General features: G+C 42.6%; 1 pseudogene; it reads right to left on the minus strand.

Moving 5' to 3' along the window:
• Window positions 1-19,692: 19,692 nt before the first annotated feature.
• On the minus strand, window positions 19,693-23,661 carry LOC124672399 (annotated as a pseudogene).
• Window positions 23,662-72,089: the final 48,428 nt, after the last annotated feature.

A 72,089-nucleotide genomic window follows, 5' to 3' on the forward strand; every position in this document is an offset into this window, starting at 1 on the left:
AAGGGGATGCCTTGGGCATCCCCAAGCTTAGACGCTTGAGTCTTCTTATAATATGCAGGGGTGAACCACCGGGGCATCCCCAAGCTTAGAGCTTTCACTCTCCTTGATCATATTGCATCATACTCCTCTCTTGATCCTTGAAAACTTCCTCCACACCAAACTCGAAACAACTCATTAGAGGGTTAGTGCACAATAAAAATTAACATGTTCAGAGGTGACACAATCATTCTTAACACTTCTGGACATTGCATAAAGCTACTGGACATTTAATGGATCAAAGAAATTCATCCAACATAGCAAAAGAGGCAATGCGAAATAAAAAGCAGAATCTGTCAAAACAGAACAGTCCGTAAAGATGGATTTTATTAGGGCACCAGACTTGCTCAAATGAAAATGCCCAAATTTAATGAAAGTTGCGTACATATCTGAGGATCATGCACGTAAATTGGCTTAATTTTCTGAGCTACCTACAGGGAGGTAGACCCAGATTCGTGACAGCAAAGAAATCTGTTTCTGCGCAGTAATCCAAATCTAGTATTTACTTTACTATCAAAGACTTTACTTGGCACAACAAAACATAAAACTAAGATAAGGAGAGGTTGCTACAGTAGTAAACAGCTTCCAAGACTCAAATATAAAACAAAAATACTGTAGTAAAATAACACATGGGTTATCTCCCAAGAAGTTCTTTCTTTATAGCCATTAAGATGGGCTCAGCAGTTTTAATGATGCACTCGCAAGAAATAGTATTTGAAGCAAAATAGAGCATCAAGAGGCAAATTCAAAACATATTTAAGTCTAAAATGCTTCCTATGCATAGGAATCTTGTAAATAAACAAGTTCATGAAGAGCAAAGTAACAAGCATAGGAAGATAAAACAAGTGTAGCTTCAAAAATTTCAGCACATAGAGAGGTGTTTTAGTAACATGAAAATTTCTACAACCATATTTTCCTCTCTCATAATAATTTTCAGTAGCATCATGAGCAAACTCAACAATGTAACTATCACATAAAGCATTCTTATCATGAGTCTCATGCATAAAATTATTACTCTCCACGTAAGCATAATCAATTTTATTAGTTGTAGTGGGAGCAAATTCAACAAAGTGGCTATCATCATATATAGGAGGCATATTGTAATCATAAAAGAAAATTTTCTCCTCAATGCTTGGGGGACTAAAAAGATCATGCTCATCGAGCCAGCTTCCCCAAGCTTAGAATTTTCCATAGCATTAGCAACAATGGTGTTCAAAGCATCCATAGTAATAACATTTCCATTAGCATGCATATAAAGTTCCATGGGTTTTTTAATTCTCTCTTCAAACACATCATGTCCTAATTCAAGATAAAGTTCATAAAGATCTCTCATATTTTTGTTGTTTTCCATTATGTTTAACTAGTGAAATAAAAACATGCATGATATTAAGTAAAGTAAAACAAGTAACTAATTTTTTTGTATTTTGATTTAGTGCAGCAAAAAAAAGTAGTAAATAAACTAAGCAAGACAAAAACAAAGTAAAGAGATTGGGAAGTGGAGACTCCCCTTGCAGCGTGCTTGATCTCCCCGGCAACGGCGCCAGAAAAAGAGATAGCGCGTAGTTGACGTGGGAGTTAGAAATCTTTGTGGTGTAGCTTTTCTTCAGTTCCCCGGCAACGGCGCCAGAAAAAGAGCTTGATGGCGTGTATTTCACACGTTCGTTGGGGAACCCCAAGAGGAAGGTATGATGCGCACAGCAGCAAGTTTTCCCTCAGAAAGAAACCAAGGTTTATCGAACCAGGAGGAGCCAAGAAGCACGTTGAAGGTTGATGGCGGCGGGATGTAGTGCGGCGCAACACCAGGGATTCCGGCGCCAACGTGGAACCTCGCACAACACAATCCAAAGTACTTTGCCCCAACGAAACGAGTGAGGTTGTCAATCTCACCGGCTTGCTGTAACAAAGGATTAATCGTATTGTGTGGAAGATGATTGTTTGCGAGAGAAAACAAGTAGAACAAGTATTGCAGCAGATTTGTATTTCAGTATTAAAAGAATGGACCGGGGTCCACAGCTTCACTAGAGGTGTCTCTCCCATAAGATAAAAGCATGTTGGGTGAACAAATTACAGTCGGGCAATTGACAAATAGAGAGGGCATAACAATGCACATACATGTCATGATAAGTATAGTGAGATTTAATTGGGCATTACGACAAAGTACATAGACCGCCATCCAACTCGCATCTATGCCTAAAAAGTCCACCTTCGAGTTATCATCCGAACCCCTTCCGGTATTAAGTTGCAAAGCAACAGTACAATTGCATTAAGTATGGTGCGTAATGTAATCAATAACTACATCCTCGGACATAGCATCAATGTTTTATCCCTAGTGGCAACAAAGCACAACACAACCTTAGAACTTTCTCGTCACCGTCCCGGTGTCAATGCGGGCATGAACCCACTATCGAGCATAAATACTCCCTCTTGGAGTTAAGAGCAAAAACTTGGCCGAGCCTCTACTAATAACGGAGAGCATGCAAGATCATAAACAACACATATGTAATAACTTGATAATTAACATAACATGGTATTCTCTATCCATCGGATCCCGACAAACACAACATAGAGTATTACGGATAGATGATCTTGATCATGTTAGGCAGCTCACAAGATCCAACAATGAAGCACAATGAGGAGAAGACAACCATCTAGCTACCGCTATGGACCCATAGTCCGGGGGTGAACTACTCACTCATCACTCCGGAGGCGACCATGGCGGTGTAGAGTCCTCCCGGAGATGAATCTCCTCTCCGGCGAGGTGCCGGAGGAGATCTCCGTAATCCCCGAGATGGAATTGGCGGCGGCGGCGTCTCCGGAAGGTTTTCCGTATCGTGGTTTTTCGCATCGGGGGTTTCGCGACGGAGGCTTTAAGTAGGCGGAAGGGCAACGTGGGGGCCACACGGGGGCCCCACACTGCGGGTCGGCGCGGCCAAGGGCTGGGCCGCGCCGCCCTATAGTGTCGGCCCCTCGTGGCCCCACTTCGACTCCTCTTCGGTCTTCTGGAAGCTTCATGGCAAAATAGGACCCTGGGTCTTGATTTCGTCCAATTCCGAAAATATTTCGTTACTAGGATTTCTGAAACCAAAAACAGCGAAAACAACAGAACCGGCTCTTCGGCATCTTGTTAATAGGTTAGTTCCAGAAAATGGACGAATATGACATAAAGTGTGCATAAAACATGTAGGTATCATCAATAATATGGCATGGAACATAAGAAATTATCGATACGTCGGAGACGTATCAAACTGCTCGTGATAAAACTGCTGAAATTTTTCAAAATATTGGGGACAATGATCCCATTGCTGTAGATCATAATGGTTTAGATTTTGATGATTGTCACATCTCTGAAGTTATAAAGTTCTTACAAAAACTTGCTAAAAGTCCCAATGCTAGTGCTATAAATTTGGCCTTTACAAAACATATTACAAATGCTGTCATAAAAGCTAGAGAAGAGAAACTAAAACTTGAAACTTCTATTCCTAGGAAGTTAGAAGATGGTTGCGAGCCCATCATTAAGGTGAGGGTCAATGATTTTGATTGTAATGTTTTATGTGATCTTGGTGCAAGTATTTCTGTTATGCCTGAGAAAATCTATGATATGCTTGACTTGCCACCATTGAAAAATTGTTATTTGGATGTTAATCTTGCTGATAATGCTATAAAGAAACCTTTGGGGAAGATTGATAATGTTCGTATTATGGTTAACAATAACCTTGTCCCCGTAGATTTTGTTGTCTTGGATATTGAATGCAATGCATCTTGTCCCATTATATTGGGAAGACCTTTTCTTCGAACTGTTGGTGCTGCCATTGATATGAAGGAAGGTAATATTAAATATCAATTTCCTCTCAAGAAAGGTATGGAACACTTTCCTAGAAAGAGAATGAAGTTACCTTATGATTCTATTATTAGAACAAATTATGATGTTGATGCTTCATCTCTCGATAATACGTGATTCACACTTTCTGCGCCTAGCTGAAAGGCGTTAAAGAAAAGCGCTTATGGGAGACAACCCATTATTTTACTTCTACACTTTGTTTTATATTTTAGTCTTGGAAGTTGTTACTACTGTAGCAACCTCTCCTTATCTTTATTTTATTGCATTGTTGTGCCAAGTAAAGTCTTTGATAGTAAAGTCAATACTAGATTTGGATTATCGCGCAGGAACAGATTTCTTGCTGTCACGAAATTGAGCCGCCCCTGCTGTATAAAATTTATAAAAATCTGCCAATTTATGTGCGTGATCCTCAGATATGTACGAAACTGTCATTCAATTTGGGCATTTTCATCTGAGCAAGTTAAGTGCCCCTAAAAAAATCGTCTTTACGGACTGTTCTGTTTTGACAGATTCTGCCTTTTATTTCGCATTGCCTGTTTTGCTATGTTTGATGGATTTCTTTGTTCCATTAACTTTCAGTAGCTTTGTGCAATGTCCAGAAGTGTTAAGAATGATTATGTCACCTCTGAATATATGAATTTTCAATTATGCACTAACCCTCTAATGAGTTTGTTTTGAGTTTGGTGTGGAGGAAGTTTTCAAGGGTCGAGAGAGGAGGATGATACAATATGATCAAGAAGAGTGAAAAGTCTAAGCTTGGGGATGCCCCCGTGGTTCATCCCCGCATATTTTAAGAAGACTCAAGCATCTAAGCTTGGGGATGCCCAAGGCATCCCTTCTTCATCGACAACTTATCCAGGTCACCTCTAGTGAAACTATATTTTTATTCCGTCACATCTTATGTGCTTTACTTGGAGCGTCTGTTTGTTTTTGTTTTTGTTTTTGTTTGAATAAAATCGGATCCTAGCATTTTTTTGTTTGGGAGAGAGACACGCTCCGCTGTTTCGTATGAACACATATGTTCTTAACTTTATTCTTAATGTTCATTGCGAAGGTTGAACTACTTCGTTCATTGTTATATGGTTGGAAACAGAAAATGCTGCATGTGGTAATTGGTATAATGTCTTGAATAATTTGATACTTTGCAATTGTTGTGCTCATATAGATCATGTTTAAGCTCTTGCATCATGTATTTTGCACCCATTAATGAAGAACTACATAGAGCTTGTTAAAATTTGGTGTGCATGATTGGTCTCTAGAGTCTAGATATTTTCTGGTTAAGGTGTTTGAACAACAAGGAAACAATGTAAAGTCTTATAATGCTTACAATATGTTCATATGTGAGTTTTGTTGCACCGTTTTATACTTGAGTTTGCTTCAAACAACCTTGCTAGCCTAGCCTTGTATTGAGAGGAATTCTTCTCGTGCATCCAAATCCTTGAGCCAAAAACTATGCCATTTGTGTCCACCATACCTACCTACCACATGGTATTTCTCTGCCATTCCAAAGTACATTACTTGAGTGCTACCTTTAAAAACTCTATTCTTTATCTTTGCAATATATAGCTCATGGGAAAATAGCCTTAAAAACTATTGTGGTGAAGAATATGTACTTATGTATCTTATTTCTTAATAAGTTGCTTGTTGAGCGGTAACCATGTTTCTAGGGACGCCATCAACTTTTACCTTTGTTGAATATCATGTGAGTTGCTATGCATGTTCATCTTGTCTGAAGTAAGGGCGATTTTCATGATCAAATGGTTTGAGTATGCATATTGTTAGAGAAGAACATTGGGCCGCTAACTAAAGCCATGATCCATGGTGGAAGTTTCAGTTCGGACAATTAATCCTCAACCTCTTATGAGAATATTATCTGTTGTTGAATGCTTATGCATTAAAGAGGAGTCCATTATCTGTTGTCTATGTTGTCCCGGTATGGATGTCTAAGTTGAGAATAATCAAAAGCGAGAAATCCAATGCGAGCTTTCTCCTTAGACCTTTGTACAAGCGGCATAGAGGTACCCCTTTGTGACACTTGGTTGAAACATATGTTATGCAATGATAATCCGTGTTAATCCAAGCTAATTAGGACAAGGTGCGAGCACTATTGGTATACTATGCATGAGCCTTGCAACTTATAGGATATCTTATACATAACACATATGATTTATTACTACCGTTGACAAAATTGTTTCTATGTTTTCAAAATGAAAAGCTCTAGCACAAAAATAATAATCCATGCTTCCCTCTGCGAAGGGCCATTCTTCTACTTTATTGTTGAGTCAGTTTACCTCCTTCTTTCTATCTCAGAAGCAAACACTTGTGTAAACTGTGTGCATTGATTCCTACATGTTTACCTATTGCACTTGTTATATTACTTTGTGTTGACAATTATACATGAGATATACATGTTGAAGTTGAAAGCAACCGCTGAAACTTATATCTTCCTTTGTGTTGCTTCAAAGCTTTTTACTAAGAATCTATTGCTTTATGAGTAACTCTTATGAAAGTCTTATTGATGCTTGTCTTGAAAGTACTATTCATGAAAAGTCTTTGCTATATGATTCATTTGTTTACTCATTGTCTTCACCATTGCTTCGAATCGCTGCATTCATCTCATATGCTTTACAATAGTATTGATCAAGATTATGATAGCATGTCACTTCAGTAAATTATCTTTGTTATCGTTTACCTACTCGAGGGCGAGTAGGAACTAAGCTTGGGGATGCTTGATACGTCTCAAACGTATCTATAATTTCTTATGTTCCATGCTACTTTTATGATGATACTCACATGTTTTATACACATTATATGTCATTATTATGCATTTTCCGGCACTAACCTATTGACGAGATGCCGAAGAGCCAGCTGCTGTTTTCTGCTGTTTTTGGTTTCAGAAATCCTACAAAGGAAATATTCTCGGAAATGGACGAAATATACGCCCAGGGTCTTATTTTTCCACGAAGCTTCCAGAAGACCGAAAGGATTACGAAGTGAGGCGACGAGGCGCCGCCACGCTAGGGCCGCGCGGCCAAGGGGGGACCGCGCCGCCCTGTTGTGTGGGGCCCTCGTGTCGCCCCTAAACCTACCCTTCCGCCTACTTAAATCCTTCGTTGCGAAACCCGTAGTACCGAGAGCCACGATACGGAAAACCTTACTGAGACGCCGCCGCCGCCAATCCCATCTCGGGGGATTCAGGAGATCGCCTGCGGCACCCTGCCGAAGAGGGGAATCATCTCCCGGAGGGCTCTTCATCGCCATGATCGCCTCCTGATCGATGTGTGAGTAGTTCACCCCTGGACTATGGGTCCATAGCAGTAGCTAGATGGTTGTCTTTTCCTCATTGTGCTATCATGTTAGATCTTGTGAGCTGCCTATCATGATCAAGATCATCTATCTGTAATGCTACATGTTGTGTTTGTTGGGATCCGATGAATATTGAATACTATGTCAAGTTGATTATCAATCTATCATATATGTTGTTTATGTTCTTGCATGCTCTCGTTGTTAGTAGAGGCTCTGGCCAAGTTGATACTTGTAACTCCAAGAGGGAGTATTTATGCTCGATAGTGGGTTCATGCCTCCATTGAATCTGGGACAGTGACAACAACCTCTAAGGTTGTGGATGTGTCTGTTGCCACTAGGGATAAAACATCAATGCTTTGTCTAAGGATATTTGTGTTGATTACATTACGCACCATACTTAATGCAATTGTCCGTTGTTTGCAACTTAATACCGGAGGGGGTTCGGATGATAACCTCGAAGGTGGACTTTTAGGCATAGATGCATGCCGGATAGCGGTCTATGTACTTTGTCGTAATGCCCCGATTAAATCTCATAGTACTCATCATGATATATGTATGTGCATTGTTATGCCTTCTTTATTTGTCAATTGCCCAACCGTAATTTGTTCACCCAACATGCATTTATCTTATGGGAGAGACACCACTAGTGAACTGTGGACCCCGGTCCATTCTTTACATCTGAAATACAATCTACTGCAAACTCTGTTCTTTACTGTTCTTCGCAAATAATCATCATCTTCCACACAATACGTTTAATCCTTTGTTTACAGCAAGCCGGTGAGATTGACAACCTCACTGTTACGTTGGGGTAAAGTACTTTGATTGTGTTGTGCAGGTTCCACGTTGGCGCCGGAATCCCTGGTGTTGCGCCGCACTACACTCCGCCACCAACAACCTTCACGTGTTCCTTGACTCCTACTGGTTCGATAACCTTGGTTTCTTACTGAGGGAAAAACTTGCTGCTGTACGCATCACACCTTCCTCTTGGGGTTCCCAACGAACGTGTCAACTACACGCCAGCAGTCTACAAAAACAAAGGCGCAGAAAAAGCAGAAGGAGGAGAAAACCTCGGCGGCTCCCAAAGAAATACAAGAAGAAGAAGAGGAACATGAGTTAGTAATGATGGTGCATGTACCATGGATGCAAGCGTACATATCGTACATCTTAAGGAAAGAAATACCTGACGATCCAGTTGAAGCAAGGCGAGTTATTCGGCGATCCAAAGCCTTCACAGTAGTCAAAGGGGAGCTGCACAAACGCAGTATTTCGGGTGTGTTACAAAGGTGCGTCACACCCGAAGAAGGAAGGATAATCCTGAAGGACGTACACGAGGGAATATGTGGTCATCACGCGAGCAGTCGAGCTATTGCTGCCAAGGTTTTTCGAGGTGGATTCTACTGGTTGACAGCAATCGAGGACGCGAAGGAGATAGTACGAACTTGTGACGCGTGCCAGAGATTTGCCGCGAAACCTCATTCTCCGGCAGCAGAGCTGATGCCAATACCATTGTCTTGGCCCTTTGCTCAATGGGGCCTCTATATGGTGGGAAAGTTACATAAAGCCTCGCCAGGAGGATACGAGTATATGCTTGTCGCTGCCGACAAATTTACCAAGTGGATAGAAGCAAAGCCGATAACTTCACCAGACGCAGCGTCTGCAATAAATTTCGTGAAAAGCATTGTTTTTCGGTTCAGAGTACCTCGTAGTATCGTCACAGACAATGGTAGTAACTTTACATCCAAGGAATTCAAAGCATACTGCGCAGAAGTAGGCATTAAATTGCATTTCGCGTCAGTTGGGCACCCGCAAACCAATGGTCAGGTCGAGAAAGCCAACGGTATCATCTGCAACGGTATCAAGAAGCGATTGCTGGGACCATCGGAAAAAGCTCGGCATACGTGGCCGTAAGAGCTGCCAAGTGTATTATGGAGTATTCGAACAACGCCAAATACAGCGACGCATGAGACTCCGTTTTCCCGGTCCATGGAGCTGAGGCGATGCGCCGATAGAAATAGAGCATGATTCTCCAAGAGTCACGGAGTACGATGAAGAAACTTCTAGAAGAGCATTAGAGGACGATGTCGACGCTTTGGACGAAGCCAGAGACGAAGTACTATCACGGGTCACCAAGTATCAGCAAGACCTGAAAAATTATCATAGTCGACGTTTGCGACCAAGGTCCTTTCAGGTTGGAGATCTAGTTCTACGACTCAATCAACAGAGTACTGAAAAACTCGAGTCGCCATGGCTTGGCCCTTACATCGTTACGGAAGTCATCGAAGGAGGAGCATACAGGATCAAGGACAAGAAGACGGGGGTTCCCGAGAAAAACCCCTGAAACGTGGCGCAGCTAAGGCGTTTCTACGCTTAGTGTCGAAATATAGTCCTCCTTGTAAAAATACAATGTACTGAAATGCCCGCGAGTTTTCAGACGACACTCTTTTCCTTTTCCAGGGCACCGAGTGGGGCTGAGAAAGGTTTTTAATGAGGCGGGCTCGCGGTGCTGCATTATAATAAAGATAGTGGAGATATATATCTTTTTCTTCGACATGCTCGGGGGCTTATGCCCAAGAGTTACAATATATATTATCAAAAATATTTTGCCTTGGTGTACAACACCTCGCAAAATAAATGAAGATACAAAATAGTGATCAGCAAAAAAGGCTCGGGGGCTCATACCCGCAAATATAGTACACTCAATATAATTTATTTTGCTTTGGTTCAACCTCGTTTACACAATAAAGAAAATCGCCACCGAAAACACTCGGGGGCTCGACAAAGAAAAAGGAAGGAATACATCTTTCGTGGCTTTACAATATACAAGGTACAAATCATTGAGGAAATTCGGCAAGACAAAGGAAAAATTCCTAATGGCCGCCTAATATATTATCTATGGTCATTCGTTCATTATTGGAGGTGCGAGTGCTATGTTCAACATAGCTGCCCTTCACAATGAATTCAGCATCCATCCGAAGCAATTCATCCATCATATCTTCGGCAACAGGCTTTACCACGTCATCAATTTTGTCAATATTCCTCTTCCTCTTCGCCATCTTGGCTAAGCACTTAGCGACAATTCGACTCATGTCTAACTTCGGATAGCAGATTTGTATCATGATCATAGCAAATCTCGCGCCAGCAGACATTTGAGCCCGTACAAATCCATGGATTCGAGGGGCATCCCGGAATTTATCTAGCAGAGCAGGCAGAGTTTCTGGCATCTTGTTGCGCGGAAACAAGACGCTATAAACCAAAGACAAGGTTCTTGTACAGAAATCAAGGAACTCATGAACCTGACAAGCGCGGTCTTGAAATCTAACAATTTGTCGGGTGCGTTCTGGAGTGGCCCAGAACGAGAGAACCATGGTCAAGTGAAAGGTTAACCAGGAGATTTGTCCTTGTGTCTACCCTTTGGTCTTCGGCAGCAGTGTCTCGAAAGGAACCTATTTGGCGACAGCACAAGAATTTCAAAGGAGGAAACAACGAAAAAACAGAAGAAGTTTTTGCTTGCAGAAGTATACCTGACATATCCACACTGGCTTCATTCATCAACTCGAGCATAAAATTCTCTCGGGTGGTAGCCTTCGCAGCTTCAGAAATGGCGGCTTCCTTGGCAACTATGGCTTCCTGAGCCTGCTGCAGCGCAATTTTCTCTTTTTCGGATGCCTTTCGAGACTGCTCCATCATCACAAGTGTTTGCTTCTTCGCATACTGAAGCTGCTGACGAAGTTCCTCCAAATCTTGCGCTGAATCCTTATTCGAGGAATCTTCACCAAGTTCATTATCAATAGGTGTTTTCGAGCGAGAGGAAGCAGGAAAAACATCGGAGGGACGAGGAGTTGAAGTGTAGTTATCAAATATCAACTGAAAACAAAAGGTTCGACATCAATCATCCAGAAAAATAGAATTCCATTGATTTTCAGAATATTTACAAGGCATTACAATGGAGGACGCCCTAACGAGCTAGTGGGGTAAGTGTCGCCAAAAGCTATTTTGGCGAAAGCATCAAAAGGAAGAAAGAAAAAGAAAAAAAAGTAAGAAAGACAGGGTGGTCTACTTGACCTCCGGCTTGGATGAGCTTGGTGCAGGAGTAGGTTTGCAAGCGAGGAAGGCAAGGATCGGCTTTGAGGGTGGCTTGGCAGCTTTAATTAAAGATTGCCATTTCTTCGTCTCCTGCTCTTTTATGTCGCCAACTTTAGCCCGATCGACGTTTTCTTGGTCGTCGGCAATCGGAGCGATTGTTCCTTCAACGCCAATCTTTAGGCCTTCTTGGCGAAGTTTGATCCCAAGATCTTCCGTCACATTGAAGCATTTGGCGAGAGCACTCGAAAGTGTTGGGCTCTTCTTTCTTCGGGAAGAAATAGGGGAAAAGCTTCGACAAACCCGCTTCGGCGTCGACGAAGGCCATCACGTGCTTCATCTCCATGTATTTCAAGGAGAGAAAGCGTGTCGATAAGCTCATCACCTTCAGGATTTTCCAGTTCATATTCTTGGTGCGTTCTCCCTGAAAACAAGCAAAAGGAAGCTCATTAATAAGTGCGCTAGAAGCAACTCGAAGAAATGCACAAGGATTTGAGTACTCAGCGACAAAACGTCGACTCGCGATTGCAAGCGACCGAGGATTTCTTTTTCACGAGCATCTTGCTCGGTCATCTTATCGCTCAAAGCAGCTTCCGCCTCATGAAGTCTTTTCGAAGATCTTCGACGGTGACGACCTACTGCCTTAGCTTTCTTGGCATCTCGCTTCAGCCTTCTTACGAGCTTTTTCACTTTGCTCCAGTTTACGAGCAAGTGCGTCAGCACGCTTGTTGGCTTCCACAAGATTTTCTGACAAAATAATCGACAGCAATCAAAATCATGACAAGAAAGCTAAGAAAAAGGTCATTTGCCAGAAGCAGCAAAATAATACCTTCGGCTTTTTTGGCATGATCACGGTACCCGATGAATTGAGTACCGAAACGGATGAATTCCTTCATCAAAGGCTGACAAAAAAGATAGAGAAAGAAAGCATCAATACAGTAAAAAGTTCGACAGCAAAAAGAAAAGGGAAGCAAAAAACTAAACAAAAAGTCGACAACATTGGAAAATTCGGAATAGAAGAGAAGAAGTGAACAACTTACATCTTCCAAGGAAGGAGTCGTGGAACTACTAGGAAGTAAGGCAAGCTCCTTGGTTGGCTTGACCCTTGCCCTCTTCGGTAAAGGGACACGGGGGTTTGCAGGAGGAGTTGGATGCTCAATATTTTGCTGAGGAGGCGAGGTTTCATCTCCATCCGGCTGAGTTTCAGACACAACTAAAGTACGCGACGTACTTGTTCGAGCAGTCGCGTCAATAGGTTGTTGTTTGTCCTCGTCACCACTACAATAAAAATAGCGACAATATAAGAATCGAGATAGACAAAAACATCGAAAGCAAAGCAATAAAGAGCAAGAGAGAACTTATGAGCTGACAAGAGCAGCCTCGTAGGGGTTGAAAGCTGTTTTCCTTTCGGAAGGACCAGCTTCTTCGGCTTTGGAGGCGCCGGAATCGGCGACTTCATCCCTTTTCCTCTTGTTCCTTGGAGAAACAGCGGAAGGAAGGGAGCGAGTAGAGACAAGTGGCCTCGGACTCGGCTTCTTTTCGGAGGAAGCCGCGGATTTTTGAGAACCCGCGACTTCACTTTCAGGGCGAGAAGCACCCTGGTTGTCTTCCTCGACAACGGTACGTTCTTCGACTTCTCCACCTTTAGGAAGAGGAGGAAGAGAAGCCAGAACAGGGTGGTTCTGTGAAAAACAAAGAGTGTCGAAAAACAGTTATGCAATGGACGCTAGCAAGATAGTAATCGATAAGATACCAGAAACTCCAGAAGACAATATAGTAGTCAAGAGGAACAATTACCTCGGGAAGGGAATTGGCGCCACTATATGGCGTAATGCGGCAAGAGGATGGAATAGGATCCTTCTTGTTCAGCGATGAGATCTTTCAGATCAGTTTCTCCAAATCCTTCACAGGAAGGTCTTTGGAGAGCCTGTCGACGTCTTCTTCACCAGCGTACATCCAAAGGGGATTTTGGCGAGCTTGGAGAGGCTGCACTCTAATCCTAAGGAAATAGGCTGTGATCTGAATACCCGACAGTTCTTTGCCACGGGTGTTCTAGAGCTGGTGAATGCGAGTCATCAGCGCCTCTGTCACCAATTTTTCATCTTCGGTAGCTTCAGCATCCCAGGAACGGTGGCGAAGGATTTTGGCTCCTCCGTCGAAAGGGGCGATATTGTACTCCACCGAGCCGGAGCTTTCTTCGTGAACATAGAGCCACTTTTTTCTCCACCCTTGGACGGAGTCGGGGAATTTGACGTCGAAGTACTCGACGTCAGAACGAACAAAGATAACAACGTCGCCGATGTTCTAGGCGACGTTGTGGGAGCCATTGCGGCGGAGGCAGAAAATGCGCTTCCACAGAGCCCAATTGGGTTGGACTCCAAGGAAGCACTCACACAGTGTGATTAAAATCGACACGTGGAGGATGGAATTGGGCGTCAGCTGATGCAGCTGAAGCCCATAGACAAAAAGAAGACCTCGAAGAAACTCGTGGATAGGGGGAGAAAGACCGCAGATGAGGTGGTCAACGAAACTGACCCGGTACTCAATTGGAGGCGATGGATAGCTCTCCTCCTTGGGGAAGCGGAGCGCGTTCGCCTTCTTGGTGAACCCCAATTTCTTCAGCAGGTTCATGTCCTGGTTGGAGATCTTGGATCTCTCCCACTCCAGATCTTCGGCGTCCATCTTGGATTCCGGAGTGTTGTGCCTGGTCAGGCGCGCGCGAGGTGGCATCAATGAGCGTGGAGGAGAGAGATGCGAGCGTGGTTGAGCGCAGGAGGCAATGGGCGCAGTGGAGGATTTTTGCAGAGGAAGAACAGAGGCGCGATGCGAAGCGAAAGTATTGGCAGAGGAAGACGATGACCTTAAATAGAGGTGCGGTGAAACGACGCACCGTTGGATGAGGAGATTGCGGGATAGATGGCGTACACGTGGACAAGGGGTAAAAAGTAATTTCGTGATGACGAGAAAAAACAGGAGCTACAGTACGTGCACCAGGAAAAGTGGAGGACGTGTGTCCCCCACTTGCACGACGTGTCAATTTGCTGAGAAATTTGGGCCCGCAAGTCAGAGAGAGAGCAGTTCTCGCGTTTTCCCGATGCAGCGGTCGTGGCTATCGTCAGGAATGATGTCACCTTGGCAAGAGAAAAATTCGGTTAAGCAGCTTCATAATAATGACGACAGCAGAAGATTGTTGATTATTTCGAGAGCCTTTGATCAAATACAAGTTTTTGATCAAATGCTCGGGGGCTACTTTGGAACAATGAAAAACTTCGAGAGTGACAAAATAGAAATGGCGAGAGCCTATGATCAAATACAAGCATTTGTTCATAGCCTCGGGGGCTACTCCCATCGGGAGCGCTATTCGCGCACCCGACAGATATAAAAAATTCGAGAAGGAAGGAAAATATAGCAACGTAAGGCGTTGAGCCTACACCCAAGCACAAGTCCTTGGTTGTAGCCTCGGGGGCTACTCCCATCGGGAACGCTGTTCGCGTGCCCGATAAAATTATAAAAAAAGAGGATAAGAAGAAAATGTGAGCATATTTCGAGTTATAATAAATAACTCTACATATACTCCCATCGGGAGAGCAATATAAGTCATCCGTTGACTCAATAAAATGTGCTATTCCATCAGCCGAAAAAGCACTCGACAATATATTCTCAGAGCGCCAAAGTTGCGTATAATCTCCGAATGCCAAAAAAAATTTGCGAAGGTAAGACCCCAAATCCATTCTGAGTGGCGTGGCGCCGTCTCTGACGTCGGTTTGCTACTTTTTTCCGTATCAACAGATACGAAGAAAAATCCTAACGGACGCGTTAGGTACCCGATAAAATATGATTGGGACTCGACAGAATGGTAAGACCTTAAGCGGCACTCGTCGAAGTTTACACCGGTATCCCGAGATCATGTCCAGGGACGTGATCTTGAAGTAGGTTTTTGCGGATTGCCACTAGAGCAGTTAACTAGTACCTGATCCGTCAGATGAACTAGCCCCAACTACCATTATCCCTGTACAATATATAATTTCGTACCCAAAGATATGTGATAAAGTTCTGAGTTATTGAACGAATGTAAAGTTGGAGATTTTCCCTGACTCTGCGATTCAAGCAAAATCTCGGGGGCTACTGACATAGGCATCCCCAATAGGCCTGCCGAAGATGGTACCCGGGGTTTACTGAAGGCCCACGACCCGAAGGATAAGGAGAGTCGGAAGCCCAAATTGTTATTAAGGAAAGCTAGAGTTGTATTAGGAAGCAATACTTGTAATCTTGCGGGATGAGTTAGAAACCCTCCCGGACTCTGTAACTTGTGTATTACTAATCCCTCGGCTCCGCCTCCGATATAAAGGGGAGTCGAGGGACAAAGAAAGTATCGAATCATTGTCCCACAAACCCTAGTTTTCATATCGTCGAGTACTTTTCGGCTGAAACCTTCGAGATCTACTTGCCCTCTACTTCCGACTAAAACCCTAGTCTACAACCCGTAGGCATTGATAAGTTAATCCCTTGTCAGCGGGCTTGGATATGACGTCTTGTCCGCCCGTTAAGGGCGAAACCCTTTTGCTTTTTTCATGGGACTTTCGGCACTATGATGTCGCAGTGGGTGGCGTCCTAGTCGTCTCTCTAGGATTGTTTCATGGGGCTACTGCATGCTTGGATCTGGTGTCTCCATGGCCCCTTGGGCCGGCGAGCCAGACCCCCACCCCCTACACACAATGTCCACGTTCTCAGCGTGCACAATGTTGGTGTGTCTTGTTGTTGTTGAGGTCCGGACATTGTGCGTTTCTCTTGGGTTGGAAATCGGTAGTTGATACTCCCCATCTCCGTGTCCTCGTGGCGTCGGTCGTCTCCTGGTGGATGTAGTGCCCCGCGAAAGCTAGTGATGGTTGAATGCAGCCTGGTGATAGTGTCACCTACGATTGTCTCTCCCCTTCCTTAAGGCATCACCGTGAGGCCCATCTCACCATTTCTTTGCTCAATCCCGCATCCCTTCTGAGTTCCTTCCCTTGGTGTCACAACGTGGCAGTGGCCTCAGTAGTGTCTACGGAGTCTCTCGTGACCTCCTCCTCTTTTTCTCCAGACACAAACACCGACGAGGTTTGTTTACACTGTATTGCTCCTTGTTTGTGCGGTTGTCCAGGAGCCTAGGGGGGATGTCTCGGCTGGTGCCGCGTCGTGGGAGATGCCGGTACTTAAACCCAAAGCCTTGGATGTTGTCTGTTTGACTGAGTGGCGACGGGCTAGAGGTCTAGGGATGGTGTTCGGGACCTCGGCGGAAGCCTAGCACGGCCTTGGTCCGTGACTCGACGACGACATTCTTACTTGCCGTTTCCCTCCTTGGAGGCGTCGAGGGAAGGCTGCTCCTTACACTTTTACTACTACTTAGGTACATATCCTTATTTTGAGACCAATGGTGGCTTCAACTGCGGTGCATGTGAGGGCTTTTGGTGGTGGATTTTCTTGGTGCCGCTCGCAGGCAACAGAAGGTTCGTACCGCCAGTTGCAAGCGAACTTGGCAGTGCAGTTTTGGTCTTTGTTTCTCCTCTTTCTTGAGGTCTTGTGTTATTCTGTGTGCGTTCATTTGTAGTTGGTAACCCCGGTAAAAAGATGTACCGTGCTTCTAGCCGGTTGATGGCTTCGTTAATTTAAAGTCGGGCTCATTTCGAGTTTTTCATCTAAAAAATCGTGTACTGCTGAACTCAGCTGTTACATCAGACCATGTGAAACGTACTTCCCTTTCTTGGAAATTAATTGGCTTTAATTTGTGTAGATATGCATGTATAGAGTTGAGTGAGTAAACTTGAAAGGTAGGAAATGTATCCGTAAATTCAGCGGCTGCCCAGATTCGACCGGTGGAGGTGATGCAAACATGAACGTGTACGTACGTAGGCGAAAAGGAGAGCGCATACGTAGTTGAAAACGACGGCCGTCCGTCTGTATGTACTTCTACTACGTATCGACGGCAATGTCATTTGGCTGAGGCTGACGATGGTAGCGGTATGGCTATGGCGGCAGCGGCCAGCGGGTGACGAGAGGCAGCAGCAGGACGGTCTGCGTCTGGACCGGAGTGGACTGACCAACGCTGCATATCCAGATACGCGATGGGCTTTGGTCTGCGTATGGATCGCAGGCAGGCAGGCCAGACATGTTGCCCTTTGCGACGCCATGCGCGCATCACCACGGACCGCCCCGGTCCGTTGCTGTATGCTATTGCTATACGGGGCGTTCCGTCTTGGGCTCTTTCCAAGGTGCAGCGACGTGCCGGCCCTATTCGCGGAAACTCTCGTCACGCACGCCATCCTCGCATACCTACGTCTACATGCACCAAAGGACAAGCTAGCTTTACTTTGCCTCCCTGCGCCGCTGCTTGCTATCAACCGTTGCTCACTTCAGTTTGACCGGTATACATTCCCATACTTCCGTCACTGCAAGGTTGTGGTCTTTCTAGTGTTTCCCCTACGTACCTAGAGCATCTCCAACATGTAAAATTGGCCACCTAGAAAACAGGTTTCTAAGGTACAGAAAAAAAGGGTTTTAGGGCACCAAAACATTTTCTACCATTGTGATATGTTGTCCTTTTTCGGGTTTAGATCCCCCGGGCGTTCATCTTCTTCGGTTTTAAGGCGGAGGCCATTGTCAACAGCCTCTTAACATAAGTGATCTTAGCATGGGCAATCTGCTTCCCATGTGTCGCAAACCAAGGTGTGGCTCAAAGACGAATCCCCTCCGATAAGTTGTGGCGGCACCAAGACATGGCAGGGGACAGGGGTGGCATCTAGTTCGTGGTACGTGTTGCGTATGGGATACTGCAACCGCCACGCTGAGAGGGTCGGAGTAGGTGTCAGTTGCATCGGAGGCGCCATCCATGGTGCTCCTGTGGCCGGCACCGGTCAAGGACTCAAGGCGGTAGGGAGGGGGGAAGTTGGGTTGGGCTCGTAGTGGCGATTTGTTGTGTGGCTGTCGTGGCGTCCCCCAACTATGCAGCACGAGAGGACAAAGTATGAAGCTGCCCTCAAACAATATTACAAGACAAGGTAGAGATAGGCTTTTGTTGGAGCACGAGTTTTTGCCGCATATGCCCTTTTTAGAAACATAATACAAATACTCGTAAATACCACATACACTCATCCATATGAATGCACGGGAGCACACCTTGCCTCTCTGGGCAAATGGAAGAGTGTGGGTCTAAGAAACTGATCCGATCAATCTTGAGATTGGCGAAATCACCGCATACGCCTCGCTATCGATTGAATTGTGTTCTCGCCGCCCTAGATGACCTGAAAATAGTTTGTTGGCTCCAGGTCTATATGACTATATTTATACACATTTGTAGAGTAGGTACGGAACGTACGAACGTCACGTGTAATACCATATCGGTACGAGTTTTAACTGCAGTAACTGCCGGCCGGACGGTCGATGCGTTTTATCGTCACAGGAACCGTGCTTTGGTGGTCTTTGCTAACATCAGCTCTCTCACCGGCCATGACCAACCACGCACGTCTTTTTGTTATTTGCGTGAAGTAGTGATTCACGGCTTTGAACGAAGCGAAAAAAGCTAGCAGCTCAGCTGGGTAGAAACGTTGCAAGGCATGCTCTGCTGCATGCGTCTGCCGTCTGCGTGCATACGTACGTACCACCAGTGTACAGCCGCATGCATCACCTTCTGTGACTGTGTGGAGGCATCTTCCTACTTTCGGCACTGCATGCTTTTCCATTCAATTCAAATTTCAACTTTATTCTACTCACCAACAATACGATAAATGTTGAGTTTTGTTTTGTCTAGGAGTACCAGTATTATTACTTACGAACCACTAATAATTTAGCAAGGAAGAGTACTGCTTTACGGATAAGACGAAAGTGACCAATTTGGGTGTCAAAGTCTCTACCTTGCTAAATCAAGATGAGAGAGTATCATCCTTAACCAGCAAAAAGAAAAGAGCTGAAAATCAAGGACATTTCCTTTCCTCCAAAGCATATGCATCTCAGCTTACGAAGAGTAAGCAACGCTCAAAATTATCAAGATTGTAAAATTTTGGCGACGACAAATAAAGTGTCCCTTCTTGATAGATTAACCTCATGAATAATAACACCATAAACTAGGTAGGCGTCATTACATTTCAATGAAAATGAGTTGCATCCCCTCCACTATGTAAGTGGTGCTACTACTAACTAAGAACAAGCTAACAAACACACAAAGGTGACACGGCTAATTTAACCTTTCCTCGTTAATTATATCTACATCTCACTAGCGAGTCAAGCTCAACAACAAACACAGACCATGCACGCACGGATCGCACAACACAAGAAAAGAAGAAAACAACAACAACGAACAAACACACGGAGACAGGCACACGCGCCGGCACGCCGCCGTCGATCTCGACCTTGAGGAGCTCCGGCCGGCCGGCAAGGCAAGAGGCAAGAGCAATGCAGGCTCAGAGCCAGAGCGCGCCGGCCTCCTTAAGGAGCGGGACGAGGGTGCCGTTGATGTGGCACGCCATCACCTTCTCCACCCCGCCCAGGAGCCTCCCGCCCACGAACACCACGGGCACCGCCGGCGCCTGCTGGTGGTGGCCGCCGCCGACGGGGCCGGGGGACAGCAGCTGCGCCAGCGCCGCCTGGATCTCCCTCCCGGCGCCGCCCATCTGGTCCAGCTCGTACACGGTGGGGCCGACGCCCAGGCCCAGGAGGAGGCGCTTCACGACGTGGCACATGCAGCACCCGCTGGCGCTGAACACCACCACCGCGTTGCCGCCCGCCATCCGCGCCACCCGCTCGTACACCGCCGCCTCCTGGTGCTCCTCCGCCTCCGCCATGCTGCCCACCACCAGGGCGCCCTCAACCTGCTGCTGCATCCTCAACATCTTGGCCGACCCCGACCTCTTCTTCCTCCCTAGCTAGTGATGAGAAACTGAGAGCGTAGTAGGGCAAGGTGATTGCTTCTTGGCGCAATGCAATGGAATGGAGCGAGGTGAATGGAATGGGGATGGGTGGATGTGCGTTTATATAGAGGAACTGCACACAGGATCGAAGTGTGTGTGTGTGTTTGTAGGGCGAGAGGATCGAAGTGTGATCGTTGGCCGGAGGGAGGGTGGTGAGGTGTGGGGGAGTCAAAGAGACACGGATAGCTTTTTGCAGAGATGGTCGCGCGCTCCGCAACGAACCCGGCACACTCTGACCGCCAGTACTCCACCTCCTTCCACTACGGTTACGAGAGATGACACACAGACGGAGTAAAGCGAGGAGGCTAAAGTAGCTGTTGCGAGCTAGGCAGTAGCTTTTGCGCGTAGACGATCGAGGAGAAGGAAAAAAAGGAGAGGGATGGCCGAAAGATGGTTGCATGCCACACATCTTCAGCATAGCATTGGCATGCACCTGCTTCCAGGCCTGGCCGTTTTATTCATGCTGTGGCACATCAACAGATCAACCCATGTTTATTCATAACACAAATCAACTGTTTTTCAGAAAAATGAAAGGGTTGGAGAATTGTGGTACGTATGCATAGCTGGCAAAAATCTCTTCCACACTTGATTTTAGTGGGTACCTTCGTTTTTCATTTGTTTGATATTTAGCTGTGTGCAAATGATGTTGTTCTTGTGTATCAGCCGGTTGCGGCTGAGTAATGTATCTTGGTTATTTCTATATTTTTTTTGTTCATACTAGATCTAGGGTTGAAACTAGCCAATACTGAAAATCTAATGAAGTTTGAAAACCATAAGAATATTTCACAAGAAAGTTGAACTACAAAAAAAAGTTTCAAGTTTAACGAAAATTATTATCTCAAAAAGTTATAGTACACCGTGTTCAATTTTAGAAAAAGTTTGACATCCGAAAAATTTGGTCAAAATAAGGATAAGAAAATAAGTTAATGACACTGTTTTGAGCTTGAACATACAAATTTAGCTTTTGTTCAAACTAGATATAGGATGAAATATAAGGACAAGAGCAACAGATGAGCATGAGTGGTCGTTGCATTGTCGACGAGTACACCATGAGGGGTACCCTCCATTACGGCATATTTACTTATGCATTTCTAGAGGATTTCCTTATTTTTTGTATATTTTGTTTCATGTCCTTTAGGGCGCAGTGTAGTATGCATGTGTCGATGATGATGCAGTGCCTTAAGATAGACGATGCAATATGCAACGAAGCCGACCACTTCTCTTTTTAAATAAAGTTTGACATGGTGTTTGAGGTTTATTCGTTCATTATTCATATCTTTAGGACATGGTAGCATTTTGTTAGTGCTGAATGTTTGTTTTGAGATCTCCACACCAGTGACACGAATATGTGGCGGCGGCTCCAAACTCATGTCTCTGTTTTGCACCGACATGAGGGTGGGAGAGTCGTTGCGGGTCTCCGTTTGGTCCCTATTTTGCACGGACGATAGGAAGGGAGAAGGGATGACGGAGATTGGGGAGTTGATGTGTAGTGCCCTTGGAGCTGCATCTACCTAGAAGTTCATGTTTTAAGATTGGATGGCGGGTGTTCAATAGGCTGATTTAGTACTACTCCCTCTGTCCATACGAGTATGCTGGAGATTTATCTAAATTGGAATGTATTTATGCACTAAAAAGTGTCTAAATACTTTCAAATTTAAACAAATTTGCGACATTTTTTTATGGACTGAGCTAGGTAGTACTTCAAGTTATGCTTATGACAATCTTTTTGGCATCTGCTTTCTTGAATTTGTAAAATATGAAGCTATATGAATATGAATGTTGCATGGCATGGACAGTCGACAGATGGTGATGCAAGCATGGTGGCATGTGACTTGGGTGCTGTTGTAGCATATGGCTTGATGCCTTTTTGTAGAAGAATTCAGATTATATTTTCGTATTACGCGTGTGCGGCATAAAACACAGACAGAGACCGAGACACCTACGTACGGTGACACTCGAGATGCGAGAGTGTGGAGTAGCAGGATTGTCGTGTGTATCACCGGCCGGACGCTGAGGCTTTCTTCTTGAATTCAGGGGAAGAAATGAAGGGCGATGCATAGGAGTACGATGGTAGTAGGAGCTCATTTTGAGGGAAGGAAACATGGAGACGGCGTGAGAGGACGGTGGTCGATGGTCACGGCAGCCGACAGGCCGACAGCACGACGTCTCCCTCAGCCGCCGTTTGACTCTCCGGTCCCACCGCCAGCAAACGCCGTCACGCGCATCGTCACACCCGTGCGTACGCTCCTTTCACGTGATCGATTCCCGCAAACGGCATGCTTGCCTATGCATGCATAACCGTCGGTCTGATGGTACATGCGTCGTCGTGACGAACGACGCTATCACACCAAACGATAAGATCAGCGCAAAATGACTTCGTGACGATCACGGCGGCCAAGCATCGGATAGTACACAGTACATTTCGCAAATAAAAGAAGAAAAAACACGCCTAGCTGCAGGTATATTATGGGCGCGTTTGGTAGGCTCTATGTCCCTTGCTTGCATCGGACCAGCAATTTTCGGTCCGTTTGGATGCATGGGCCGACCGCGTTGTTGAATCGCACGGTTTTCAAAGCTTCCCTGAAACAGGCCCTAGAGGAACGCTCGGAATTGCAGTTTCTCTGGGGTCAGGTCCGTTGCGGCCAGAAGGCTGCACGCGTGGGGAATGGAGGCGGAAGCGTCGCGTCCCTTCGGAACACGCGCCATAATTAGCCTCACCGCTCCCCTCTTCTTCCTCCCACTCGCGACCGCACTCTCACCTCCCCCAAACTGTTACATCACTCGGCGGTTTCCCTCCCGCCGACCAATTAGCCAGACCGCTGCACGGAGGAGCACCGGTACCGAAGGAGGAGGCCTCAGCGAGCAGCACCGCGACATCGGCCGCAATCTGCTCCGTAGTCTTCATCGGCATCTCGACTTCGCCTGCGACCTCGAGCTCGTCCTCGGCCGGAACAATGGCGGTAACGACCTCTCCTTCTCACCTTCGTATTCGTTCTGGCAGAACATGCCATTCTCAGGCATTTGCGACGACATGCACATTAGATCTGCTAGGGTTTTCATTAGGATAGGGTTCGGATTGATGTTTGCAAGGTGTTCGTCCCCATTTCTTGTTGTTCTTGTCCAGTTTTTGCTGTTCACGGTCTCGATTAGCTTAGATTTGTTACTCTAATATCGGATTGCGGTAGGTCCTTCATAGACTGAGCTTTGGATTGGTGAAATTGGAAGATAGAGGGAAAGGTTTTTTGTGTTCGGGTTTAGCATGTTGTGATTGTTGTGCGAAAGATTAAGCTGAGTCGCGCTAGTTTGTTCAGACGCAAGAGGAGTAGGAGGACTTGAAGAACGAAGTTGCTATGCTCAAGAATATGCAGAGAACACAAGCACAAGTGATGAGGGCTAAGAAACAGGAATGAGAGGCAGAAAAAAGGCTTTGGAGGCTGAGAAGAGAAAGCTAGAGTATGACATATACGATCTGCTTCAAGTGAACTTTGCAATCAAGGACAAGCTCAAGACGATCAGGGCTACTTGTGACGAGTGATGAATGTGATGTAGATGTACTGTACCAGAATTTGTAATGTGACCTAAGTACAATTTGTAATGTACCCTAAGTACCACTCCTAATGAACTCAATTTGAACTGCTACTTGTGTTGTTTCTTGATTGAACTAGGCCAATCATTATAACCTAGGATCATAGTATGAGGAGATGATTGATCAGAACCTATGGCATGACTTAACATGACCATGCCATTGTTTCTGGTCAAACATCTCCTACATATGTTCTCATTGTATGAGGCCTATGATACCCTGCTTTGCATGTTTCTGCTTCTTCAGTTCTGCATTGGCCAATGATTCAACTATGGCACAACAGCAGGCAGTGTGCTGCCCTCAAACTTAGTCATGTGTGTCATATTACTGGCACACTAGACTTAGTTTGCGGATAGTCCGTTTGCCTGTCGTGTGATCCTACATATGAGGCCTCGTTTTGGTATGTCTGGTGCATTGGACAATGATTCAATAAAGGCACAATGAAATGCTAGGTGGTGACCTCAAACTTAGTCATGTGTGCCACTGTCGTAGCACAGTACACTTAGTTTGTGTCCACTCCCTATGCTTGCCGTCTGAGCAAATGTATGATGCCTTACTAATGTTATCAATGTCTGTTTTCATCTAAACTACTTGTGAGCAGTCACACCTCTAATTGCTTGTGTTCTTCTGGCAGACTGTGAAGATCATGCTTGGGTCACCTGTTGAGGTTTCCGGCGAGGGACCGCTGAAGAAGCATCGATCGTGGAAGGCCGGCTAAAGTCGGTCACTAATGACTCACAAGTATAGGGGATCGCAACAGTCTTCGCGGGAAGTAAAACCCAATTTATTGATTCGACACAAGGGGAGACAAAGAATACTTGAAAGCCTTAACAGCGGAGTTGTCAATTCAGCTGCACCTGGAAACGGACTTGCTCGCAAGAGTTTATCGAGTAGTAACGGTTTTATAGTAGTAGCGAGTAGTAAAATAACGACAGAGAGTAACAAAGACAGCAGTAGTGATTATAGTAAACAGCAGGATTAAAATACCGTAGGCACGGGGACGGATGACGGGCGTTGCATGGATGAGAGAAACTCATGTAACAATCATAGCAGGGCATTTGCGAGATAATAATAAAACGGTATCCAAGTACTAATCAATCAATAGGCATGTGTTCCAATTATAGTCGTACGTGCTCGCAATGAGAAACTTGCACAACATCTTTTGTCCTACCAGCCGGTGGCAGCCGGGCCTCAAGGGAAACTACTGGATATTAAGGTACTCCTTTTAATAGAGTACCGGAGCAAAGCATTAACACTCCGTGAACACATGTGATCCTCACGTCACTACCATCCCCTCCGGTTGTCCCGATTTTTGTCACTTCGGGGCCATTGGTTCCGGACAGCGACATGTGTATACAACTTGCAGGTAAGATCATAAACAATGAATATCTTCATGAATCAATAACATGTTCAGATCTGAGATCATGGCACTCGGGCCCTAGTGACAAGCATTAAGCATAACAAGTTGCAACAATATCATAAAAGTAACATCTACGGATACTAGGCACTATGCCCTAACAATCTTATGCTATTACATGACCAATCTCATCCAATCCCTACCATCCCCTTCAGCCTACAGCGGGGGAATTACTCACACATGGTTGGGGGAAGCATGGCTGGTTGATGGAGAGGCGTTGGCGGTGATGATGGCGATGATCTCCTCCAATTCCCCGTCCCGGCGGAGTGCCAGAATGGAGACTTCTGGCTCCCGAGACGGAGTTTCGCGATGTGCCGGCGTTCTGGAGGGTTTCTGGCGACTTCGACTTCTCCCCGTGCGTTTTTAGGTCGAGGCCGATATATAGTCCGAAGGAGGGCATCGGAGGCCGGCCGAGGGGGCCACACCATAGGGCCGCGCGGGCCCCCTAGGCCGCGCCGCCTTATGGTGTGGGGCCCTCGGGCCTCCACTTGATTTGTCCTTCTGGCTCCGTCGCATTCCGAGAAAATAGGGCCTTCGTCAAAATCCCGAGGTTTTTCCCTGAAAGTTGGATTTCTGCACAAAAACGAGACACCAGAACAATTCTGCTGAAAACAGCGTTAGTCCGTGTTAGTTGCATCCAAAATACACAAGTTAGAGGCAAAACAATAGCAAAAGTGTTCGGGAAAGTAGATACGTTTTGGACGTATCAACTCCCCCCAAGCTTAGCTTATTGCTTGTCCTCAAGCAATTCAGTTAACAACTGAGCGATAAAAGAACTTTCACGAACACATTTTTTCATATGATGTATATATTCTCATGATATGGCTAATACTTAAGCAGTTCATAATAAGATACATGCAAATAAGATCATCTAACGAGCTATGTCAATCATGAAGAGGTACCAACAATTAATAATAAGCATCATGAATCATGTATATAAGCAGGATTGCAATGTTCATAAATGAGTATGATAGAGTGGTATCTCGCTTGCTCGTATTTGATCGGCAAAACATAAATGCCCGGGCACCTCCGGAGTTCATAGAAAGACTAGAAGTAGTGATTGTCAAAGATAAAAGCATCAAAGTTATACCACAATCAATCATATTTTGAGACAAGCATATTATACTAAGAATGACGAGTTGTGCTCTCAAGAAAGTGCTCAAAGAAAGGATGGAGACACAACATAAAAGTAAAAGATTGACCCTTCGCAGAGGGAAGCAGGGATTAACATGCGCTAAGCTTTTCATTTGTAAAGCAGGAGTAAAATTATTTTGAGAGGTGTTTGTTGTTGTCAACGAATGGTAATGGGTACACCAACTACCTCGCCAACCGGACTTTCAAGAGCGGCTCCCATGAATTATTTGCATTTTTATGTGGCACTCCTTCCAACCTTTCTTACACAAACCATGGCTAACCGAATCCTCGGGTGCCTCGCCAACAATCACATACCATGAAGGAGTGCCTTTTTAGTTTAGTTTTATTATGATGATGACACTCCCCAACCTTTGCTTACACAAGCCATGGCTAACCGAATCCTTCGGGTGCCAGTCCAACAATCACAAACCATGGAGGAGTATCTATTTAAGTTAATTAATTCGGGATCGGGAATCCCATTGCCGGCTCTTTTTGCAAAATTATTGGATAAGCGGATGTGCCACTAGTCCATATGAGAGTCCGTCAAAAGTAAATGACAAGGTTGAAAGCTAAACACCACATACTTCCTCATGAGCTATGAAACATAAACACGAATTGAGAAGCATTTTGAAGGTTTTAAAGGTAGCGCATGAGAATTTACTTGGAATGGTTTGAAATGCCATGCATAGGTATTTATGGTGGACACTTTGGAATAACTTGGTTTTCATGTGTTTGGAGGCACGAGCAGCGTTCCCGCTCAGTACAAGTGAAGGCTAGCAAAAGACTAGGGAGCGACAAATCAAGAGAGCAGTAACTGTCATAATCATGCTTGCGGTAAAATAAATTAACTGAGGCATAAAAGTGATACAAGAACTCTGAAGCAATGTAAATCATTGAGGCTTAATTGACTTTTGTTCAGTCATATGCATGCGTGAGCATGTGCCAAATCGATATAAATGAATTATTCAGAGGAGGATACCACAATATCATATCTATCTATGAATAAAACAATGCAAGCAAACATCCATGACATGCTACTCATATTAATAAATTGGAGCTAAACATGAGAGATCATGAACTACTAGACTTTCTTAAATGACATATACCTCACATGAACCAACTAAGCATTCTCACATGGATGAGTATATGTACAAAAATGAAAACAAATAGAGTTCATACCAGCCTCTCACCACAATCAGATTGTCGTAGATCGTCATTATTGCCTTTTCACTTGTGTAGCTTGGATAATATGAAATGAAAACCACGCTCCAGCCACCGAGGACCATTGAACTCATAAAGAATCTTTACAAAACCAAAGAAGAACAGCAAATGTTTTTGGTGTTTTCGAATTTGAGAACAAGAACAAAAGGAAACAAGCAAACAAAGCAAAATCTTTTTGGGTTTTCTTATAGCAAACTAGCAATAGCAAATAAAGCGAAACAAATGCAAGAAACCAAGATAAACAAATGATGAAGAGAAACAACAGAAATATTTTTGGTCTTTTTGTGTTTTAGGAAAGAAACAAAGCAAGAACAAGAAAATGAAAACTAAAAGGAACACAGAAAAGCGAGATGGCAGAAATCTGCCAAAACCTGACAGCAGTACAGAAATCGATTTTTACAAAAATCTTACGTTGCTCAGCTCGAAAAGTGTTCAACTAATGAAAGTTAGACAACAACCTGGGGAACCTGCACAAAAATTGGCAGCTCAAAATAACGTTCTGGCTGTGCGCACGAATTTTTCTAGTAACAGTCCAGAATCTGTTTTCGAGCAGCACTTCCCCAAATATCATCTCCCTCTCATTAGAAAACCACTCAAAGAGACTAAACAAGTATGTACAAGTATCCAGCAACCATAATAAGCAAAGAATGAGTGATGCCGGTATACCTCCCCCCAAGCTTAGGCTTTTGGCCTAAGTGGAGTTCAATCCCATCGAGGCCATGAGGTAGTATCCCCGTAGTACGACGAAGATGGATCATATTCCGGGTATGTGCTAGAAGAAGCACCCGGATACGTGACGGTATAGTCGTAGGAGGGCTCGGCGTCCTCGGAGTCATGCTGCTGGTGGAAGTCTTGTATCTTCATATGTTCATCCACCTCCTCCTTAGTGCGCGACCATGGTTGCCTGTCAATGCGGAACAAACCCGGCTGGGGAAGAGGGATTTCTTTCTCATCCCCGTCAGCAAACAACATTCTATAGACCATATTATCTAAAGTGGAATCGGTGGTAACAAAATGATGGCTTTTCATAGCAGTGATATCAAGCCTCCTAGGAGTTAATGGCACATCATTAGGATCAATAGGAAGTCTTAAATGTGTTAAAATGCGCAGTGCAATAGTTCCTCCAAAAATAGGCCCCCTGTTAGACAGGGGCGAGCAATAAGAGAACCAAGATGATAAGATGTCCGTCCAGATAAGTGCAATATTCAAGAAAGCAAGATGGTAACTAGAAATATTGCTAGTGTTCTCCCTACCAAGTATGCTAGTAGCAATGTAATATGCAAAATATTTAATGGCGGGGAGTTGAATGTTCCTTATCTTGCCCCGCTGAATGGTGCGACAATCATCATTGGTGATCCCTCGATAGAGCTCCAACAAGTCCCGGGGGTTGTCATCAATCCTCCTTGCTGTACCTACGGGGGCAATATCCAATGCACGACAAAATGTTTCCAATTCCATAGTAATAGGATTATCATAAATCTTGAATGCAATAGTCGGCTCATATTGCGTGTTTTGGAACTTGAAGCTCTCTACGAAGATTTTGGTGAGCATGTAGTATTGCTCCCTTTCATCTCTCACGTAGGTGGCTAAACCCGCCTTGTTGACAAGGGTGAAGAAATCATCCAGTATCCCTGCATTTGTCAGAAAATCATAACATGGGAAGGATGAAGCATTAGGAGTCCCATTGTCCTCTTCGGGCGCAAAGCTAGGCGCGATGATGTCCTCATTGTACGATCGCCTAATTTGGGTGTCGGTCCTAGAAGGCCTCCCGGTGCTGGTTGTTCCTTTCTTGAACAATTCTCCAAAGTTGAACTTCTTCATCTCTTTTCTGAAATTTTCAACAAGTGATATAAAATTTGATTTGGTGACATATAATCAAGGGGAACTGCTATAGGAACTTGCTAGAGTACTAATCATGCATCAAAACTAGTTTATACCACTTAGAACAAACATGCAAGCTCACTAAACATGTTACCTACAGCAGCAAAATATTCAAGATATACTCCACCAAACAAAATTCTATTTGGATAATCGAAGGAGTCACATACCGGAGAGCAAATGTGCCAAATTTCAGACGAAATCTGGGCTGAGCAAAGAGGTCGAGAAATCCTGAGCTCTTGAGCAAAAACGCGAGTGAGAGAAAGCTGGTTCGAGTTTTTTCGGGAGAGAGAAGATGCTTGGGAGAAAGAGATGAAATAGTGGGGCACGGAGGGGCCCACACCACGGGGTGGCGCGCCCACCTCCTTGGCCGCGCCGGCTGGTGGTGTGGCACCCTGTGGTGCCCCACAGGTCATCCTCTGGTGCTCCCAGGTGCCTCGTCGAAAAATAGGACCAACGGTGTAATTTTTGCGAATTTTTGAAAACTTTGAAAAATGCACATTTCGGGTATTAAGTTTATTATTACTGGCCAGGAAAAATTTTGAAATCTCCAATTAACTAAGGAACTTTGCAAATTAAAAATGCTACAGCAACTAGAGCAAGTGGAGGAAGAAAGAGATGTTGTTTACCTCCTCTATGCATATAAAAAGTATTTGTTAACAAGGTTGATCAAGTCTTGCCACCAAATAAATTTTACATAGCATATGAAGAAATAAACCTCAAATCAATCATGTTACCTTGAATTGTATTGATATGGATCCAATCATAAGAGTTTGATATTCTTCTTTAGGCTCATATATAGGACAATAAATAGTTCCCACTTTGATAGTTCTCACATTAGAAATAGTATTAACTCCACACGCTTTCTCAATCCTCTTGGGGAAATAGACGGTGTGTTCCTTATCATCAACATTGAAAGTAACCTTTCCTTTATTGCAATCAATAACAGCCCCTGCGGTGTTAAGAAAAGGTCTCCCAAGAATAATAGACATATTATCATCTTCAGGCATTTCCAACACAACAAAATCGGTTAATATCAAGCAGTTATTAGTAACTTGAACAGGAACATCCTCACATATACCAACAGGAATAGCGAGTAGATTTATCAGCCATTTGCAAAGATATATCAGTAGGTATCAACTTATCTAAGTAAAGTCTCTTATAAAGAGAAAAAGGCATAACACTAACACCGGCTCCCAAGTCACATAGAGCAGTTTTAACATAATTATTCTTAATAGAACAAGGAATAGTAGGTATACCTGGGTCGCCCAACTTCTTTGGAACTTTGCCATTGAAAGACTAATTAGCAAGCATAGTGGAAATTTCCTCATTGGGGATTTTCCTTTTGTTAGTAACAATATCTTTCATATACTTTGAATAAGGAGGCAATTTAATAGCATCAGTCAAAGGGATTTGCAAGAATAAAGGTTTCATCCAATCACAAAATTTATTATAGTGTTCTTCTTCCTTTGATTTTAGTTTCTTAGCAGGAAAAGGCATTTGCTTTTGAACCCAAGGTTCTCTTTCATTACCATGTTTCTCAGCAATAAAATCTTCTTTAGTATACTTTTTATTTTTAGCATGCTTTCCAGGTTCTTCTTCAACCTCTTCTTTATCAGGAGTATCATTCTTATCATTATCTTTATAATGTTCATTACCACTTTCAGTTTCAGCATCAGAAATAGAAATACTATTAGGATCATTAACGAGTTCGAGAGGATTCTACAACATTCTTATGTTTCTTTTTCTTTTTCTTAGATGGAGCACTAGTTTTAGTTCGTTGAGAATCTTGTTCAACTCTTTTGGGATGTCCTTCGGGATATAGAGGATCCTGAGTAGAAACACCACCTCTAGTTGTTACTTCATAAGCATGTTTTTCTTTAGAATTATTTCCCAACAAGTCATTTTGCACTTTAGTGAGTTGATCAATTTGAGTTTGAACCATATGAAAATGTTTAACAAGCATCTTAGCATCATTGGAGGTTCTCTCCACAATATCATGCAATTCACTAATAGCTCGAGAATTTTCCATTAAATGATTCTCTACTCTCATATTAAAATTTTCTTGCTTAACAATATAATTATCAAACTCATCTAAGCATTGCGCAGGAGGTTTTGAATACGGAATATCTTCCCTAGTAAAGCGCTGAAGGGAATTTACCTCAATCATAGATGAAGGGGGAATTATCTCACATATATCTTCTATGGGAGGAAGATTCTTCACATCTTCAGATTTAATACCTTTCTCCTTGAGAGACTTCTTGGCTTCCCTCATATCTTCATCATTCAATTTAATTAAACCCCTCTTCTTCAATATTGGCGTTGGAGTTGGTTCGGGCGTAGTCCAATCATCATGATTCCGGCCTATTTTTGCCAATAATTCTTCAGCGTCGTCTGGAGTTCTTTTCCTGAAAACACAACCAGCACAACTATCCAGGTATGACCTAGACTCAATGGTTAGTCCACTATAAAATATATCAAGCAAATCATGCTTTTCCAAATCATGATCAGGCCGAGCTCTAATAAGAGAGCAAAATCTCGCCCAAGCCTCAGGCAATTTCTCTCCATCTCCCTGGTCAAAATTATAAATTCTCTGCAAAGCAATATGTTGAGCACTAGCAGGAAAGTATTTACGGAAGAAAACATCAAGCAATTCTTTTGGACTTTTAATAGAATTAGGTGGCAAACTATTATACCAAGTTTTAGCGTCATCCTTTAATGAGAATGGAAAGATTTTAGCAACAAAGTAAGTACGCTTCTTAACATCATCAGAAAACAAGCTACTCAGAGTAGATAACTCAATCATGTGTTCAACAGCACTTTCTTTTTCAGTACCACAAAAAGGTGTTTTCTCAACAATAGCTATATGAGATAGATCAAGAGAAAAATCATAATCTTTATCCTTAATGTTTATAGGAGATGTGGCAAATTTAGGATCGGGAGACGAGTTTATATCTAACGAGCATGTTACGCAAGCAACTTCTTAATTTTTCTTGCATCAATAGTAGCATTGCATTTTTCAATAAAATCATCATCAAGTTCCACATAATCTTCATCAAGATCATCACTAGAGTATTCAACGGACTCGGGTGAATTAACGAGTGTAGTAACATCGGGAGTTTCGAGTATTTTCAATTTGTCTAGACCTAGCAATTGTAGCATCTAGAAAAGTTCCCAATGAACCACTATCATCAAGCACAGCAGAAATATTATCAATATTATGAGAGTTTTCAGATTCAGCGAAGTACCAGCAAGTGAAGCATGTGGCGGTGAAACAAGTTTATCAATCACAGATGGTGAATCAAGAGCAGCAGAGGTACTCAGAGTTGTACCTTTTCTTGTAGTGGATGGTAATATGGCGACCTTAGTAGCGCGAGTTTACCCATGATGGAGAATTTGCAGCAAACAATATCAATCCAAGTGAACTTCCAAATAAAGCTATGCTCCCAGCAACGGCGCCGAGAAAATAGTCTTGATGACCCACAAGTATAGGGGATCGCAACGGTCTTCGCGGGAAGTAAAACCCAATTTATTGATTCGACACAAGGGGAGACAAAGAATACTTGAAAGCCTTAACAGCGGAGTTGTCAATTCAGCTGCACTTGGAAACAGACTTGCTCGCAAGAGTTTATCAGTAGTAACAGTTTTATAGCAGTAGCAGTAGTAAAATAACAGCAGCAGAGTAACAAAGACAGCGAGTAGTGATTATAGTAAACAGCGGGATTAAAATACTGTAGGCACGGGGACGGATGACGGGCGTTGCATGGATGAGAGAAACTCATGTAACAATCATAGCAGGGCATTTGCAGATAATAATAAAACGGTATCCAAGTACTAATCAATCAATAGGCATGTGTTCCAATTATAGTCATACGTGCTCGCAATGAGAAACTTGCACAACATCTTTTGTCCTACCAGCCGGTGGCAGCCGGGCCTCAAGGGAAACTACTCGGATATTAAGGTACTCCTTTTAATAGAGTACCGGAGCAAAGCATTAACACTCCGTGAACACATGTGATCCTCACGTCACTACCATCCCCTCCGGTTGTCCCGATTTTTGTCACTTCAGGGCCATTGGTTCCGGACAGCGACATGTGTATACAACTTGCAGGTAAGATCATAAACAACGAATATCTTAATGAATCAATAACATGTTCAGATCTGAGATCATGGCACTCGGGCCCTAGTGACAAGCATTAAGCATAACAAGTTGCAACAATATCATAAAAGTAACATCTACGGATACTAGGCACTATGCCCTAACAATCTTATGCTATTACATGACCAATCTCATCCAATCCCTACCATCCCCTTCAGCCTACAGCGGGGGAATTACTCACACATGGATGGGGGAAGCATGGCTGGTTGATGGAGAGGCGTTGGCGGTGATGATGGCGATGATCTCCTCCAATTCCCCGTCCCGGCGGAGTGCCAGAACGGAGACTTCTGGCTCCCGAGACGGAGTTTCGCGATGTGGCGGCGTTATGGAGGGTTTCTGGCGACTTCGACTTCTCCCCGTGCGTTTTTAGGTCGAGGCCGATATATAGTCCGAAGGAGGGCGTCGGAGGCCGGCCGAGGGGGCCACACCATAGGGCCGCTCGGGCCCCCCCTAGGCCGCGCCGCCTTATGGTGTGGGGCCCTCGGGCCTCCACTTGATTTGTCCTTCTGGCTCCGTCAGTATTCGGGAAAATAGGGCCTTCTGTCAAAATCCCGAGGTTTTTCCCGAAAGTTGGATTTCTGCACAAAAACGAGACACCGAACGGTTCACTGAAAACAGCGTTAGTCCGTGTTAGTTGCATCCAAACTACACAAATTAGAGGCAAAACAATAGCAAAAGTGTTCGGGAAAGTAGATACGTTTTGGACGTATCAGTCACTTCCACGAGGAGGCAGGGCCGGACCACTTCCTCAAAATCATCTTCAAGACCACCTTCGGCCGGCTCATGATCCCTAAATCTTTCGTCAAGTGGTTCGGAGAAATTCCTTCCAACATCATCGTCACCACCATCACCGGATGCAACTGGAGGATGACTACGAGGAGAGAAGGCAATGACGCATTGATACGTCCAATTTGCATCACTATTTTATATCATAATTTGCTGTTATTCATTGATATATTTCATATTGGGACACAATACTTATGTTATTTCATCTATTTTGCATGTTTCATGATTATTTGGAGATCGCGCACCGGAGCCAGGATTCTGCTGGAAAAAGCACCGTCAGGATGCAATATTTCGGAAGATCAACTGTGGAAGGAAATTTCACCAAATATCCTATTTTTCCAGATGACGGAGAAGGCCAGAAGGGGGAGCCGAGAAGACCCAAGGTGGGGACAGACCACAGGCCGGCGCGGCCCATGGCCTGGCCGCGCCACCTTGTGGTGTGGGGGCCCCACAGCCCCTTTCGCCTCCTTTTCTTCGTGAAACCCTTCGTCCCGAAGACCTAAGCTCCAGAGGGTAGGTCCCGAAGAGTCACAGCCGCCTCTGCGGGGCGGAGAACACCAGAGAGAAAAGAGCTCTCCGGCGGGCAGGAATCCGCCGGGGAAATTCCCTCCCGGAGGGGGAAATCGACGCCATCGTCACCGCCATCGAGCTGGACATCATCTCCATCACCATCACCATCATCTTCATCATCATCACCGCCATCTCCACCGCTGCACCTCGTCACCGCTGTAGTAATTTGGGTTTGATCTTGATTGTTTGATAGGGAAACTCTCCCGGTATTGATTTCTACTTGTTATTGATGCTATTGAGTGAAACCATTGAACCAAGGTTTATGTTCAGATTGTTATTCATCATCATATCACCTCTGATCATGTTCCATATGATGTCTCGTGAGTAGTTCGCTTAGTTCTTGAGGACATGGGTGAAGTCTAAATGTTAGTAGTGAATTATAGTTGAGTAATATTCAATGTTATGATATTTAAGTTGTGGTGTCATTCTTCTAGTGGTGTCGTGTGAACGTCGACTACACGATACTTCACCATTTATGGGCCTAGGGGAATGCATCTTGTACTCGTTTGCCAATTGCGGGGTTGCCGGAGTGACAGAAACCTAAGCCCCGTTGGTATATCGATGCAGGAGGGATCGCAGGATCTCAGAGTTTAAGGTTGTGGTTAGATTTATCTTAATTACTTTCTTGTAGTTGCGGATGCTTGCAAGGGGTATAATCACAAGTATGTATTAGTCCTAGGAAGGGCGATACATTAGCATAGGTTCACCCACACAACACTTATCAAAACAATGAAGATTAATCAGTCGTATGTAGCGAAAGCACTAGACTAAGATCCCGTGTGTCCTCAAGAACGTTTGGTCATTATAAGTAAACAAACCGGCTTGTCCTTTGTGCTAAAAAGGATTGGGCCACTCGCTGCAATTATTTCTCTCGCATTTTACTTACTTGTACTTTATTCATCCGTTACATCAAAACCCCCGAATACTTGTCTGTGAGCATTTACAGTGAATCCTTCATCGAAACTGCTTGTCAACACCTTCTGCTCCTCGTTGGGTTCGACACTCTTATTTATCGAAAGTACTACGATACACCCCCTATACTTGTAGGTCATCAAGACTATTTTCTGGCGCCGTTGCCGGGGAGTGAAGCGCTATTGGTAAGTGGAATTGGTAAGGAAAACCTTTACTATTTGTGCTGATTTTATTTCTCACTGTCTGCTATAAGTCATTATGGAGAGATCTTCTCTTCAATTTCTATTTGGGAAATCTACTACTACTCGCAACGGTAGTGGATGAGGCGCCAGGTGAGGAAGTAATACCATATAAAATACCTATGAAAATTATTGAACGTGTTATGGATAACCGCTATGAAGGGGATGGAAGCTGTCCATCCTGGTGATCATTTACTTGTTTTTGCATGAATTATGCGGGTTATTCAAATGTGCAGGTATTGCTATGAATGAAGTTAGAAAGAAACTATTCTCTATATCGCTATCCGGTAAAGCGGCGCATTGGTATAAATTGCTTGAAGAATGGTGATTCTCTTGATTGGGAGGACATTGTGCCTTTATTTTATTCCAAATTTTATCCTCCAAGTGAAATTCACAAAGATCGGAACCGCATATATAATTTCTGGCCTCATGATGGAGAAAGTATTGCCCAAGCTTGGGGGAGATTGAAGTCTTTAATGCTCAAATGCCCCATTCATGAGCTTCCTGGTAATGTTATTATTGATAATTTCTACGCAAGACTTTCTTTTCAAGACAAGACCTTCGTTGGATACTTCTTGTTCCGGATCATTTACACGCAACAAAGAAGAGTTTAAAAGGGACCTTCTTGATCGGATCCAAGAAAATACTGAAGGTTGGGAGAACGACAAGGATAGAGAATCGGGTATAATTTATGATTATAAATGCATTGAAGCTTTTATGGATACTGATAAATTTCGTAATATGAGTGCTACATATGGTCTTGATTCTCAAGTTGCTGCAAATCTTTATAAAGCTTTTGCCTCTCATTATGAATTGCCTAAGAAGAATTTTGACAAGTATCATGAACCGTATAAAGATAAAATTGATTCATCTATTAATAAGTGTGTTGTAGTTGAAGCTGGCGATCATGTTATTCCTGAAGCTTATATTGAAAAAACTCCTTTTCCTGCTAAAATGAAGGGGTACTCTGTTATAAATAGTGCGGTTCATAAAAGTGAAAAGAAACCTATAGAACCTGAAGAACAAATAAAAGTTGAACCTGCTGTTGCAATAGTTAAAGATCTTGTGACTGAAAATGTGGAGGATGGTCATATTATTTTCTGTGAAGATGCTTCTAATATTGTTTCACATCCTAATAAACCCAAACAAGTTAGTGTTCCTATGCTATCTGTTAGAATTGGTGATCATTGCTATTATGGTTTATGTGATATTGGTGCAAGTGTTAGTGCTATACCTTATGAGCTTTACACGGAGATTATGCACGAAATTGATTCTTGTGAACTTGAAGATATTGATGTGGTTATTCAGCTGGCTAATAGAGAAACTATTTCTCCAATTGGTATTGTTCGAGATGTGGAAGTTCTATGTGGTAAGATTAAATATCCTGCTGACTTTTTGGTACTTGGTTCTGCTGCTAGTGATTATTGTCCTATCATTTTTGGTAGACCTTTTCTAAATACTTGTGGAGCTATTATAGATTGCAAGAAAGAGAAAATTTTGACTAAATTTGCTGGTGAATCTTATGAGTTTAACTTCTCTAAATTTACCAAAACTCCTTATAAAGCTGATTTGCCTAGTGATGATTTTAAAATGGAGCAGTGTGCATCTATTGTTCTTGTTCCTAATAATCCTTTGCAGCAACATTTGGAGAATAGCGAGAGTGAAGTTTTTAGGAAAGAAAGAGATGAGCTTGAGGAGATTTTTCTTCGCCAACCTATTCTCAAGCATGATTTACCGGTGGAAGATTTGGGTACAACACCGCCACCAAAGGAAGATCCTGTTTTTGATTTAAAGCCTTTGCCTAATAATCTTAAGTATGCTCATATTGATGATAAGAAAATATATCCTGTTATTATTAGTTCTAAGCTTACAGAGTTTGAAGAAGAAAGATTATTGCAAATATTGAAGAAACACCGAGGTGCTATTGGCTATACTCTTGATGACTTGAAGGGGATTTCTCCCTCTATTTGCCAACACGCCATTAATATGGAAGATGATGCGAAGCCTGTTGTTGAACCTCAGCGTCGTCTAATTCCTAAGATGAAGGATGTGGTAAGAAATGAGGTATTACGACTTCTTGAAGCTGGTATTATATATCCTATTGCTGATAGTAGATGGGTTAGTCATGTGCATTGCGTTCCTAAGAAAGGAGGAATGACTGTTGTGCCTAATGATAATGATGAGCTCATACCTCAAAGAGTAGTTGTAGGGTATAGAATGTGCATTGATTATCGAAAAGTTAATAAGGTTACTAAAAAAGATCATTACCCTTTGCCTTTTATTGATCAAATGCTCGAAAGGTTGTCTAAAAATACTCATTTTTGCTTTCTTGATGGTTATTCTGGGTTTTCGCAAATTGCTGTTAAAACTAAAGATCAAGAGAAAACCACTTTTACTTGTCCCTATGGAACTTATGCTTATAGGCGTATGCCTTTTGGTTTGTGTAATGCTCCTGCTACTTTTCAAAGATGCATGTCTGCTATTTTTCATGGCTTTTGTGAGAGTATTGTGGAAGTATTCATGGATGATTTTTCCGTCTATGGGAATTCTTTTGATAGTTGCTTGCGAAACCTTGATAAAGTTTTGCGAGAGATGTGAAGAAACTAACCTTGTTCTTAATTGGGAGAAATGCCACTTTATGGTTAATGAAGGAATTGTATTGGGACATAAAATTTCTGAGAGAGGTATTGAAGTTGATAGAGCTAAAGTTGAAGCCATTGAGAAGATGCCCTATCCGAGGGATGTTAAAGGTATTCGTAGTGCTCTTGGTCATGCTGGGTTTTATAGGAGATTTATTAAAGATTTCTCCAAGATTTCAAAGCCTCTTACTACTCTTCTTCAAAAAGATGTACCTTTTGTTTTTGATGATGATTGTAAGGAAGCTTTTGAAACTCTAAAGAAAGCCTTAACAAGCTGCTCCTGTAGTTGAACCTCCTGATTGGAATTTGCCTTTTGAAATTATGTGTGATGCTAGTGATTTTGCTTGTAGGCGTTGTTCTTGGACAGCGAGTAGATAAAAAATTAAATGTTATTCATTATGCTAGTAAAACTCTTGATGCTTGCTCAAAGAAATTATGCTACAACTGAAAAAGAGTTATTAGTCGTAGTCTTTGCTTGTGACAAATTTAGATCTTATATTGTTGATTCAAAAGTTACGATTCATACTGATCATGCTTTGCAATTAGATACCTTATGACAAAGAAAGATGCTAAGCCGAGGCTTATTAGATGGGTACTTCTTTTGCAAGAATTTGATTTACATATTGTAGATAGGAAAGGTGTTGATAATCCTGTTGCTGATAATTTGTCTAGATTGGAAAATATTGCTTATGATCCTGTTCATGTTAATGATAGTTTTCCAAATGAACAATTGGCTGTAATAAAGGTGAGCTCGCGAGACAGTCCTTGGTATGCTGATTATGCTAACTTTATTGTTTCCAAGTACTTGCCTCCAACCTTTTCAGCTCAGCAGAGGAGGAAATTCTTTTATGACTTGAGGCACTATTTCCGGGATGACCCACACTTATATAAAGAAGGAGTGGATGGTATTCTGCGAAGGTGTGTTCCCGAATATGAACAACAAGAGATATTGAGTAAATGTCATGGTAGTGCTTATGGAGGACATCACGCCGGAGATAGAACCGCGCAAAAGGTTCTACAATCAGGTTTTTATTGGCCAACTCTCTTCAAAGATGCAAGGAAGTTTATTTTATCTTGTGATGAATGTCAAAGGGTTGGTAATATCTCCGGACGCAATGAAATGCCTATGAATTATACTCTTGTTATTGAACCGTTTGATTGTTGGGGATTTGACTTCATGGGACCTTTTCCCTCTTCAGAAGGTAACACTCATATACTTGTTGATGTTGATTATGTTACTAAATGGGTGGAAGCCATACCTACAAAAAGTGCTGACGGTGAAACTTCTTTAAAAATGCTTTTAGATATTATTTTTTCTAGATTTGGAGTACCTTGATATATTATGACTGATGGAGGTTCTCATTTTATTCATGGAGGTTTTAGAAAAACTCTTGCTAGGTATGGTATTAATCATAGAATTGCTTCCACTTATCACCCTCAAACTAGTGGTCAAGTAGAATTATCGAATAGAGAGATTAAATCTATTTTGGGAAAGACCGTTAATAAATCTAGAAAGAATTGGGCTAGTAAATTGAAAGAAGCACTATGGGCTTATAGAACTGCTTATAAAAACCCCATGGGAATGTCACCTTATAAAATGGTTTACGGAAAAGCTTGTCTTTACCTTTAGAACTAGAACACAAAGCTTATTGGGCTGTTAGAGAACTAAATAAAGATCCTAAACTTGCCGGTAATAAGAGGTTGCTGCAATTAAGTTCTCTAGATGAATGGAGAAGTGAAGCTTATGAAAATGCTAAACTCTTTAAAGAGAAAGTTAAGAAATGGCATGATAGAAGGATCATCAAAAGAGAGTTTAATATTGGGGATAAAGTCCTATTGTATCGGTCTCGTCTCAGACTCTTTGCGGGAAATTACTCTCGAAATGGGAAGGACCATATGTTGTTGAGGAGGTGTATCGTTCGGGAGCAATTAAAATTAGCTCTCTCCAAGGCAATGCTACGCAAGTGGTGAATGGACAAAGACTCAAGCATTATATCTCGGGTGATTCTTATAATGTTGATGTTGATATTATTCAAGTGGAAACACCGGAGGCTTTCATCGAAGGACAAATTGACAGTCCGCCAGAACTCGACTTTGAATAGGTAACGATGCCTGGTAATGAAAAGTTCGCAATTTACTTTCCGAACAATATTTTTGCTGTTTTTGGAAAATATGAAAAATTACGAGATCGAAACGGAGTGGAGGAGACGCACGAGGGCGTGCCCCCATAGGCCGGCGCGGGCCCCAGCCTGGCCGCGCCGACCTATGAGGACACCGCCTCGTCGCCCCTCTCCGACTCTGGTTCGACCTGGTACTTTCCGTTTGTTCTAAAAAAAATTACTATATAATCCCCCGGACCCCTGGAGGTCCGTATATCGTTTTCTCGACGTGTTTTGTTTCGAGCTGTTTCTGCCAGGATTTGTTTTGGATCTAGAGCCATCATGTCTTCGTCGGGAACTTCGAAGGATAGCTCCTGCAAGGATGTTGGCAACTTGTACATGGAGGAGCTGAGGATGCACCCAAAGGAGTTGATGCTCGTCGAGGGAAAACTGCAGATCAAAGATGTTCAGGGTCCCAAAGGAGAAGGAAGCTTGGAAGACAGGATGGAAAAGCTAGAACAAGAGGTCTTCAATTACAAGAAGATGGCCGAGCGTGAAGTGGATATCTTCCACAAGATTGTGTCTGAACTCATTGCTTGAACACGAGAAGGAAAGCTGCAAAGCTATGGGGCGACATCCTCTCACTTCACGACACCACCAACAAACTCCAAGCTCAACTCTATGACGTTCATAATCAGAACTGTGAGTATGAAAACAGGTTTAAACACATAAGCCGTGCTGCTAGTTTCAGGATTCCCGATACCAAGATGTCATTTGTTGATGGAGAGCCTCTATCTTGGAAGTATGAGGACAAGAATTCATCACCACCATCGCCAAAGGATTGATTCATCATCGGTATTGGCATCCCCTTGGTTTGTTCCAAGCTTGGGGGAGTGCCGCGGTATCACATCATCACTACCTTTTACTTTTTTTTACTATCAAGTAGTGTCATATCATGAGTAGGGAAGTTATCGTATAAGATGGGTTGCGGTGTGGAAGTATTTCTCCTTTAGTTTGTCTATGTATCCCTTGGTGTGAGTTATCGTTATGAAATATTAATGAGAAGTCTTATCAATTACATATTGCACACCTTATTTTAGTTTGCAATTTCTACTATATGATTGATCTTGATTTTAGTATCGGTACCACTTTGGGAGCATTGAGTAAATCTATTTGGTTTTGGCAAACTTAGCAATGGTCAATAGCAACAACACTTTGAGTTTAAGAAGAATAGAGGAAATACATGTAGAAGATGTTATTATCTTTCTTATCGGTTCTTAGCTTAGTATTCTGAAGTTAAAACTGTTTGTGCTTACAAGTAAGATGCATGATTGTTTCTATCACATGTATATTTGTTTGTTTCCCTCAACTCTTATGCTTGCTATTTAACCTTGCTAGCCAAAGACCTGTACTGAGAGGGAATACTTCTCGTGCATCCAAACCTGAACCCAAACCTATGTCATTTGTGTCCACCATATCTACCTACTGCATGGTATTTTCTGCCACTCCAAGTAAATACTTCATGTGCTACCTTTAAAAAATTCAAAATTTATTACTTCTTATTTGTGTCAATGTTTTATAGCTCATGAGGAAGTATGTGGTGTTTTATCTTTCAGTCTTGTTAGGCAGCCTCCACTAATGGACTAGTGGCTTCATCCACTTATCCTATAATTTTGCAATAAGAGCCGGCAACGGGGTTCCCAGCCCCAATTAATCAACTTTCATTAATAATTCTCTTCACATGTTTTGCCCTGATTCATCAGTAAGCAACTTAATTTTGCAATAGACACTCCTCCATGGTATGAGAATGTTGGAAGGCACCCGAGGATTCGGTTAGCCATGGCTTGTGTAAGCAAAGGTTGGGGGGAGTGTCATCCTTAAATAAACTAAAGTACATGTGTAAACAAAAGAGAAGAGGGATGATCTACCTTGCTGGTAGAGATAACGTCCTTCATGGGAGCCGCTCTTTGGAGGTCTGTTTGGCAAGGGGGTTAGAGTACCCGCTACCAGTCGTTGACAACGACAAACGCCTCTCAAAACTTTACTTTTATTCTCTTTATATGATTTCAAAACTGAAAAAGCTCTAGCACATGATTTAATCCCTGCTTCCCTCTGCGAAGGGCCTGTCTTTTACTTTATGTTGAGTCAGTAAACCTATTTCCCTCCATCTCAAGCAAGCATTTGAGTTGTTGTGATCAGACTATTATATTGTGATTTGCTTCATCATGTCTTTACTCTTTCTTGTTTAGTACAAGTTTTACCTGAATGAATATAGCTTTGAAAGTCATCAATGATTAATATGATTGAGTATGCAAGTTTACCATAAGTTTTAATATGAGAGCGCTGCTCAATAGATAAGTATAATCGTTAACTTGTTCTCTGACCAAGAACAAAGTTTGCCATCACCAATTATGATTTCTTATGCACCTTTATTTGTGATTACCTTATACTTGTTTCAAGTTGAGTTATATGAGGAAGTTGTTTACTATAATGTCTTGTGTGAATGAATATGACGCTTCTTGTCCGTATTTTATTTATCGACTCTTCACTCCATAAACATGTGGTCCTGTTCACCGAGTTCAGTTTCGCTTGGGGACAAGCGAAGTCTAAGCTTGGGGGAGTTGATACGTCCAATTTGCATCACTATTTTATATCATAATTTGTCTGTTATTCATTGATATATTTCATATTGGGACACAATACTTATGTTATTTCATCTATTTTGCATGTTTCATGATTATTTGGAGATCGCGCACCGGAGCCGGGATTCTGCTGGAAAAAGCACCGTCGGGATGCAATATTTCGGAAGATCAAGCTGTGGAAGGAAATTTCACCAAAAATCCTATTTTTCCGGATGACGGAGAAGGCCGGAAGGGGGAGCCGAGAAGACCCAAGGTGGGGCCGGACCACGGGCCGGCGCGGCCCATGGCCCGGCCGCGCCACCTTGTGGTGTGGGGGCCCCACAGCCCCTTTCGCCTCCTTTTCTTCGCGAAACCCTTCGTCCCGAAGACCTAAGCTCCGGAGGGTAGGTCGCGAAGAGTCACGGCCGCCTCGCGGGGCGGAGAACACCGAGAGAGAAAAGAGCTCTCCGGCGGGCAGGAATCCGCCGGGGAAATTCCCTCCCGGAGGGGGAAATCGACGCCATCGTCACCGCCATCGAGCTGGACATCATCTCCATCACCATCACCATCATCTTCATCATCATCACCGCCATCTCCACCGCTGCACCTCGTCACCGCTGTAGCAATTTGGGTTTGATCTTGATTGTTTGATAGGGGAAACTCTCCCGGTATTGATTTCTACTTGTTATTGATGCTATTGAGTGAAACCATTGAACCAAGGTTTATGTTCAGATTGTTATTCATCATCATATCACCTCTGATCATGTTCCATATGATGTCTCGTGAGTAGTTCGCTTAGTTCTTGAGGACATGGGTGAAGTCTAAATGTTAGTAGTGAATTATAGTTGAGTAATATTCAATGTTATGATATTTAAGTTGTGGTGTCATTCTTCTAGTGGTGTCGTGTGAACGTCGACTACACGATACTTCACCATTTATGGGCCTAGGGGAATGCATCTTGTACTCGTTTGCCAATTGCGGGGTTGCCGGAGTGACGAAACCTAAGCCCCCGTTGGTATATCGATGCGGGAGGGATCGCGGGATCTCGCAGTTTAAGGTTGTGGTTAGATTTATCTTAATTACTTTCTTGTAGTTGCGGATGCTTGCAAGGGGTATAATCACAAGTATGTATTAGTCCTAGGAAGGGCGATACATTAGCATAGGTTCACCCACACAACACTTATCAAAACAATGAAGATTAATCAGCTGTATGTAGCGAAAGCACTAGACTAAGATCCCGTGTGTCCTCAAGAACGTTTGGTCATTATAAGTAAACAAACCGGCTTGTCCTTTGTGCTAAAAAGGATTGGGCCACTCGCTGCAATTATTTCTCTCGCATTTTACTTACTTGTACTTTATTCATCTGTTACATCAAAACCCCCTGAATACTTGTCTGTGAGCATTTACAGTGAATCCTTCATCGAAACTGCTTGTCAACACCTTCTGCTCCTCGTTGGGTTCGACACTCTTATTTATCGAAAGTACTACGATACACCCCCTATACTTGTGGGTCATCACGCATTCATCGACCAGGGATGGACGACCTTCCCTGTCGCCCATCAGCTCAAGGTAGGCCAGCTCCTCCCCTTAAGGAAGGTGTCCTCCTTGGAGTACAGTGTGGTCATCTTCGACCACACCTGCACTGAGGTGGTGAGCAGGTTCCCGTACCATGGCCATGACACCAGGTGTGTCGTCTCCGAGCATCATGTCTGAAGCTAACCTGGTACCATGTCGTGTCTAGTTCCTGTTTGTGTCTAGTGTGTTGAACTATGATCCTGTCTACCGTATCCAGAACTATGATCGTGTCTGCAAAATATTGTGTCGTGAACGTGTGTCGTCTATGAACACTGCTAAGTTCTCTGTCGTCTATGATTGTGTTCTTACTTGTGCTTTTGATCGCTGGTAACCTCACCAGTGAAGGGAAAAGGTTAGCAGAACCGGATTATGGGTTGCAACCAAACAGTACTGGCGTCGTTCTGGGCTGCTACAAGGTCTGACAACCGACCTACCAAACGGCCAGAGCTCAAAATGTCCACGGGGCCGAAAAACCTCTGTGCAGGCCACCAAACAAAGTCGCTTTTATGGCCCATGGCCCGTCTTGGACGTGCATGGGGCTTTTTCCCAGTGCACCAGTGGTGCAGGAATTAGCTGCAGGCAACCAAACACGCCCTATGTGGCCGGTTTTGCTCTTCCTGCGAGACTATAGCACAATCGATCACAAGTGAAAAAATTAGACACATTTGTCGAATCCTTTATTTCTAGATTTGCAAAATATAGATAGCGACGACGAGCTGAGTTGAGATTCATATGTTCATGGAGGAGGAACCGGTCGACACTGCTGATGCAGATGAGCATTTCATATTACTCGTCGGCCTTCTTGAGCTACAAGAAGAGGAGAATGCTCGTCCCAAACATGGAGGGTCAAAGTGCGGGAGAAAGAAGTCGAAGCCAAGGGAGAAAATGGAGGGTCATATCATGCTCTACACTGGCAATTTTGCCGAAGAAGATACATATACCCCAAAGGATTTTTGCTTGTGATTTAGGATGCACAAGGAGTTGTTCAAGAGCTAGATACCTACTTCATGCTGAAGAAAGATGTAGTCGGACTACTTTCTTCTCATCAACTGAGAATGCAATGCAGCAATGAGGATGCTAACGTATAGAGTTCCTGGAGATCTGAAATATGAGTACCACACATGACTGAATCCACCGCTAAGGAATCCATGTACAGGTTCTGCAGGGCAGTGGTCGGGAAGTTTGGGCCACATTATTTGAGAGGACGAAACGAAGAGTAGACATCTCGTAACATGACACAGAATGAAGCGAGAGGATTTCCTAGGATTCTCGAAAGCATTGATTGCATGCATTGGTCATAGAAGAATTATCCATTTGCCTAGCAAGGTTCTTACAAAGGGCATCATGAATATTGCAGTGTGGTATTTGAAACTCTGGCGCACAATGGGCTTTGGATTTGGGATGCTTTTTTTGGCACGGTGGGTTCTCACAATGACATCAACATGTTGCAGTGCTCTCCGGTGTTTGCAGAATTAGTTGAATGGGCATGCTTCATCATGCAACTATGGGATTAATGACCACCAACATATCATTCAGTACTATCTAGCAGTTGCCATCAATCCAAAATCGTGATATTTGTGAAGACAATCAACCAGCTTCTATATCATAAGCAGTCTCACTTTGTTTCACGTCAAGGGAATTGCAAGAAGGAGTGACAACACCGTTGTTTTATTTAACTTGCTCAGATATCCACATGAGAACAGTAAAGACAGGTTTGATAATCATTGGTCTTTCTTATTCAATGCTGTCATCGACAGTTTGGATCTAAAGAAAATTTCAATGATTGGGAGGCAATTCACTTGGGCTAATAGTTTTTCGGATCCGACATACGAAAAACTGGATAGAGTACTAATGGACTCAGATTGGGAACAAAAATTACCACTAGTCTCGATACGGGCTCTACCTCGGATTGAATCTTTGTTGGATCCTGCACCCATACTCTTAACAACCGGGATCCCTTCTCCGCCGCGTAAACGTCCGTTCAAATTTGAACTTGGATGGCTACAAAGCGAGGGTTTCTCGGATATGGTTAAGAATGTATGGGATCAGCAGTTTGTCGCTGGCACCCCCTATCCAAAGTTGGAGCCGCAAGCTACAAGCTGTGCAGAGATACCTGGGTGGGTGGGCGGCGACATATGAGTGGACAACTCAAACAGGAGAAACTCAGCCTATCAACATCAATTGACGATTTAGAGGCAATCGCGGAAATAAGACAGCTCACGACGCCAGAAATTGATTTAAAAAATCAATATAATGCGAAGTTAGCTGGTTTATTACGCGAGGATGAACTCAAATGGTACCAACGATCAAAAGCTTAGTTCTTGTTGGAAGGGGATTCAAATACGAGATACTTTCATAGTGTTGCTAATAGAAGACACAGAAAGAAACGTATTCACTCCCTTCTTGATGTTGGTGCTACGTACGATTGAGGGGCATGAGCAGTTAAAGTCTTACATTACCTCTTAATATAAAGGTTTATTTGGGGCAACTAAGGAGTCAGATATATGAATGGACGAGTCCAGAATTGATGATATTCCTCAAGTGTCCCCCAGGAGAATATTGTCCTTATCGCCCCATATACGGAGGAGGAGATAAGGAAAACAATATTCCAAATGGAACTTAACAAAGCACCGGGACCGGATGGTTTCCCGGCCGAGTTCTTTCAAACATTCTGGGATACCAATTAAAATGATCTACTAGAGTTGTTTGAAGAGCTTCACGCCGGACAACTAGATTTGTTCCGTATCAACTTCGTGGAAATCATTCTACTCCCAAATGTTAATGATGCTAAGCGTATTCAACAATTTAGACCAATCTTCCTTCTTAATGTTTGCTTTAAAATCTTTACAAAAGTTGCTACTATTAGACTAAATTCGGTGGCTGATCATGTGGTGTGATACGTCCCAAACGTATCTATAATTTCTTATGTTTCATGCTACTTTTATGATGATACTCACATGTTTTATACACATTATATGTCATATTTATGCATTTTCCGGAACTAACCTATTAACGAGATGCCGAAGAGCCAGTTGCTGTTTTCTGCTGTTTTTGGTTTCGTAAATCCTAGTAAGGAAATATTCTCGGAATTGGACGAAATCAACGCCCCGGGTCCTATTTTTCCACGAAGCTTCCGAAGACCGGAGAGGAAACGAGTGGGGCCACGAGGTGGCGACACGCCAGGCGGCGCGGCCTGGACCCTGGTCGCGCGGCCCTATTGTGTGGGCCCCTCATGACCCTCCCGACTCTGCCCTTCCGCCTACTTAAGGTCTTCGTCGCGAAACCCCCAGTACCAAGAGCCACGATACGGAAAACCTTCCGCAGACGCCGCCGCCGCCAATCCCATCTCGGGGATTCAGGAGATCGCCTCCGGCACCCCGCCGGAGAGGGGAATCATCTCCCGAGGTCTCTTCATCGCCATGATCGCCTCCGGATCGATGTGTGAGTAGTCCACCCCTGGACTATGGGTCCATAGCAGTAGATAGATGGTTGTCTTCTCCTCATTGTGCTATCATGTTAGATCTTGTGAGCTGCCTATCATGATCAAGATCATCTATTTGTAATCCTTCATGTTGTGTTTGTTGGGATCCGATGAATATGGAATACTATGTCAAGTTGATTATCAATCTATCATATATGTTGTTTATGTTCTTGCATGCTCTCCGTTGCTAGTAGAGGCTCTGGCCAAGTTGATACTTGTGACTCCAAGAGGGGGTATTTATGCTCGATAGTGGGTTCATGCCTCCATTAAATCGGGACAAGTGACGTAAAGTTCTAAGGTTGTGGATATGATGTTGCCACTAGGGATAAAACATCGATGCTTTGTCTAAGGATATTTGTGTTGATTACATTACGCACCATACTTAATGCAATTGTCTCGTTGTTTACAACTTAATACCGGAGGGGTTCGGATGATAACCTAAAGGTGGACTTTTTAGCCATAGATGCATGCTCGGATAGCGGTCTATGTACTTTGTCGTAATGCCCCGATTAAATCTCATAGTACTCATCATGATATATGTATGTGCATTGTTATGCATTCTTTATTTGTCAATTGCCCAACTGTAATTTCTTCACCCAACATCTCGCTATCTTATGGGAGAGACACCGCTAGTGATCTCGTGGACCCCGGTCCTATTCTTTACATCCGAAATACAATCTCGCTGCAATTGTTCTTTACTCGTTCTTCGCAAACAATCATCATCTTCCACACAATACGTTTAATCCTTTGTTTACAGGAAGCCGGTGAGATTGACAACCTCACCGTTACGTTGGGGCAAAGTTCCGTGATTGTGTTGTGCAGGTTCCACGTTGGCGCCGGAATCCCCGGTGTTGCGCCGCACTACACTCCGCCACCATCAACCTTCAACGTGCTTCTTGGCTCCTACTGGTTCGATAAACCTTGGTTTCTTTCTGAGGGAAAACTTGCTACTGTACGCATCACACCTTCCTCTCGGGGTTCCCAACGGACGTGTTGACTACACGCATCAAGCTCTTTTTCTGGCGCCGTTGTCGGGGAACTGAAGAAAAGTTACACCACGAAGATTTCTAACTCCCACGTCAACTACACGCCAGCAACTCTTTTTCTGGCGCCGTTGCCGGGGAGATCAAGACACGCTGCAAGGGCAGTCTCCCACATCCAATCTCTTTACTTTGTTTTTGTCTTGCTTTACTTTATTTACTGCTTTGTTTGCTCTTATATCAAAAACACAAAAAAAATAGTTGCTAGTTTTACTTTATTTACTGTCTTGTTCTCTATATCAGAAACACAAAAAAATTAGTTACTTGCATTTACTTTATTTAGTTTGCTTTATTTACTACTGCTAAAATGGGTACTGTTGAGAATACTAAGTTGTGTGATTTCACTAGCACAAATAATAATGATTTCTTATGCACACCTATTGCTCCACCTGCTACTACAGCAGAATTCTTTGAAATTAAACCTGCTTTACTAAATCTTGTTATGAGAGAGCAATTTTCTGGTGTTAGTTCTGATGATGCTGCTACCCATCTTAATAATTTTGTTGAACTATGTGAAATGCAAAAGTATGAGGATGTAGATGGTGACATTATAAAATTAAAATTGTTTCATTTCTCCTTAAGAGGGAGAGCTAAAGATTGGTTGCTATCTCTGCCTAGAAATAGTATTGATTCATGGACTAAATGTAAGGATGCTTTTATTGGTAGATATTATCCTCCCGCAAAAATTATATCTTTGAGAAGTAGCATAATGAATTTTAAGCAATTAGATAATGAACATGTTGCTCAAGCATGGGAGAGAATGAAATCTTTGGTAAAGAATTGCCCAACCCATGGACTGACTACTTGGATGATCATCCAAACCTTTTATGCATGATTGATTTTTTCTTCGCGGAACCTATTGGATTCAGCTGCTGGAGGTACCTTTATGTCCATAACTTTGGGGGCGGCAACAAAGCTTCTTGATGATATGATGACAAATTACTCTGAATGGCACACGGAAAGAGCTCCACAAGGTAAGAAGGTAAATTCTGTTGAAGAAACCTCCTCCTTGAGTGATAAGATTGATGCTATTATGTCTATGCTTGTGAATGGTAGATCTAATGTTGATCCTAATAATGTTCCTTTAGCTTCATTGGTTGCCCAAGAAGAACATGTTGATGTGAACTTCATTAAAAATAATAATTTCAACAACAATGCTTATAGGAATAATTCTGGTAACAACTATAGGCCATATCCTGCTAGTGGTAATGATTATGGTAATTCTTATGGTAGATATGAGGAAAAGATGCTAGAAATTTAAAGATCCACTAAGAGCTTTATGCAATCACAATATGAGCAAAATCAATTTTTTACTAAAACTATGAATGAATAATCTACCTTGTTGAAAAATATAGGAAATCAACTTGAAAATTTGAATATGGAGATTTCGGGTTTACAAACTAAGATTTCAAATGCTGAAAACCGAATCTCATACATGTCTGCGTCGCAATCTTCCTTAATTAATAAAATGGTTGCTAAACCTGATGATATTGATAATAAAATTGCTACTACAGCAAATGCCATCCAAGTTCGAATTAATGAGAATATTAGATTGATGGCCGAATTGCATGCTAGGTGGGAAAGAGAAGAAAATGAAAAACTAGCTAAAGAGAATAATGTAGCTAAAGTTTGGACTATTACCACCACTAGTAATGATAATGATTCACATGTTGCTACACCTCCTACTATCAATGGTAAAATAATTGGTGTTGGCAATGTTGCTACTCCTAGTGCAAAGCGTGCAAAATTGCCTGAAACTGCTAAAACTGCTGAAACTGATAAAACTGCTGAAATTTTTCAAAATATTGGGGATAATGCTCCCACTGCTGTAGATCATAATGGTTTAGACTTTGATGATTGTCACATCTCTGAAGTTATAAAGTTCTTACAAAAACTTGCTAAAAGTCCCAATGCTAGTGCTATAAATTTGGCCTTTACAAAACACATTACAAATGCTCTCATAAAAGCTAGAGAAGAGAAACTAAAACTTGAAACCTCTATTCCTAGGAAGTTGGAAGATGGTTGGGAGCCCATCATTAAGATGAGGGTCAATGATTTTGATTGTAATGCTTTATGTGATCTTGGTGCAAGTATTTCTGTTATGCCTAAGAAAATTTATGATATGCTTGACTTGCCAAGCATTGAAGAATTGTTATTTGGATGTTAATCTTGCTGATAATGCTATAAAGAAACCTTTGGGGAGGATTGATAATGTTCGTATTATGGTTAACAATAACCTTGTCCCCGTTGATTTTGTTGTCTTGGATACTGAATGCAATAATGCATCTTGTCCCATTATATTGGGAAGACCTTTTCTTCGAACTGTTGGTGCTACCATTGATATGAAGGAAGGTAATATTAAATATAAATTTCCTCTTAAGAAAGGTATGGAACACTTCCCTAGAAAGAGAATGAAGTTACCTTATGATTCTATTATTAGAAAAAACTAGCACAGTGGCCCTCGCAAATGCGAGGGCAATATCCGAATATGTCTAAAATCCCCATTTGCGCAAGATATCTTTAATATATTTCATTTTGGGGTAATAATGAATGTAAAAATAAAAAAAGAGTGTATCAATGTATGTGCCTTGTTTATGTTGTGATATTAGATTAGTAAGCACAATTAATTATAGATCACCGGTAGATTACAATATTTTCTACTACATCAATCCTGGTATTCTTGATATTTTGAAATGTTTGAATTCAAGTTTTTAGATGTTCATAAAACTGTTTCCATGTAGCGCAAGCTAAAATATCCATTCTCGACAACCAATCAAAACATATATTATTCCATCCGTCTCGGTTTAACAGGCGCGCACGTAGTTTAAGAAATTATTTTGGTCAATAAAATATGAAATATATGTCATAAAATTATATCATTGGAAAGTTTTTTTGCATACGAATCTAATGATATAGATTTTATAGACATAAAATTTATATTTTATTGACCAAATCAATGGTCAAAGTTTGTCTTAAACTGCGTGTGTGCCTGTTAAACTGAGACGGGAGAGTAGTACCACTGTCGATATATTCTATCTATATTTCAAAAAATCTAGTCTCTTCCCTACCTATGCGCATAAAATCTGTGCTTTCTCATGGTAGCAGTTTGCATGCCGGGAGTGAACGTTCTAGCTATTTCTAGCTAGCTTTTTTTTGAACAAATTTCTAGCTAGCTAGTTTAGGCTTTCTTGAAACGGACACAATTACGTTCTAGTTAGCTAGTCTAGGATTTTCTTTTAAACGGACATATGTGAGAGTCCTGTAGAGATACGTCTTGACACTTTTGTTAAATTTTTGTTTTTTTTTCCACGTGTACCTGCGCATGGTTGTTAATTTCCTTCTATATTTGATGAGATCGTGTCAAACAAAATTGTACTATTATGTAACTATTAATCTCTATTAAATCTTAGCTATAGCTTAATTAGGTCTAGAACTAGGGTATGTGGTTTTTTTTTTACAGTCCCTAGGCTCTTTTGGAGATAAGTCTGGTAGTTTTGGTTTCAGTCTTGCTTTCCACATCCCATGAAATACGTGAGTCCGGCCAGTTTTTTTTTTCCTTTTGGTTCCGCCCAGGTTTCTTCCAACTTTCTTTACACACGTCTATATATTTACTCTTATAGTTACGTGTCAAGTACTCATATGTACATATTTATGGTTGTACATAACACTTATTATCTTTTAATCTCACCCGTTAAATTTAGGATCAACAACGTATATATTTTAAGCCTATGTGGATAAACATGGTTGCATTATTTTGCATCCGTATTTTATTTTTAGTATATAATAGATTATGATGTTGATGCTTCGTCTCTTGATAATACTTGATTCACACTTTCTGCGCCTAGCTGAAAAGCGTTAAAGAAAAGCGCTTATGGGAGACAACCCATTATTTTACTTCTGCAATTTATTTTATATTTGAGTCTTGGAAGTTGTTACTACTGTAGCAACCTCTCCTTACCTTTATTTTATTGCATTGTTGTGCCAAGTAAAGTCTTTGATAGTAAAGTCAATACTAGATTTGGATTGCTGCGCAGGAACAGATTTCTTGTTGTCACGAATTTGAGCAGTAGTCCCTGTATAAAATTCAAAAAAATCTGCCAATTTACGTGCGTGATCCTCAGATACGTACGCAACTTTCATTCAATTTGGGCATTTTCATATGAGCAAGTCTGGTGCCACTTTAAAATTCGTCTTTACGAACTGTTCTGTTTTGACAAATTCTGCCTTTTATTTCGCATTGCCTGTTTTGCTATGTTTGATGGATTTCTTTGTTTCATTAACTTTCAGTAGCTTTGTGCAATGTCCAGAAGTGTTAAGAATGATTATGTCACCTCTGAATATATGAATTATGCACTGACCCTCTAATGAGTTTGTTTCGAGTTTGGTGTGGAGGAAGTTTTCAAGGGTCAAGAGAGGAGGATGATACAATATGATCAAGAAGAGTGAAAAGTCAAAACTTGGGGATGCCCCCGTGGTTCATCCCTGCATATTTTAAGAAGACTCAAGCGTCTAAGCTTGGGGATGCCCAAGGCATCCCTTCTTCATCGACAACTTATCAGGTTCCTCTAGTGAAACTATATTTTTATTCCGTCACATCTTATGTGCTTTACTTGGAGCATCTGTTTGTTTTTGTTTTTGTTTTTGTTTGAATAAATCGGAACCTAGCATTCTTTGTTTGGGAGAGAGACACGCTCCGCTGTTTCGTATGAACAAATATGTTCTTAGCTTTATCCTTAATGTTCATTGCGAAAGTTGGACTATTTCATTCATTGTTATATGGTTGGAAACGGAAAATGCCGCATGTGGTAAATGGTATAATGTCTTGAATAATTTGATACTTGGCAATTGTTGTGCTCATATAGATCATGTTTAAGCTCTTGCATCATGTACCTTGTACCCATTAATGAAGAACTACATAGAGCTTGTTAAAATTTGGTTTGCATGATTGATCTCTAGAGTCTAGATATTTTCTGGTTGAGGTGTTTGAACAACAAGGAGACAATGTAAAGTCTTATAATAGTTACAATATGTTCATATGTGAGCTTTGCTGCACCTTTTATACTTGAGTTTGCTTCAAACAACCTTGCTAGCCTAGTCTTGTATTGAGAGGAATTCTTCTTGTGCATCCAAATCCTTGAGCCAATAACCATGCCATTTGTGTCCACCATACCTACCTACTACATGGTATTTCTCCGCCATTCCAAAGTAAATTACTTGAGTGCTACCTTTAAATTTCTATTCTTTGCCTTTGCAATATATAGCTCATGGGAAAAATAGCTTAAAAACTATTGTGGTGAAGAATATGTACTTATGTGTCTTATTTCTTAATAAGTTGCTTGTTGAGCGGTAACCATGTTTCTGGGGATGCCATCAACTTTTACCTTTGTTGAATATCATGTGAGTTGCTATGCATGTTCGTCTTGTCTGAAGTAAGGGAGATTTTCATGATCATATGGTTTGAGTATGCATACTGTTAGAGAAGAACATTGGGCCGCTAACTAAAGCCATGATTCATGGTGGAAGTTTTAGTGTGGACAACTAATCCTCAATCTCTTATGAGAATATTAATTGTTGTTGAATGCTTATGCATTATAGAGGAGTCCATTATCTGTTGTCTATGTTGTCCCGGTATGGATGTCTAAGTTGAGAATAATCAAAAGCGAGAAATCCAATGCGAGCTTTCTCCTTAGACCTTTGTACGAGCGGCATAGAGGTACCCCTTTGTGACACTTGGTTGAAACATATGCTATGCAATGATAATCCGTGTTAATCCAAACTAATTAGGACAAGGTGCGAGCACTATTAGTATACTATGCATGAGGCTTGCAACTTATAGGATATCTTATACATAACACATATGCTTTATTACTACCGTTGACAAAATTGTTTCTTGTTTTCAAAATGAAAAGCTCTAGCATAAATATAGTAATCAATGCTTCCTCTCGCGAAGGGCTATCTTCTACTTTATTGTTGAGTCGGTTTGCCTATTCTTTCTATCCTGAAGCAAACACTTGTATCAACTCGTGTGCATTGATTCTTACATGTTTACTTATTGCACTTATTATATTACTTTGTCTTGACAATTATCCATGAGATATACATGTTGAAGTTGAAAGCAACCGCTGAAACTTAATCTTCCTTTGTGTTGCTTCAATACCTTTACTTCGAATTTATTGCTTTATGAGTAACTCTTATGCAAGTCTTATTGATGCTTGTCTTGAAAGTATTATTCATGAAAAGTCTTTGCTATATGATTCATTAGTTTACTCATTATCTTCATCATTGCTTCGAATCGCTGCATTCATCTCATATGCTTTACAATAGTATGATCAAGATTATGATAGCATGTCACTTCGTAAATTATCTTTGTTATCGTTTACCTACTCGAGGGCGAGTAGGAACTAAGCTTGGGGATGCTTGATACGTCCCAAACTTATCTATAATTTCTTATGTTCCATGCTACTTTTATGATGATACTCACATGTTTTATACACATTATATGTCATATTTATGCATTTTCCGGCACTAACCTATTGACGAGATGTCGAAGAGCCGCTTGTCGTTTTCTCGTCGTTTTTGGTTTCAGAATCCTCGTAAGGAAATATTCTTGGAATTGGACGAAATCAACGCCCAGGGTCCTATTTTTCCACGAAGCTTCCAGAAGACCGGAGAGGAAACGAAGTGGGGCCACGAGGTGGCGACACGCCAGGGTGGCGCGGCCTGGACCCTGGCCGCGCGGCCCTGTTGTGTGGGCCCCTCGTGACTCTCCCGACTCTGCCCTTCCGCCTACTTAAGGTCTTCGTCGCGAAACCCCCAGTACCGAGAGCCACGATACGGAAAACCTTCCAGAGACGCCGCCGCCGCCAATCCCATCTCGGGGGATTCAGGAGATCGGCTCCGGCACCCTGCCGGAGAGGGGAATCATCTCCCGGAGGTCTCTTCATCGCCATGATCGCCTGTGGATCGATGTGTGAGTAGTCCACCCCTGGACTATGGGTCCATAGCAGTAGCTAGATGGTTGTCTTCTCCTCATTGTGCTATCATGTTAGATCTTGTGAGCTGCCTATCATGATCAAGATCATCTATTTGTAATCCTTCATGTTGTGTTTGTTGGGATCCGATGAATATGGAATACTATGTCAAGTTGATTATCAATCTATCATATATGTTCTTTATGTTCTTGCATGCTCTCCGTTGCTAGTAGAGGCTCGGCCAAGTTGATACTTGTGACTCCAAGAGGGGGTATTTATGCTCGATAGTGGGTTCATGCCTCCATTAAATCTGGGACAAGTGACGTAAAAGTTCTAAGGTTGTGGATGTGCTGTTGCCACTAGGGATAAAACATCGATGCTTTGTCTAAGGATATTTGTGTTGATTACATTACGCACCATACTTAATGCAATTGTCTGTTGTTTACAACTTAATACCGGAGGGGTTCGGATGATAACCCGAAGGTGGACTTTTTAGGCATAGATGCATGCTGGATAGCGGTCTATGTACTTTGTCGTAATGCCCCGATTAAATCTCATAGTACTCATCATGATATATGTATGTGCATTGTTATGCCTTCTTTATTTGTCAATTGCCCAACCGTAATTTGTTCACCCAACATCTCGCTATCTTATGGGAGAGACACCGCTAGTGATCTCGTGGACCCCGGTCCTATTCTTTACATCTGAAATACAATCTGCCGCAATTGTTCTTTATCGTTCTTCGCAAACAATCATCATCTTCCACACAATACGTTTAATCCTTTGTTTACAGCAAGCCGGTGAGATTGACAACCTCACTGTTACGTTGGGGCAAAGTTCTGTAATTATGTTGTGCAGGTTCCACGTTGGCGCCGGAATCCCTGGTGTTGCGCCGCACTACACTCCGCCACCATCAACCTTCAACGTGCTTCTTGGCTCCCTACCGGTTCGATAAACCTTGGTTTCTTTCTGAGGGAAAACTTGCTACTGTACGCATCACACCTTCCTCTTGGGGTTTCCAACGGACGTGTTGACTGCACGCATCAAGCTCTTTTTCTGGCGCCGTTGCCGGGGAACTGAAGAAAAGTTACACCACGAAGATTTCTAACTCCCACGTCAACAACACGCCAGCATGGTGCGCCCGACTCAAACTGCTTTCATGCAAGATCGATATATCCTTAATGGTGTTGTGACATTGCATGAGATAGTACATGAGATGCACCGCAAGAAGTTGAATGGGATTATCCTCAAGATCGACTTTGAAAAAGCCTATGATAAAGTCAAATGGTCCTTTCTTCAACAAACACTTCGGACGAAAGGCCTCTCTCACGAATGCTGTTCTTTAATTCAAAACTTTATCTTTGGAGGAAGTGTTGCCATCAAAGTCAATGATGATGTTGGCAAATACTTTCAAACGAAGAAAGGGTTGAGGCAAGGCGATCCTCTATCTCCAATGTTATTTAACATTGTGGCAGATATGCTAGCCATTTTAATTGAACGTGCTAAGAGAGATGGTCAGATTGAAGGAGTGGTACCTCATCTAGTTCACGGGGGACTATCCATTCTGCAGTATGACGATGACACAATTCTTTTTATGGAACACGGCCTGCAAAAAGCAAGAATTCTGAAATTAACTTTCGAGCTAATGTCTGGTCTAAAGATTAATTTCCATAAGAGTGAATTGTTTTGTTTAGGTGACGCCTAAGACGAAGCAACCAATAGTCCGACACGTTCGGATGTGGTTTAGGCTCATTTCCAATAAGCTACCTGGGTATTCCGATTCACCATCGAAGACTAACTTTAGCTGAATGGAAAATTGTCGAGGAAAGATTGCAGAAAAGGCTTAGTAGTTGGAAATGAAGATCACTATCTCTGGGTGGAAGACTAGTACTCATAAATGCAGTACTCACAAACATGGTACTGTACATGATATCTTTCTTCCAGTTGCCCAAAGGAATTCTCCATAGATTGGATTATCTCTAATTAAAATTCTTTTGGCAAGGAGATAGTGAGAAGAAACAAATATCGGTTGATAAAATGAAATGACGTATGCCGTCCGAAAGATCAAGGTGGACTTGGTATCCACGATCTATAGTTAAAGAATAAGGCCTTATTAGGAAAATGGTTAGCCAGGTTCTTAACTGAGGATGGTGTATGGCAAAACTTATTGAGGAGGAAGTATGTAGGCTCAAAAGTGATTTCGCAGGTTTCTTGAAAACCAGGAGATTGCACTTTTGGGCTGGTATCATGGCAACTAAGAAACAATTCTTCCCATATGGGTCTTTTCCATTAGGGATGGGTCGGAGATACGTTTCTGGGGGGATAAATGGTTAGGTACAACCACTCTCCGAGAACAATATCCAGCCTTGTACAGGATTGTTCGCCATAAGGATGTTACCCTTCAGGATGTGATGGAAACTTCCCCTCCATCCATGACGTTCATACGTAATGTAGTCGGTCCCCGATTAACCTCTTGGAATGAATTACTACAGAAATTAGCTTCAGTCCAATTGGTTCAAGGGAAAGATATATTTTGTTTGGAACTCAACAAGAATGGTATATTCTCGATAAAATCCATGTATGAGGCGTTAATAGAACCCATACAACCGGTTTATAATAATAAAACCATTTGGAAGTTGAGGATGCCACTGAAGACGAAGGTATTCGCTTGGTACCTATGTCGTGGTGTTATTCTCACCAAAGATAACCTTGCAAAACACAATTGGTATGACTGTAAGAAATGTGTTTTCTGTCAAGAGGACGAGACAGTAAACATCTCTTCTTCCAATGCCTATTCGCTAAAGCTATATGGTCAATCATTCAGATAGGATCTAGCTTACATCCACCTCGTAGCATTGCAAATATTTTTTGCAATTGGCTAAATGGGGTGGAGGTCGGGTTTAAAAATCTTACAGGGTGGGAGCAATCGCCATAATTTGGTCGCTATGGCTATGTTGAAATGATAATGTTTTTAATGATAAAAACTCTTCTCTTATGCAGGTAATTCACCGGTCTACGGCTACGCTCCGTTTATGGTCATCGCTTCAGCGCGTGGAGGACCGTGACCTATTTATTATGGAGGTGCCTACACGATTGGAGAATACGTTCAAAAACTTTATTATCCAATATGGGTGGCTGCATAGTCTGAGGATTGCGGCTCCTACACCATGATAGTCCTATGTTACTTGATACTTTTTATAAGACCTTGAGTTGTAAGATTGAAAGGCTGTGTGCATCCTAACTATGTAGAAGCCGAGTGTATTACATCAAACCTTTGAGTAATAAAGCGTCATTTTTCAAAAAAAAACACCGTTGCTTTACTCCAAGTGCAGCCTCTTTGCTGAAGTCTTGGAGGTAATTCGTCTCGCAAAGATATACGCCATACATAAGATGTCTCCAACAAATCAAGTTGTAATAATTGCTCTACTAATTTTTTGCAGGTTATTCACACTATGGTTCACTGGATCCAGCTTTGACGTTTCTTACTCCCGGAGACCAGCGGGAGTGCATGGTTTCTGAATGCAATCGCCTTCAAAAGGTTGCCCAGGATATTTTTTACCAGGCTACTTAACGGCCTATTAAGAGATTTGAAGATGCTTAGCATGCTTCATATTTTTAGATGATTAATTTTTGTAGGGATCCTCGTTGATCCATGATTTGTAACTCTTAAATATTCGCTATGTGCATCAACCTGATGCAGAGGCTAGAGATATAGTACTACCCATGTCGGAAAAAAAGTTCTTAGCAGTTGGAGTTACTTTGCAATTTGATAACTGATCCAAATCGGTGTACCTGCATTGCATTGGTTGGGAGTATGAATAAAGTTACTGTACATGATTTCCTAAGACAAAAACAAAATTACTCATCGTAGCAAGCTGAAGCGCATCGGAGAGTGTGTGAGGCAGAGGCTGGTCCTAGCAGAGGAGGGCTGGAGAGGAGCAGGGTGATGTTGAAATGCGGTCAAAGGAGAGAAGTGGCGTGAGCAGATCACGCCATCCCCCACTTTTCGCTCCCACTGTCTGCACGCGATTCGGCTGCTGCTCCATCGCAGCCACGCTTCTGATCCCAACTCTCGCGCTTCTTCACCATCTTTTGGACCTAGCCTACCACTCTCCTGCCTTCATCTTCTTCCCTAGCCGCTAGCTGTTTCATGTGCTGCTGCTAGCTAGGTGGGGACGTGGGATCAGGGAGAGTGAGCTCCAGTGACGCCCGGCCACGGGACATGTGGACCAGTATGGTCCCATCCATCATCCAAGCCTCCAAGGTGCTGGTGCAAGCTTCGACCGTTGAGGTCCGATTGGACCCGTGCAGGAGTGCAAGACAAGCATGTAGAAACAGATGGCCACTTTACTTGATCTGATGTATCCATCTCCTAGTTTTGGCTGCTTGTATACCTACCGTTCCCGAAGAGGAGAACATTTGGGTTCACTCTACACAAGCTGCTTGTATACCACTAGCATGGATGTCGTAGGAATCTTGTAGTAGTTTTGTTCTCATTCCATTCCTGCAATCTTCTAAACTTACCACCAACGTACTGGATTGCTCATTTTATGCATCTTCATTTTAGTGAGTTTAATTGAATTTAGTGAGTTTAATTGCCGAAATCAACATTGTGCAAACACTAGCCGACTTAACCACATGGATAAGACCAAGTACACTTACCAGATCTACATCTGCATGGCACCAGAACTAGTGCAAAATAAGAGATGATGCGCATATACATCGCGGCGCAGAAGGTTGCCGCACCAGCTTCGTTGTTGGTGTCGCATGCAGTGTTGTCGAGGTCGTCGAATTTGCTGAAGTCGGCAAGGAAGCAGCAAACCGGCGGAGATGAAGTAAGCCGACAATGAAGAACTCGAACAATAGAGAGCAGTCACGCCGAGAAGCAGGGACGGACCCAGGAAAGTTAACAGAGGGGGGCTAATTACATGTAAAATTTCTTGGAGGGGGCCATATGAGTAAATCTAGGCAATTTATGTGTCAAATGTACAGATTACCAAGGGCTTTTTCAGAAAAAAATCCACCGGGGGGGGGGGGGGCATGGCTGTAGCCAGCCCCCTGCTAGCTCCGTCCCTGCCGAGAAGCTCCCTAAAAAACCACATCGCATATCTCTTGGTGCATGATCTCAATAGACGGGGTTTCAAAGGCCTGCTCTCCCACTTGTGCACACAGTCGTCAGGATGAGAAGGACCATAGGATGGCGCAACCAACTGAGCACACAGCGGCGAGGGAGACAAAATGATCTAACGGGCACATGATCTGGTATGTCTGCCCCTCGCTATAGCCTGGGACATGGAGGCTGACCGACCAAATCGACATGTGTCGGAGGAAGACACTCGAAGTCGGGTACGCGTCAAGCATGCACACACGTGTTGACACGTACACGCCCAGCTGATGGATCGAGCAAAAAACTTAGTCTTCCACAAAATTGGTTTTGAACTTGGGTCACGCAACACGACATGGTTGGCGGCGGAGGTGGGGGATGGCGGAGGTGTGAAATCCTTCTTATCTCACATTCTCAGTCTCTTAGTGGGAGAGGATAAAAATAAGATCTCAGCTTATAAAACCAGTCCAACTTCATCGCAACTAGCAATTTACCAACTAACAATGTGAGACTAAACTTAGTCTTGAAAGTTGTCTCTAGGCTGCTACCATAGATGGGTTTTGAGATCTCATAAATTGTAGGATGAGTACATGGGTTGTAGCCCATCTACATTCACATTTAGTACTCCCTCGATTCCAATGTAAGTTCTATATTTTTTTTCTGAAAAGTCAACTGAAGTAAAGTTTGACCAATTTTTTTTAAAAAAATACCAAAAACTATGTTATTATATACATATAATTAAAAATATATTTCATGATGTATCTATGGATGTTGATTTTGGACTGTAGGAATGTATTTTTTCTTAAAACTTGACCGAACTTTATGTAGTTGTACTTTTGGGAAAAAATAACTCGTAACTCTTATTCATTGGAACATTATAAGCTGCTCAAACTAAATTTCGTCATGTGAAGGATTAAATACACACGTCTCGCCAGCCACTCCTGCGTTCGTTGACAGAGATGTGCATGGTTTTTGATAACTTGTGTGGAGCATGCGTGAGCTAGCGCGCCTAGCCGTAGGACGTAGGTACTCCTCCAGCTACGACGGACCGTGACTTGATCACACTCCTTCCGCATGCAGCTGCTTTTCTGTGCCCATAGCCAGTGCGGGACGCCGATCGGTAGCTGGATGCTGCAGACGCGGTGCATGGCTTTTGCGCGCGCGCGACCATGCATGCACGCGAGCCTGACACACACTGGCCGGCCGGACCGATCGATCGCGGCGTGGTTTACAGTTCTCCGGGTCGCGGCCGACCGCCGATCGATGCCACCCTTTTGACGCCTTCTCCTTGTGCGTTTGCGACATGGAGGAGTAATTAACCGGCCTTTCCGTCCCAACTGAACCCTACTTGTATAGCTAGCTCTAGTGTTCTTGCATGGCGCGCAGCTTTAGCGTTTCCAGAGCCGAATCACCAGACCAGAATTAGACGAGACCAGACCCGGATCAGATCAGATCAGATCAGCAGACCAGTCCCGGCCCGAGCCAGCCTACGCTGCGCATGCACGCACGCTGACTACCTTCCATTAACTTCCTTCTTTGGCTCTACGTACATTCCTTGGTCGTTTCTCCTTGGCCACTTGCCCTACTTATTTCCTGCCTGGCCTCTTGCATCTACCCATGCATGCACCATGGCCGAGTGACCTCATCTCCACTTTTGCCTTCAAAACTTCCATTCCACCAGAGCAGATTTGACGCTAGAGCCAAGTGTTAGCTGCAACAAAAAAAAAACTACTCACTCCAATCCATACCCCACATTTGTTACAAGTCGGAGGGACTGTTTTATTGATGAATGATCGCAAAATGCTTAGAAGTGATGTAGCTGACTTTTGCATAAGAGCACACTCCCCATAACGCGTCTCTTTTTCACATAAGTACATAAGTAGGCTATAAATTTACTATTGTACTTGATGTAACACACAATAATATGATTTCGTTTACAGGAACCCAACACACCACGCACATCATAGTGCACAAGTCGTTGATATGATACTCATCCATTACATAAATATTACACCCCTTAGAGCGGTACAATAAAACATTGCGGGTCCAATGTTATAAACTTATAATATTGCAAGCCAAAAGTGTACAAACACTTTTAGACCCTCCTTGGTCCAAAGAGGGTTCATGTAAGGGTCCAAAGCCAACTTAAGAAACTTAAAGACTAATGGTACGACTACACAAAGTACCATGATATCTTAACATCTTATTCTATAGGTTTCGGTCTTGCTCGGCTAACTATCCTAACATCCTTTACTGCCCAACTTCATCTTCCAGATTGTACTGAAAATGTCGTATCCAGGCCTTCTATGCCCCCAGACAGTTCTGATTCTCCATAGTAGAATTATCCTCCTTCGAATGGTTAACCGGTGCTCTCCTCCTCAGTGCTCTTCAAGTATAGCAAGGGTTTAAGACGTGGGATGAGTACATCATACTTAACAATTTTAACTTAAGGTGTTTGATGCAGCCCTAGATCAGGAAGTCATAGGTTGATTCAGTTTTCATAAACATTTCTTTAAAAGATTGCTTTTATCTAAAAACAATTATGTTCGTCTGTCTTCATAGGTTGACTAGAACTTCATGGAGTTCCTTTCCCGATGTGTCCGTAGATCTTTACCTGAACATGAGTGACACGCTAAAATTCAATACATACTGCAGATGTGCATTACTTTTCCCATAAGAGACCAACATCCTTGTTGCCAACCAGGCCCAGTTAATGATCCAAGTCAATCACTACTCCTCACCACGACCCCATACACCTACCCTTTTGTAGGTCGTCCTCACCTTTTTTTGCGGGTACAGGTCGTCCTCACCTTTATAGGTAGACCGTTATGGAACCACAATCCTCACATTTACTCTATACAATACCGTTCTAGGCCACCCTTATACAATCCCTCATAGACGCATCAATAATTTTGCCTCAGTCCTCACCTATACACTATACTGCCTTGGAAAATGTGTTTTAATAAATGAATTTGGTATGGCGTAAACTGGAGATTGAGGGGAATAGAGCAAAATCCATGTATGTGGGTATTCTGAAGGTGTTTTCCACGATTCCAAGATATGAGAATCATATTTTAGAAATTCAAAAGTTTTTAGAGGATTTTTCTTCTATTTTGGAAATATTTGAAAAATGACCATTTAAATGCTCCTTTGATTTTCTTCTAGCCTTTAAATGCTCCTTTGATTTTTCATAAATCATCAAAATTTGATAAAACCATATAAACATAATATTAGCATGCCTTATGTTTCGAGGATTCTAAAAGTTATTTTTATTTATTTTTCTGAGATATTTTATATTTGACTCGTTACTTGGTATTTGTTTTTAGTCAGCTATATATAAATAGACCACTAGGCCCCACCAATCAATGGACTCACTCACGTGGTCGAACCCAACCGTCTCGGTTGGTCAACCCGGCCTAGTTGGACTCTCACTCCTCACTTGCTTGTTCTGGACCTCTCGCTCCCGCGACCTGCATCGCATGCGCCCTTGTCGCTCGATTCCAACGGCTCTGGCTATCGACGTGGTCTCAATCGATGCGCCTTTCTGTGCTCCATCGACTACTCATGCTCGAGTCAACTCTTGCAACCTCGGGTGCTCTCCCTCAACCCAAACCCTAATTATGGTTTCACGGGGTTGGTGCTCGTCGTGCCCTCGTCTTTGTCTCTAGTGCTTGGTGGCTGCGGTGCTCCTTCTAGACGTCCTCGACATGGTGTTGGACGTGGTTGGTGGTTGTGCGATGCGTTTCCACGTACGGTGCCATTGTACCATCTTCGTCGCTGACTCCGTCAATTCTCCACGAAGGTATGGTCGTCCCTCTCTCTCTGCTGTTGTGCTACCTCTTGATTGTCCTAGAACTTTTCTAGTTCGTCACTTTCGGCATGAGTGATGCCATGTCAATCTCTCTGTCACCCTGTCGTGTTCCTTTACTCTCAGTATTGTCTTGATCTCATTTATGATATTAGCTTCTTTGATTATTGCGTATAATCCTGCTCTAGTTCATTTGTTTGATGAATTAAATCATATGCTCCAACTATCTGTGCTTGCTATTTTTGGTAAGTGTGAACTGAAAAAATAATCTTCAGTTTCGCCAACTAACTGCCTTTGTGTTATTTACGTCTATGCTTACCTGCATCTCCTATTTAGCACCTGCTAATGTTTAAATTGATAGATTATTACTATGTTGGCTTCACAATTAAAGCTTAACAGTTATTCTTATATCAACTGCATCTCTATAGCGATGCTTGTGTTGCCTGGAATGTTTCTATAACTTTTCCTTTACCTGCATGGTCAATTGAATTTCATCGAGTGGACTATGCAACGAAGGAAAACTTGTGGCATTTGTTTTAATGAAATGGTTCTCTTTGAGATGTTTGGGAATATATATCCAGATTTCCTTTGCTTGTCCATCCAAGATCATTATCCCTAGATGGTGCAACAAAGGAAAAGTGTGGTGTTTATTTGAATGAAGTGTTGAGCATGATATGCTGGCTTTCACGTACCTAAATTCATTGTTGTGCCAGTGATATTTGTATCACTAGATTTAAACCTTTTTGTAGGATATTAATAACTTTATGATACCTATTTTAATAGTTACACATTTGTTCATCCATGTTGATGAAGATATGCTTTTGAATAAGCTTTTGTTGATGATTTTAAGATGTCCTAGCTTTGAACTGCTCGAGCTTGTGCCTTTATTCCTTTATTTAGTGCAGCTTGTATTAATCTTGAGGCCTCCATTGGAATTACACAGTGAATCTTGTAAACTATACTTGGATTAGCATTCATGGTCTATTTCATAGCTTCTATTACCCGTGAGTGCTCTATTGGAATTACACAGTGAATCTTGTAACCTATACTTGGATTAGCATTCATGGTCTTTTTCTTTAGTAGATCTTTCCCCTATAGATCAAATGATGTCAAAAATATACTCCTCTAACAACAAAAAATATTGGAATGAGTTCTAGTGGCTATGTTCCTGGCACTTGATCCTTTGGATCAATCCAAGTGCCTTATCTTATTTGGTGGAGTATCAACCTTCTATATGAAGAGTATTGATGGTATTCTAGCTCTGCACAACCTGCTTCTTGTGGATAGCCTGCTCCTCCTTAGCCGCTTGACCTGTTCATAGATGTCACCAATTTGGCTAGTTTCAATCCTTAACTTCAATGCGGAAAGCACATCCTATCTTCTAGAACCAAAGAACTTGCTTTGCTATAGGACTCTCAACCCTCGGAAATTCCGAATGATGAATTTGGGATGTCATGCCCCACAAGTTAGTTGCCCAAGCGCTCCCTAGGAGGGCAGTCTACCACAAGATAGAGTTTGAGCCTGGAGCCAAAGCCCCAACCCCGGGCAGTCTACCATTACAATAATTTAGGTGCTAATGGGAAACAAAACCCTACCTTAAACAGATCTTTTAGAACCAATTTTTTTTTATAACCAAAAAGGAATGTTATCAAATTAACCATCAGTTAAGCCCATAAGCACAAGAAGAGGTCCCAATCAAAAGATCTACGAAGGGAAAGACAACAAGCTTACATTTCTTGAAGCGAGCATAGAGTTGAAGGAAGTAACAATTGTTGACTGTCAGACACTAGAAGATTCTAGGAAGAATCTAGATAAGGGATATATCAAATTATATCAAGTGAGAGCACTATAGAGTTCGAGCAAGGTCGTGATCTGCACAAGCCAGTTCCACATCCGAACTTGAGAGAGTTCGAACTTCGAGGATGAAGTTTAGTTTAAGGGGGAGAGAGTGTAGCATCCCAGGTTTAGAGGTTACAAAAAGAGAGGAAACAGATGTGTGCATTGCATTCATGCATAGAAAATCCGAGAAATTTTCGCGCTTTCAAATAAACATGTCACAGTAACTAAAGTTTCACTTGAGTTCATGGAATTGAAGTAGATCATCAAGTCAAGCACTATAAACCCCAATGTGACCTTTGCTAAAACCCTGTTTTAGGTAGAGGTGATTTGATCTAAGGGGTTAGATCAAATGAAACTAAAACCAACACAACAACACCTTAAACAAGGATCAATGACTAGATCTTCTAAAGGATCATAATATGATATTCCTTGCAACCACATATAGATATCTCTACTCAACCACAAATAAAAGAATATGAAATAATTAGGAACCATTCTTAACTTGTCTTTCCATGTCTTAAACAAATAAATATCCCCACCATGAACCTCATGGTATTTCTTGAACTAAACTCTTGAACTCAACACCAACATAAGCTTGTCATTAAACTCTAGAGATGGGAGAGACCTATAACCATCATATAGATTGATACGTCTCAAACGTATCTATAATTTCTTATGTTCCATGCTAGTTTTATGACAATACTCACATGTTTTACATACACTTTATATCATTTTTATGCATTTTCCGGCACTAACCTATTAACAAGATGCCGAAGCGCCAGTCCTGTTTTCTGCTGTTTTTGGTTTCAGAAATCCTACACAGGAAATTTTCTCGGAATTGGACGAAACAAAGGCCCACGGTCTTATTTTCCACGGAGCCTTCCTGAACACCAAAGAGGAGACGAAGAGGGGCGACGAGGCGGCCACACCATAGGGGGGCGCGGCCCCACCCCTGGCCGCGCCGCCTTATGGGGTGGGCCCCTCGAGCGTCCCCCGACTCTGCCCCTTCGCCTATATAATCCTTCCGTCGCGAAAACCCTAGGACCGAGAGCCACGATACGAGAAAAGTTACTGAGACGCCGCCGCCGTCAATCCCATCTCGGGGGATTCTGAAGATCGCCTCCGGCACCCTCGCCGGAGAGGGGAATCATCACCGGAGGGCTCTACATCACCATGCCCGCCTCCGGACCGATGCGTGAGTAGTTCATCCTTGGACTATGGGTCCATAGCAGTAGCTAGATGGTTGTCTTCTCCTCTTGTGCTATCATGTTTAGATCTTGTGAGCTGCCTATCATGATCAAGATCATCTATTTGTAATGCTACATGTTGTGTTTGTTGGGATCCGATGAATATGGAATACTATGTCAAGTTGATTATCGATCTATCATATATGTGTTGTTTATGATCTTGCATGCTCTCCGTTGCTAGTAGAGGCTCCGTCCAAGTTGATACTTGTGACTCCAAGAGGGAGTATTTATGCTAGATAGTGGGTTCATGCCTCCATTGAATCTGGGACAGTGACAGAAATTTCTAAGGTTGTGGATGTGATGTTGCCACTAGGGATAAAACATCAATGCTATGTCTAAGGATATTTGTATTGTTTACATTACGCACATTACTTAATGCAATTGTCTATTGTTTGCAACTTAATACTGGAAGGGGTGAAGATGCTAACCCGAAGGTGGACTTTTTAGGCATAGATGCATGCTGGATAGCGGTCTATGTTCTTTGTCGTAATGCCCTAAGTAAATCTCATAGTAGTCATCATGATATGTATGTGCATTGTTATGCCCTCTCTATTTGTCAATTGCCCAACCGTAATTTGTTCACCCAACATGCTATTTATCTTATTGGAGAGACACCACTAGTGAACTGTGGACCCCGGTCCATTCTTTTACATCTGAAATACAACCTACCGCAATCATTGTTCTCTCGTTGTTCTTTGCAAACAAACATCATTCTCCACACCATACGTTTAATCCTTTGTTTACAACAAGCCGGTGAGATTGACAACCTCACTGTTAAGTTGGGGCAAAGTATTTTGATTGTGTTGTGCAGGTTCCACGTTGGCGCCGGAATCCCTGGTGTTGCGCCGCACTACACTCCTTCACCAAAAACCTTCACGTGGCCTTCATCTCCTACTGGTTCGATAACCTTGGTTTCTTACTGAGGGAAAACTTGCTGCTGTGCGCATCACACCTTCCTCTTGGGGTTCCCAACGGGCGTGTGCATCATGCGCCATCATAGATAAGAATCAAAGTCTAGGTTATTGATGACCCACAAGTATAGGGGGTGTATCGTAGTATCTTCGATAAGTAAGAATGTCGATCCCAACGAGGAGCAGAAGGTGTTGACAAGCAGTTTCGATGAAGGATTCGCTGTAAATGCTCGCGTACAAGTATTCAGGGGGTTTTGATGTAACGTGATGAATAAAGTACGAGTAAGTAAAGTGCGAGAGTAATAATTGCAGCGAGTGACCCAATCCTTTTTAGCACAAAGGACAAGCCGGTTTGTTTACTTATATTAACCAAACGTTCTCGAGGACACACGAGATTTTAGTCTAGTGCTTTCGCTACATACGGCTAATTAATCTTCATTGTTTTGATAAGTGTTGTGTGGGTGAACCTATGCTAATGTACCGCCCTTCCTAGGACTAATACATACTTGTGATTATACCCCTTGCAAGCATCCGCAACTACAAGAAAGTAATTAAGATAAATCTAACCATAGCCTTAAACTCGAGATCCTCGCTATCCCTCCCGCATCGATATACCAACGGGGCTCGTGTTTCGTCACTCCGGCAACCCCGCAATTGGCAAACGAGTACAAGATGCATTCCCCTAGGCCCATAAAGGTGAAGTGTCGTGTAGTCGACGTTCACACGACACCACTAGAAGAATAACACCACAACTTAAATATCATAACATTGAATATTACTCAACCATACTTCACTACTAACATTTAGACTTCACCCATGTCCTCAAGAACTAAACGAACTACTCACGTGACATCATATGGAACATGAGCAGAGGTGATATGATGATGAATAACAATCTGAACATAAACCTTGGTCCAACGGTTTCACTCAATAGCATCAATAACAAGTAGAAATCAACACCGGGAGAGTTTCCCCTATTAAACAAACAAGATCAAACCCAAATTGTTACAGCGGTGACAAGGTGCAGCGGTGGAGACGGCGGTGATGATGATGAAGATGATGATGATGATGGTGATGGAGATAATGTCCAGCTCGATGACGGTGACGATGGCGTCGATTTCCCCCTCCGGGAGGGAATTTCCCCGGCAGATCTCAGCCTGCCGGAGAGCTCTTTTCTCTCTGGTTTTCTCCGCCCCGCAGGCGGCCGTGACTCTTCGCGACATACCCCCGGAGCTTAGGTTTTCGGGACGAAGGCGTACGCGAAGAAAAGGAGGCGAGAGGGGGCCGTGGGCCCCCTCCTCACGAGGCGGCGCGGCCGGTGCAGTGGCCCGCGCCGGCCTATGAGGGGGGCCCATGGCGGCCCTCCTCGGCTCCCCCTTCTGGCTCCCTTCGTCATCTGGAAAAATAGGATTTTTCATATAATTTCCGTCAACTGTTGATCTTCCGAAATATTGCATTCTGACGGTGCTTTTTCCAACAGTAATCCTCGGCTCCGGTGCGCGATCCTCCAATAATCATGAAACATGCAAAATAGATGAAATAACATAAGTATTATCTCCAAATATGAAATATATCAATGAATAACAGCAAATTATGATATAAAATAGTGATGCAAATTGGACGTATCAACTCCCCCTAAGCTTAGACTTCGCTTGTCCCCAAGCGAAACTCGAACTCGCAAACAGGACCACATGTTTATGGAGTGAAGAGTCGATAAATCAAATACGGTCAAGAAGCATCATATTCATTCACACAAGACATTCTAGTGAACAACTTCCTCATATAACTCAACTTGAAACAAGTATAAGGTAATCACAAATAAAGGTGCATAAGAAATCATAGTTGGTGATGGCAAACTTCGTTCTTGGTCGTAGAACAATTAACAGTGTTATTCTTATCTATCAAGCAGCGTCTCATGTTAAAGTTTATATGGCTCATCTTGCATACTCAATCATAATGATCATTGATAACTTTCAAAGCTATATTCATTTAGATAAAACTTGTACTAAACAAGGAAGAATAAAAGACATGATGAAGCAAATCACAATATAATGGTTTGATCACAACAACTCAAATGCTTGCTTGAGATGGAGGGAAATAGGTTTACTGACTCAACATAAAGTAAAAGACAGGCCCTTCGCAGAGGGAAGCAGGGATTAAATCATGTGCTAGAGCTTTTTCAGTTTTTGAAATCATATAAAGAGAATAAAAGTAATATTTTGAGAGGTGTTTGTTGTTGTCAACGAATGGTAGCGGGTACTCTACCCCTTGCCAAACAGCACCTCCAAAGAGCGGCTCCCATGAAGGACGTTATCTCTACCAGCAAGGTAGATCATCCCTCTTCTCTTTGTTTACACATGTACTTTAGTTTATTTAAGGATGACACTCCCCCAACCTTTGCTTACACAAGCCATGGCTAACCGAATCCTCGGGTGCCTTCCAACAATCTCATACCATGGAGGAGTGTCTATTGCAAAATTAAGTTGCTTACCGATGAATCGCAGCAAAACATGTGAAGAGAATTATTAATGAAAGTTGATTAATTGGGGCTGGGAACCCCGTTGCCGCTCTTTTTGCAAAATTAAAGGATAAGTGGATGAAGCCACTAGTCCATTAGTGGAAGCTGCCTAACAAGACTGAAAGATAAAACACCACA

Source organism: Lolium rigidum, chromosome 7, assembly GCF_022539505.1.
Source record: "Lolium rigidum isolate FL_2022 chromosome 7, APGP_CSIRO_Lrig_0.1, whole genome shotgun sequence".
NCBI classification, from domain to species: domain Eukaryota; kingdom Viridiplantae; phylum Streptophyta; class Magnoliopsida; order Poales; family Poaceae; genus Lolium; species Lolium rigidum.